Source organism: Prosopis cineraria, unplaced genomic scaffold, assembly GCF_029017545.1.
Source record: "Prosopis cineraria cultivar Desert tree isolate PC_DT_omini unplaced genomic scaffold, ASM2901754v1 PC1, whole genome shotgun sequence".
Taxonomy (NCBI): Eukaryota; Viridiplantae; Streptophyta; class Magnoliopsida; order Fabales; family Fabaceae; genus Prosopis; species Prosopis cineraria.
The window spans coordinates 41,383,834-41,451,268 of record NW_026555332.1 but is presented as its reverse complement, the minus strand read 5'-3'; the positions used below and the strand labels follow the sequence as shown (position 1 = coordinate 41,451,268).

General features: G+C 33.0%; 3 protein-coding genes across 3 annotated transcripts; all 3 read right to left on the bottom strand.

Annotated features, from left to right (window-relative positions):
• Positions 1-8,123: 8,123 nt before the first annotated feature.
• Positions 8,124-10,994, bottom strand: LOC129310526 (protein IQ-domain 26-like). The gene is made up of 4 exons (XM_054952390.1): positions 10,261-10,994; positions 9,472-9,881; positions 9,175-9,384; positions 8,124-9,080 (listed from the first exon to the last, which is right to left on the bottom strand). The coding sequence occupies exons 2-4, from the start codon at positions 9,829-9,831 to the stop codon at positions 8,376-8,378; spliced, it is 1,275 nt and encodes a 424-aa protein (XP_054808365.1). The 5' UTR covers positions 9,832-9,881; positions 10,261-10,994; the 3' UTR covers positions 8,124-8,375.
• A 14,637-nt stretch (positions 10,995-25,631) lies between these two features.
• LOC129301697 (uncharacterized) lies at positions 25,632-26,054 on the bottom strand. The gene has a single exon (XM_054940296.1). It carries the CDS (start codon positions 26,052-26,054, stop codon positions 25,632-25,634), a length of 423 nt encoding a protein of 140 aa, XP_054796271.1.
• Positions 26,055-34,738: 8,684 nt separating this feature from the next.
• LOC129289206 (protein DETOXIFICATION 51-like) lies at positions 34,739-36,782 on the bottom strand. The gene has a single exon (XM_054926007.1). The coding sequence runs from the start codon at positions 36,502-36,504 to the stop codon at positions 34,912-34,914; it is 1,593 nt and encodes a 530-aa protein (XP_054781982.1). The 5' UTR covers positions 36,505-36,782; the 3' UTR covers positions 34,739-34,911.
• Between the last annotated feature and the right edge of the window lie 30,653 nt (positions 36,783-67,435).

Sequence of the window (67,435 nt, the reverse complement as noted above, 5' to 3'; positions counted from 1 at the left end):
TTCCTTAGAATAATTTGATACACCTAAGTCACACTTCAACTTTCTCAAATTCAATTCCCTTAAATACATGGATACCATAGGGTTTCTTAACTTTTTTTAACACCATTAACATCATTGAACTCCTAAATAACTATTAATAGAGTCCCATTGTTCAAGCACCATATTAATGGTGGATTTTCATTCATTTATGACCCCAACCAACTAAAAAACATATGAAGTCATGAATATTAGATTTAAATAGCTCAATCAACTCCAATTAACTCTATTTAAGTCAATGAGTTTGGACTCATAGTCTCTATGAACCATAAATTATCTTTTCAATCAAAACTCTAACTTCCAATTTCAAAATTATGGAAGAGAAAGAGAGGAAAGGCTTAGGAACCTTACCTCTAGTATTTTAAAGCTCTAAAATAATCTAATGTTTTAATTTTTCAAGACCTAGCAGAGCACTTTCATTTTCTCCTTCACTTCTCCTTTATTTAATTCTATTTTGCATCAGTTTCATGATTATATTTTTGTAGATTTGTCATCATGACAAAGAGTGATCTCCTCTTCCTTGTGCTAAATTCTTGTGCACACACCAGGACTTGTAGCACAAAACCATTTCTTATTTTTCTCCTTTTTCACATTTGGGTGACCCGATTTCATTTTGAATTTCAATCGAGGGTTCAAATTACCATCAATCGCACTAATTAAACCAATATGGCCACACATCACGTCAATAAACTTAATTACCCTAATTAAAGCATTTGCATAGTTTTGTACATTTGTATCTTATAATATTCGGGAAAATTAACCCTGGTTTATTAACCTAATGAGGATAACTAGTGAGTTAATGAGGTGTATGGACAGAAGGGCTTAACTTGGTATAAAGAAGTGGGTTCGAATCGATGGCGGGCCACTCGGACAAGGAAAGAGGAAGAAAAATAAAGAATCATTCTTCGTGCCACATGCCGCGATGTGCGGTTAGTCTACTGTAATGCACAATGATAAATTTAAATAATGAGCTCCTTGTACCATGCCATGGCATACGGTCAAAAAAAAAAATATATCTAATTCATTCTGCATTGCGAAAACAAAAAGAACAGGAGGAGAGGAAAACGAAGAGCTCAACTTAAGCTCTACTAGGGCATGGCATTAACATTTATTGTTAGCATTTTAAAGCTTCCAAACACCTAGGGTAAGTTTATGGTGCCTTCTTCTTCCTTTCTCTCCCTCATTTATGATGATTTGTGGTAGGGTTTTTAACTTGAGAGATGGATTTTCGGTCCATAAGAGTATGGGTCTAATTTTATTAGTTAAAATAAGTATAATGGGAGTTACTTAATGTATTAGAACACCACATTAATGATTTGAAGTGGTTGGTCTATAAAAGTATTTATTATCTAAAAATTATCATAAATATGGAAGTTGGGAGAGGTTTATGTGCATTAATGATGATATGAGGTATTGTTAATGATAATGTGCATTATAAAATTTGATGAGCCATTGTGTATGAATGGGTAGTGATTATGAATTGATAAGGATCTAGTGTGTGGAATTATATATTGATAAAGCTTCAAGAGTTAGACAATGATGAAATTCTGTGGTATGGATGTAGAAAAAATTCATTTTTAGCATCATTCGAGCTTGTTAAAGCTTTAGAAAGTTAGTATAGTAAGGGTAAACCTTTGACCTCTCAAAGGTTTGAGGTAATCGGGAAAAAACTTAATTTTTATAGTTGAATGTTTAATTATGTTTGTGAAATGTAATTATGAGTTAAATTAATAATGCATATTAGCAACGTGTTCATTTGTGAAATGATTTTGAAAAGAAAACTTTGATCTTACTATTACCCTTTAGTATTTTATGAAATTGATATGATTTATTACTATGGGTGAAAATTGTAATCTATTATGTCTTGAATTGTACGTATTGTTATGTGAGTTCATGTATTATGAATTGATTGTTAAAATGGCATATATGTGAGAAATGTGTATAGTATGATTATTGACAGGAGTTTGCTTAGGGAGAGGAGTAGATTGGTGTTGAAATCTACGTGGTATGAGAAGTGACCGTTGGAATCAAAAACTAGCCTTGGCACCGACCATTAGAATCTAGAATTAGCCCTTATCCTATGGTTGATTCGGGATTGTCCACTTGTTCTATGAGGGACTCGAACCTAACTAGTCTCCACCGGTTCATGAGCATGCTAGATTAAGGGTATGACGTCTCATGGTTATTAGTATTGGGAGAAACTGGATTCATAATTAAATGAGTTTACCCTGGCCCGGTAGCTCTTCATAAGTAAAAGGCTAGGTTAGTCTGCAAAGGCTGTAGCCACGTGATAGCCACCGATTTCGTGTCAGACGTAACAGGAGGACATAAAGTTGGCATATGATCATGCATATAAGTATAGCCACATGATTGTTAGTTTTATGCTCTGGCATGTGTTGAGGGTGCATGGTTGTTATTTTTGTGACCCTGTGTTATGTTTTTGCTGAATTAACATGATAAAGTGTTTTGTAGCAAGTTCGGTCATATGGTTATTAGTTTTATGAATCGTGGTCGAGTGTTATATGTTATTTGTACTTATTTGCCTAATTGCATCTATTTAAAATTAATATACAACTGTATGGTTTAAGTGAAAATTGGTTACTGAGTGGTTGTACTCACCTCTCAATTCTCAATATTTTAGGACCTTGCTCATCGAATTTAAGTTGCAAAAAACATATAGAGGCATTGTGGAGTAATCATATTTATGTCTCTCTTTTGTTACTTTCATGTGTATTTGTTAATGTAATTGCTAGCTAGAATTTTTTGACATGATTCATGTAGTACTTGCATGATTTTGTGTAAAATTAGTGTATTTTATTCCCTACATTAGTGAGTTTTGGTTGTGAACCCATGGATAGGGTCAAAATACTTGTGCAAGTAGAAACATATGTATTTTAGAACTTTGAAATGAAATGGTTGATTTTGTACAACATTTCCTCCCCCTCTATGTTTTATGAAAATCGGGGTTGAGTGATGATTTTATAAGATAAGTGTTTTTGATTGTGTATTGTGCATTACAGGAGTCCGCAAAAGTCTATTGAGTATGGTTGGATGGTTGGTGTGAGTTATTAGCATATATGGTTGAGTTAGGACACCCTATTTGAGAAATTTTATAAAAAAGTGAACAAAATGAGTTTTAATGTCTAACTTTTTATAGAAAATAAGTCTATGTGAAACTGACATTATTAGCTAGAGTTGAAAGAAAGCTTCGTGTAAACATCGAAATCACCTCAATCAGATGTCAGATGAAGATTTAGGATGCGTTGAAAATTCAAGCCTTGTGCTATCAAATGACAGCACTGATGTTGTCAAGATTTATGCAATGTGCCACAATGCACAGTGTCTCACGCCACGACGCATGGCACAAAGAAGACACTCTGCGATGCACATGTTGTAAGCTGCGGTGCACGTGACACTTTCTATACAAAATCTGTTTTTAAGTTTTAAAACTCATAATTTTGAGTTCCAATTGATTTTCAAGCTTTCGCTTTACTTTTAAAAATTTAATTTGGACTTATTAAATCATGTTTGATATTTGAGTTGAGATTGGGATTCCTTTAAAAGAATTTGAAAAATTTCTTTCATAAAACTTTACCATTTGATAATCCTTTGAGAGTTAAACTCCGGGATTCCCATGATTTAGAGTAAATTACGGTTTAAACTCAGGAAGGTTACATATTTATGTATCTATCCCTTGACCGTTACTTTGATTTCACAACAATAAAATAAACTATAATAGACTAAGTATACAAATAAACTTAGAGTAAGCAAACTTGGATTAAGCCATAAGAAGCAATCTAAAGATATAAATAAATAGAAAATGAGAAACAATAAAAAAATCATAGCAATTTGTAATGCACCAAATGTTAGCAAATACCACAACAATATATTGGTGTTAATTTTGAATCTTTATAGACCTATAAATAATCTAGTAAAATCAGTCAAAGAGCATAAATATTAAGGTATGCACACACAACTTCATATTTTATATAGAAGGCAAGGTGGACATAAACTTGTATAGACTTTTGAAATTTAATATCAATAAAATTTTAAAATATAGAAAGATATCAGAGGTAATACAATTGAATCACTGAGGCAGCCACCACGTAAAACAAGAAGGTTCATATCAAATGAAGAATGTGTAGCCATTTGTAAGATTTTGTTACACTCAAGTCGTCAAGATAAATTGAACAGTATTATAACAAGAGAGATAAGTTCAGCATACTCAATTTCAATAGGAGTAACTTAACGCATTTGGTATCAAGTACATGGGATACAACTCATAAAAGGACAAACAAGTATGGAAAAAGGGACCTAATATGAACGTGCAACAAGTCATGGCAATCTGTGCACAATAAGAACTACTTATTGGTGTCTTTCAAATGTGCTAAGGGTTAACAAGACATCACTAATCAAACTTAAAAAAAAAGAGTTGTGAGGCACCATACTAGTGCAATCAAACTATATTTGAAGGAGTAAAACATGCTTGCTAAATTGAGGTGGTGCTTGTCCATACTAGAACAAGAAAGTATACCAAATGATCCAACTTTTCAATCTATGCACAATATAATCCATATTGATGAAAAATGGTTTTATATGACAAGAAAATTCTAGACCTACTATTTGGCAATGGGGGAGGAGCCACCGCATCAAACATGTAAAAACAAGAATTATGCTGGTAAGGTTATGTTTCTAGTTGCTATGGCTAGTCCTAAATTTGATTCATAAGGAAATGAAATTTTTTCTAGTGAGATTGGCTTATTTCCATTTGTTACAAAAGAGGCAGCAAGGAGAAAGAGTATGAACAAGAGTAGAGGTACAATGAAAACAAAACCAATCACTTTGATTACAAAAGAAGTAACAAAATCTTTTTTAATTGACAAAGTATTATTAGAAATCAAAGCCAAATGGCCAGTAAGTCATGTAAGTAAAACCATTTTTGTTTAACAAGATAATGCTCTTTGTCACATTGATGACAGTGATGTGATTTTCATATGATAGTAAGTGATGGTGGGTTTGATATTCACTTGATTTCTCAACTCATAAATTCTCCTAATTTAAACATTTTAGAGCATAGTTATTTTAAAGCAATTCAAGCACTACAACACTAAGAAGCACCTAATACTATGGGTGACCTTGTCAAGGTTATGGAGAAGCCATGTAAAGTTTATACATCTAAGCAATTGAACAGAATTTTCCTAACACTACATGCTATTATGATTGATGTTATAAAGGACAAAGGCTCAAACAAGTATAAGCAAAGCCATCTAAAGAAGGATGTGATGGAAAGAAGAGATGAATTGCTTAATTGACTTAAGCGTGATCCCTCCATAATGGAAGAAGTGTTGGAACACTTAGAAGAAGTGGATGGATGACAAAATAAATGGATGATTTAGATTAAGGGATGGATGTTTTTGTGAAACCTTCTATGTTTTTGTCATTAATATTTTGTGTTATAATTTTTTATTTAAATTACAACACATAATATTAATAGTCAATATTTTGTAATGGATGCTATTAACAATCAAGCATTTCAACAAGTAATGGGTTGTAATAGATTATAAGACAAATTATATATATTCCATTTGTCTACTCCACAGCAAGAAGAAATGCCCAATTCACAACACCATTTTATAGTCACTAGTGGTTCTTACTCTTACATAAGCCATCTCACAAGTTTGACTGATTAACCAAAGACATGACCAAGTTCCTTAAGGATGCATTAAAAAAGAGGGAAAATGACTTGTATTTTGTTCTCATTATTGCATATTGCCCTCCGCTTTTCTTACCCAAGTGAATTAAGATTACTTAATCAGAATTGGATCTATATCTAATTTGTGTTGAATAATCACTAAGCACACACATAAGCTAGTTAGCTCCTACATAATCAAATAGCCAAGGTTAAATAAATAAATGCCCTTCTTGCAAAGATTTCAATAAAGGGCAATACTAATATTAGTATTATATATCATATTTTGTGCATTAATATCTTGTCTATCATTCTATCTATATATCTTAGCATGCGGTTTAAACTTCATCTACACAATTTCATCTCAACTATGGACACGCAAGCAATTATGAACATGGACAGAATAGAGATGCATATAGATCAAAAGTGCTTAAAATATCAATACATTTATCTATCAAACTGGCCAAAATAAAAGATGAGCAACATACAACATTCAATTAAGTTTAACATCCAGAATTTATCAGAATAAACTTGAATTCCATAATAACCAAAATACACAAAAGGCGTAGAATTTTTAGGCTAATCAAAGCATATAATGCAAAATGTCACACACAAATTACTTATGGTCTTTCTCTTCCTCGATCAGATATGCATAGTTTTTCTTTAGAAATGGAAACTTGTTCAAGTCAAATGGGTGGGCAATCTTTTTCTCTTTACTTGCTTTCCCGAACCCTGCATCCTTGTTGCCGGTTGACTTCTTCACCTTCCTTAGTAGCATCTTCATTCAAATCAAAGCCATAAACTTTCTTTTGCCACACCACTTTGACCAAGTTTGAAGACCTAAGAGAAGAGTCGTTCAGACGAGATGCCCTCAAAATCTTCTAATTCAAAAAGGTTACCTCGCCAGAGAAGTTGAATGGGAGTAAATCTTCTTCGCCATCAAGAGAATCATTGATTATACACCCCAATAGCTCATCCCATGACAAATGCTCAAAATCCTTTTCCATTGAGCTTAAACGGTGAAAATCCATCGACCAATCAAACCACAACTTCAACAGCAACACTCAAGCGGACAACAATGGAAAAGGAATGAGGGAAGAGGACAGATGATGAACAATAAGGCAAGACTCAAGAAAAACAGTGACAGAGGTGATTGACGAACAGACCAAAGACGATGAGAGATGGAGCCCGACTTGAAGAGAGAGAGAGGGGGGGGAAGCCAAAAGTGAAATGAGGAAGTGAGTCAAAAATGTTAAACGAGTAAGGGTACTGTTGGAAGTTCAATGCACAGTCAACATGAGCCTGTGACTTATAATTTAGACCATGTGTTGCTTTTAGAACATGACTAATAAAGCATACTAGAGGGAGTATAAGAAACACTAGATAACTCTTTAAAAAAAGAACTCATTTGGAACTTGGAATTATTATTTAGATAAAATATCCCAGAATATTTGTACAGATTGTTGGACGTAATTGGTCCATCTATCTACATATACATCCATCCTTGTCATTATTAAGAATCAGGCATCTGTCCATTCAAAAACCCAAACCTTTGAGGAATGGTACAAGTGACATTCTCTCCAACTCTCTTAGCATTTTTTGTAATTATTATCGGGAAATGATAAATTTATTATATTTTAATCTTAATTAAAGATTATATAATATTGATATGTGAATTAATTTTTTACATAAAAACTTCTTTATGATTCAAATATTTTAATTTTAGTTACAAAAAAATTATGTATAGTTTATAGGTGTATACAATTTAAAAAAAATATTACATTTGATCCCTATAGTATTTTTTTTAAGAAAATATATTTTGATTTGAAGCTGTTTTTCTTTATGGAACAACTGAAATAAATTTTCATGTTTTTAATATATTTTTATTTTATTATTATATTATCATGCATCAGACCTATCTTGTGAACACCTCACACTATCTTCATGACTTGGAATTATAAAAGCAAATTTTAGTAGAAGCTCAAAAGAGAGAAATAAAACTTGCATGGATATGGCCCGGAAAAAAATTTTCCCCTAGAAATGATCAAGTTGCTGCGTAGTGGGTTGATGAAACTCGAGCTCGGAACAAAATCAGCACACAACTCTCATGGCCTAAATGATTTGGCTACGAATTGACTTCACAGCCCACGAACTCAACAACGTAATGATAACAGCTTAGCTTTCAATTCAAGGGTTACATAATACGCTTTTTGTTCTCTTTATATAGCACAATCTGAGTTCAGGACCATTTCTATGTCTCCATTCTCGTCTCCTTTTGTTTTATCTTTTGCTTTTTTCAGCCCAAGTCATTCTTTGAAAGCTCCGGGCTTGCGACCAAATCAGAACATAATAATGGAAGCAGCTTCTGTTTTGGGAGATTCATCAAGCGTTTGAGCCATTTATCCGTCCCAATTACACTTTCATCCATAGCCTACAAATAATTTAGGGTTTGATTGTAACTAAGGAAACAAGCATTCACTGCACTAGGCATATTTCATTTCGCTGCGTTCCATTTACAACACATGAAAACTGGTCAATTTTTACACTTGGATGCTTTAATTTCCTCCTGTTTTGTCTTCATTCTCGTCTCCTCTGTTGCATGTCTGCAAATTGCCATCAAAGTGAAAACAAAGATAGGTCCATCTATTTATCACCACCTCCTCTGCCAGTAATTGCTGTCTCTTCCCCTACCAGATTCTGCAGATTTTTCGAGCTTGCCCATCACTGCATTCTTGAAGTTAATGGCTTCCTGAACTTGCGAGCAAGACCTCTGCATCCGAACCCCACTCAAACTACTCCTACACTCCATCAACTCGTTCAGCAAAACCCTCCTCTTCGGTTCTGGCCTCTGCTTTGGAGCACTGTGAGACCTCAATTTCGCCCTAAAAGACTGAGTATTCGCCATGTAATTCGGGAAATTCCCGTACTGCCGGCAAAATCCATCGCCGGCGCAAACGCGCCTGCAAGCCGTCGCCTGACAGCTGAAAGACCCGCAAGAACTGGTGAATCGAGGAGTGCTCTGTGCCGTGGACGACCTGCATTCTTCCGCTGTCAACCCCCAATCGAAGTCCTGCAGATTCCGGCGACAGTCCAGTATGGATAGGCGAGCAGGGGTACGACAACAAGGGACTGGAAGAGGAGAGGAAAGTGCTTGGAATTGTGAATCGTCACCAAAATCTGAAATTGAAGAAGTGTTGGTCCTCCGAGACCTCGATCTAGGCCTGCCAGTGTCTACTTCCAATATTTTGGGGCTTCCATCGAAGCTGTTAGAGTTATTTATTGTTGCATCAAAAGAAGACATCCTTCTGCTGTGAATGGGAGCAGTATGCTCACTCCTAGTGTCGTCAAATCTCTCCTGCATAAGATTTTTCACGCCGCCATTTCACACCAAATTCACACAGATTAACAACAAACAATAATCTTAGGTTTCCAGAATCTGACGTAGTTACCATAGATCTTCGCGCTCGAGCTTCAAATCTACAGGCTTCATTGTCTTTGCTCATAAGCCTACGAGCTTTCTGAGACCTGACAGTGGCTTGGGCTCTGATAAGAGCTTGCATACTATGAAAGGTTGCTGTGGCTTGCTTCCTTACTAAATAGCCTTTCACAAGTGCTTGTAATTTCACCAATCCTTTCAAAGCTCTCAGTGCCTTTCTTGCCTGTTTACAGAAGTGAAAAATGCGTCGTCAAATTCCTGATCTGAAAAACTGGTTCCGTTTGAGAAAAGACAAAACACGCATACTTACCAAGTATCCCCTGAATACTGTTTGAATCTTAACGGCAGCCCATCTCTCGTGTCCACCACCGCCAAACATGGTGCCTCTTCCATGGCTGGTCAGCCTAACCACGGCCACCGCAGCCTGAGCGGCTGCCACGGCGGCATCAGCGGCGGCAGCGGTGGCCGCAGCCACCGCAATGGCATGCTTGTTCTGCTGCTTCTCTGTTTCGGTGTAGATCGACTGAAGCCAAGCAGCTTCTGCAGGCGAGATGTTTGGCGGTATAGTGGTTGGATTGTGACATAAATCTGTGAGTTCTCCCTCTGAAACATGGTTTCTGTCTTTCTTTATCCCAAACAAGCTCTTCAACCACCGGGCGGCTCTTCCCATTTGCTCAGCAACAGATAAGAGAGTACAGGGTCCTGAAAAAATAGTGGAACCTACAAAAACCCAATCACGGCTTTTAGACAAAGCGAAAGGGTCTCTCTCTCAGCTTGCAGTTCACAATTTAGGCGTCTTTCCATTTCCCGGAACGTGGTGAAATCGGCTAGTTAAAAATTTAAACCTCAAAGGAGAATTTTTCTATTTTGCTTTTTTTCTTTTTGGTTTTGTCTTCGTACGAAACCAGGAAAACATGGGAAGAAAAAGAAAGGGTCTGCTTACGCTTCATGAAAAAATCTGCATTACATGACAAAAGACAAGCCCATTGGATCATGCAGGCAGGTTAAGCCAGCTAGTTAAGTGAAGGATAATCACTTGGTGGCTTATAAAACTACGGAAATTAATTTATCATGGCATAATTATGAGAGAGAGAGTTACCTTGGCGAGATGAGATTAGATTCTCCAGGGAAAAGGAATTAAAAAGTTGGGATGAAAAAGGGCAGGAAAGTGAAACCCTCCAAAAAACATGAAGCCGTCCAATGGGAAGCTCAGAAAATGGCTGTGCCTTCAAAGATGAAAAGGAAAGGAGCCCATCAGAGCAGAGTATAGTAGTATAGTGAAATCTCTATCTCCATCTGTCTCCCATTGCTCTCTGGAGCGACGTGTCCTCAAAAAGAAAGATACCTCAGTGTCTAAGCATGTCAGACACTCTCGTGATTAATTCCCCTTTTATTTAGCTGCTTCTTCCCCAAGTGCCTCTTCAAAACCCGCAAAAACAGCCCACATCCACCGTTAATTCTCACGGCGCTTCGATCTCTTGCCGCTAAACCGAATACTCTTTCTGTGGTGTTGTTCCACCACAACCACAAATCGACTTCCTCTGCTCTCCTCTGCAAAACCGTTGCTCTATTAATTCACAGCGATTGAGTGAAACTGTTGATCATTCTTGACGCAAGCATTTCTCTCTTCAGCTCCCAAGTCCCGAAACCAAACAAACTGGAAGTGCGTAGGTTAATTGACTCTGAAGAAGAAAGAGCTATGTGTGCCTTCTCTGCAAGCTGCTCTGCTTCGACATTAAAGCAAGCGAGAATGAAAATGAAAGGATATTTATTTTACGGGAGAATAAATAATGTCGTTCTCTCTCGCCGAGGCAAAGCCTGTCAATGGCTAGGAGGTCTAGGAGTTGTGTAGGGAACCTGCTTTGGGGGTTTTTGAAAAGGTCGTTTCGAAGCGTACGAGCATCTAATGGGGGCTTGAGATCGCTTTCATGCATCAGACTTAACTGTTTTCCTCAATTATTTGGCTCCTAATTTAAACTGGCTTGGCTTGTTTTTACTGTTCTGTTTTCTGCAGCTCTGGAAATTATAGGGGTCCTCATTCTACCAGGCTTGCAGCGTCATTCGTGTTGGGTAAATGATTAAATAGTACCAGAATAATGCTTGGCTTCGTTACTTTTGAAAATGAACAAATTAAAACCGAGGGGGACCATGGACTGAACTCGCTAGCTCAGCTTGGTTTGCATCTCAAAATCGTTCTTATGGCTGAGGTAGATTAGATCCAAGTTAAGTTGTTTTTTGGGCTAGGACTCATGATATTTTTCAAAACATCATGCAAGTATGAACTTGATATGGAAAAAATTAAAAACATATTTTTTTATGAAAATCTAAAAATTAAACCTTTTAAAAAGCCTATTTTATTTTTAGACATCTAAGCATGATATAAGATATTGGTAATTATTTTATAATTATAAAAAAATAAAGTGAAACCTTAATTTCTCAACAATAATGCATTTTTAAAATTATATCCTAATTATATATTATATATAAGTGCTTTAATCATAATAATTAAACTTTCAATGCTTCATTTTTTTCAAAAATAAAGTAGGCATGAAGTAAAAGTATAATTGAAAAAAATTATAAAAATTACATAATATTTTATATTTTGGACTAAGTATTATTTTTAGAATATGTATTATATTGAGATATGGAGGGACTGAGGGAGTGTATACCCTGATGTGGGACAAGATAACAAATTATACAGGATCGGACTCTTTGGTTTTGTATGTATTGACATTTGACAAATTTTCAATCGCTATTACGTAGATTTTTTTTTTTTAGCCTTTTTGTGCATTGCTGTCATATGGATTTCATAGCACAAGAAACCCCCTATCTTGCTATATGTAAAAGTATTTTCTAGTAATTCACATAATTCGGGTGGAAAAACAGCGGATGAAAAATATCTTGAACATTAACTCTATAGCAACAACATAGATTTTTTTTTTTACATGTAATTAAAAAATACTAGATACTAGATAGATGAATGTACTGGATAAGTGGTGTGAGCAAGTAATAACAAATGATTGTTTTCGGTTGGACAACACTAACAGGTGATTTATTCAGATGGTATATATGTTGATGAGATGAACTTTAAAAATAGTGAGTCTATTTTTGATTTTGTGCATATCGATTGTTTTTTTTCAAAATGTAAATATTTGCAATCAATGATAGTGGGTTTCAAAGCTCAAGATCCGCCCTTCTCATTAGATGTAAAGGATTCCGAAGCTCATCTAAGTAATGTTAGAGATTTAATATGATCAGTGACAGATTTAGGATTATTCTATGACAGATTATGAGGGCCAAATTTTCTTCTTCTACTTAAGGGCGACAAGATTTAACTACAAAATTTTTTTAACCAACTTTTAAAGAATGGCTTCAAAAACTTAGAAAAGGTAGATATTTGTATAGGGCGGAACCAGCGTGAGATTTTAAAGGAGGCCAAAGTTGGGTTACACAATCCTCATACACATGCACCTAGACTTCATACGTCATGTTGATAAAGCAATTCTAACTTATTTTATCAAAATTATAAAAAATCTTAAAAACCATCAATAACTCTTCCTAAATACTAATAATTTTTTAACTTTGCTCTTATTTAACATAGAAAAAACATACATTTTGATCCCTATATTTTACTCGTATTTTGTTATAGATTTCTATTCTTTTTTTTGGTATTTTGGTTCCCTATAGTTTCATTTCTCAATGTTCTAGATTCCTAAATGAATAAAATATAAGAATTTTGAATGAATATAAAACACAAAAAATAAAAATGTAGGGACCAAAAATACTGAAAAAGTACAAGGACTTATAGCACAATACAAGGAAAGTGTGGGGGCCAAAATGTATATTTTCCTTTAATATATACAAACTTTTTTAACATATTTTTCCTTACCAACATTTACCCCTCATTTGAATTGAAGAAAGTAGCTAGGAAGAAAAGAAAATTAGGAGAGAAAACTTTAAAAATGGTAAAAAAAATTACAATTTTAAAAAATTTATCCTTTTAGTTTTCTTTTATCTCTATTTTCTTTCCACATTTCCCTTCATCTCAATAGTAAAAGAAAAAATCCCAACAAAAAAATTAATGGCATGCTTATAAATAAGATTAAAAAAAATCATGTATAAACAAAACCATACAGGATAGAGCTTAAATCGTGATGGCTTCTTTCATCTCAACTTGTTCTCTCTCTCTCTCTCTCTCTCTCTCTCTCTCTCTCTCTCTCTCTCTCTCTCTCTCTCTCTCTCTCTCTCTCTCACAACATAATGTGTTGCACTAGCATTTATATTCTTCTTCCTCTCTCTCAATATGCTTGAGTATAGATTTGGTTGAAACAACCTCTTTTTAAAATTGATTTCATCTTCTTAACGTACAGCAAAACCTATCAAACTCACAACGGTTTTACTATTGATAAACCTTGCCCAAAAATACCTAAAAAAGAACTCTTTCGACTAAACCTAAAAACTTTTATAAATGGAGCCATGATTGAGAGAAACGTTATAAATATGCGATAAAAAAGTTGGGGGCCAAGAGCTCCTCCACGCATAACCTAGTTCCGCCCCTGTATTTGTGGGTACGATCCCTTAAATCCGTTGCTGAAAATGATGATGAATGGGTCATATTGTTCATTTTGATATATTTCAATTTTATATGCACACAATAATTGATTTACATCAGTGTTGATATGTTTATATTAATATTAACCATGTTTGCCACTTATGGCATATTCTTATTTTAAATTAAAAGTTAGAAATAAGAAACACAGGCAATGTATGAAAAAAGGAAAAGGGCTAACCAAATAAATACCAACGAATTATATTTGAGTTTTAGGGCTGTTTGCTAGGCAAAAATAAACAGAATTAAATGAATTAAGAAATAAAAATAAAAATAAATTAAATTATCCAATTTCTCATAATAAATATGAAAAATATCAATATTACATGCCTCAAATATGAAAATTATCACACTTGTCCCAAACATAAAAAATATGAGTCACGATTTTATGAACTAAATTATACATTCTCTCCCATAATTATAATTGACTTATTTTTTTCACATTTTAATCATTTTATTTTTTTTAATTTATTGCATTTCACTCTTCTCCAGCAAGCAAAAAGGCCCCTTAATATAGTTGGGTCAGGGGAAAATTTTGGTGCATTGAGAGAGATTTATATTTTTTAATTAGAGGAACGTGTATTATTAGCATGAGGTTATAAACAAAATCATACTCATGATCTTCCAATTGTTTGGGAAAAAATTTTCATCCCATTACAAGTTACTCCCTCCATGTCTATATATAAGGTATTTTTTAAAAATTTATTTTATTTTATCTTTAAATATAAGAGACGGTAATGATATTTTTAAATAATTAGACATTTTTATCCTTATCTTGAAAAATAAAATAGATCATTAATTGTATTTTTTTCTACCACCATCATGATATTAATTATGAAATTGTTAGGGACAAAATTAAAAAATTATTGTATTTTTATGTGAATTTAACTAAATAATACTCTCTCTATTAAAAAATATAAGATATTTTTAACCAAATTTTACCTCCAATAAAATAATTATCTACTTTCAAACTAACCCTATTTTTTTATATTTATTTCTATTAAATATTATATAATAAATATAAAGTCACTATCAATCAGGACACTTTTTAAAAAAAACATAATGATTTATACTTCAAAAGATATTTAATTTTTTAAATTTTTTTATATTTTTAAAAGAAAGGAGTAAACCTTAATTAATTTATGAAATTTAATTAAAAATATTTTATATATAAAAACGGCGGGAGTAATTCACAGAGGAAAGAATTTGAAAGGAATGAAAAGTGGGTCATTAAGCATATGAGGTCATGAAATTGAAAGGAAATCTCCGGCACTGGGCTTAAGTACACTGTCACTTGCACAGACTCACGGGCCTAGTCACCAGTCACTACCTCTCCCCTTTTCTCCCTCCAATATATTTTCCTCTCCACTTACCATTTCCCTTTTTCCTCCGCCCCATCATTTCAGGGGGAACAATGATATCTAAACCTCAAAATATTAATTTAATAATAATTAAATTCCTAAAAAAATAAATTATAAATATTGAGAGTTACATTTAAAATTTAAATATTTTATTTGTAATTGAAATTATTAAATGTGTATTTGTTTAAGTTAATATTTACAATTTATTTTTTAAAATTAAAAAATTGTATTAGAATTTTAGTAGGAAAAATTGGTAAAAATGATGTTGTTAAAAGAGAAATTGTGCTTAAAGATTAAGTTGAATTTAAAAATTAAATTAAATATTTATTTATTAAACAATCTAAGCAAATGAATGAAATGTCCTTTTATTTAAACCCAAAAAAGTTGGCACATTCAACATATTCATTCTAAACTAAAAACCTTACACCCATGATAACAAAAATTACAACTTACTTCTTTAGCTTCTGACATGGGGTGTAAGGTTTTTGGCACTTTTGGCTTTGATGCAGGGTTTTGGCTTGGAGTGCACATGTTGAACAGACAATCTTTCTTTTTTTTTACTTCCTTAATTTAAATAGAGGGGCATTTTGGTCATTTGTTTAAATTGTTTAATGAATAAAATATTTAATTTGATTATTGAATTTAACTTGATCTTTAAATATAATTTCTCTTTCAACTAGGTTCTTTTCACCGATCTTTCCTTTTCACCGATCTTTTCATTTAACTATCATTAAATTGATGCTTTGAGTTTTGACACTTTTTTTTTAAAAAATATAAGGATATGAAAACCATACAAAAAGAATAATTATAGAGTTATGTAATTAATTGGCTGGTAGTCAAAAATCTTGATATCAAATTGATCCAGAGGTATTTAATGGGCAAACAAGTTAACACGTCTGTTAGCTTATTTGTAAATATAGTTGAACTTGATCAACTCATTTTTTTGATGAGGTCTTTGATAATTTTTTAAAATAGGTGTGTGGAATAGTTACACTCGACGGTGAATGATAAAAGCCCTTAACACCTAATTTTTATTCTCATGGCCTACTCTTCACTTGCAAAATAATATCGTGGCCCGAATGTAATTTTTGAAATCTAGGTGAAGTCACGAAATCGAAAAATGTGAGGAACTTGAGCCACGAGAGTCAACGAGTAATTGGGTTGTGTGGGTCACGCGTAGTCTCCTTTCCCTTGCCTTACTGTACCATTCTATCGGCTCAGAGATATGGTAAAAGATTTGTTTCCAAAATAAGTGCTTCCAGCCAACCCAGGGTGTCCCGATCGGCAATGATGTACAAAGTAAGTATTCTGAAAAAAAATATATATATATATATATATAATGTCATTCCAGAAATGATTTAATTCCAAGCAAAATATATTATAGTTAACTTCTCTCTGACTTAAATAGGAGTGGAAGATAATTTCATCTTTAAATTATAAATCGATGAACATGTAAAAGCAGTGCAATATTAATATTGTCTTAGTTACTCCCATTTTGCAATACATCTATAGGAATAATTGAATCGGCACGAAATTCCTATACCCATCCAACAATACTCCAACGTTCAAGATACTCACGTCTGGCTTTTCCATACCATTCTCGGGTACACTGACATATCCCATTTCCTTTTTTTGTATCGTGAGCGTCTTGGGATTATGCTTCACGTGCCTCGGAGTAAATTACGGTACTTCATATTATACTATATATTTTTAATTAACAAAACTATCCGATTAATTTTAAGACTGCACATTTTATTCATTTTTACCAATAAAAATAACTTTCACAAGTCATTTGTGTTTTCAAAAGAAAGCAAGAAGCTGTACTGGCAAAATTGATTGGTATTGTACAGGATCTTAACTTGTGCAAGGAACGTGGTTTTTTTTACAATGGTAATTTTTTTTAACTATTTTGGAGCGATCAACTTTATCATTCATGATTGTAATGTCACCTATCCTTTTAAGGATATTGTTGACCAAGCTAGTTCTTTCTTCTTTATGGAGAGCTAGATCGAATTTAATCATGTGTATAGAGACTGGAATAGAATTGTTGATTGCCTAACAAGCCTATCTCACTCTTTAAATATTAACTTTTGCCTCTTTGATTATCATCCATATCTTGATTTAGAAGTGGAGGATGATAAAAGAGAATAGGTTTGTCTTGTCTTTTATTCTTTGTTAACTTGTACCTTGTTGTTTAGTTTTGGTTAGTATTGCATTTCAATTTTCATTCAAAAAGAAAGTAAGAAGCTCGCACTCTCTCCACAAGGGTATCTCGCTTGAATATTTTAAGAAAATTTGAATATTACCGTCACTAGTCTAAATTAATCTAAATCTTAGCCGCGAGGTTGTCATTATCTATAGTAACCTTAAGGGTGTCTTGAAAATATTTTTGATATATCTATTTTATATAACTACATATTTCAAGACTTAAACTTGAGTCATAAAACATTTTTATGCTTTCAATTATAGAAAACTTGAAATAAAATATGCTTGTAAAAACATGCCATGTTACATCGATTAGTACAGTTAAATAAAATCTGATATGTTATTATTTTTTAATGGCTTTCTTTTTAAGGAAAAATGCAAAAAAGACTTGACTAGATTTCATTTTGTTTGGAAAGACTTGGGATATCAGGTCCTTCGCTGGCATTCATTCGAAGCTCTAAATGATCCAATTGCCCATGTGATTTTTAAAAAAAAAAAAACAAAAGTTGAGCAAGCTCCTTTGCTGTCAATATCTTGTACAAGGTCCTTCACTGTCAATATATTGTAAGTTCATTCACTATCAATAATTTGGTGACCATATGTAAAACATGATCCTTTAGTGTTAATATGTCAAACAACATCCACTGGGGTCAATATATCAAACAAGGTGTGAATTTTTAGGATATTCAAAATGATTATTTGAATAAATGAAAAAAATTAAATTTTCTTAAAGGGTGATTGCATATAGTGAAAGAAGGGTTGCATATAGTTGAAGATACATGCATATTGTAACATCCCAATTTTAATTTTAATAGTTAATTTGGGTTAATAGAAATTTTGAAAAAAAATATTTAGAGGTAAGCAAATTAGTAGGAGATGATTGTTAAATCTAATTAAGATATAATTCTAAATTAAAATTTTAAAAAAATAATTAATTAATTAATTAAAAAATATTAAATTATTATTATTAAAAAAGAAAAGAAAATGTATAAAAGAGAGAGAAGAAGAAGAAGAAGTGGCTGTGGGCGCTCTCTATGCAATCATAACATATATAATAATAATAAAATAAGAAAAAGAAAGAAGGAATATTAAATAAATTAAAAAAAATGAAATGAGAAAAGGGAAGAAGAATTCACAGGTGTGCAATTGAAGGTGATGCTTGTTTAAAAAAAAAAACACTTTGCCTTATTTCATCTATTTCTCTTCCTTCTTTCTTCATCTGCGTCTGGTGCGAACAGAGAGTGAGCGAGAGAACATGATCAACGCTGCGGCGGTAGGAGCTGATTTAGAAGGTGATGCTTCATAATGGAATACTTCAAATGAAATTTTAAGTATTCTAAGTGTGTTCTAAACATTTTTCTTAGTCGTTTTTTCCTTTGAGCTGCAGATTTTAAGATTTTGAAAAATATAGGGTTTGAAAGAGGGATGAATTTTTGATGAGAAAATCTAGTTGTTCAGGTTGTTAGTAGTGTAATAAATATTCTAGAGTATTATTTTGTTGATAGAATTGGAATTTGAGGCATTTGAGTTTATCCCTAGATCTATATGGGTAGATTTTTGGTTAATTTAAAAATATAAATTGATTTATTGATATTTAATGATTATTTGAGATGAGAAATAAATTATTATGGCTATAGAATAATGATTCTAGGCTTGAAATCAAGTTTGTAATTTTTAGATATTTTTATGTGCGAATTTTTGGAATAAAAAGAGAAATTTTGATATTAGAAAAATATTTGAATGAAATTATTGTGAAGGAGACTATTGAACCAAGTAGATAGGTACAAATACATGAAATTAAATTTTAAAATTCAAGAGACTAAGACTAATTTCTTAAAATAAATAAATATAAAATAAAATAAAATAAATACTTAGGTGTTAGAGTATGAGTGAAAATTGTGTTGATAATATTATTGACACATTGGGATATGATCAATTGTAAATTTTTTTTTTGACACCATTCAAGCTTTGGAAGTGTTGTAACTTGAGGGGTAACCTTTGACCTCTCAAAGGTTGAGGTAACCAGGGGAAATCTATTTTATGCATTTGTATGTTAATTAATTAATTATGTTGGTGAAACAAAAGATATATATATATATATATATTTAAATTTGAAATAGTTGTTTGTAATGCATGTGGTTTTGTTGAGACCTTATGATTTGTGACCAAGTTAATTGTGACTTGGTATGAGTAATGAGATTGATGTTGATGATGATGTGCACAATCTTGACTATAAATTATGAATTATATATATGAGTTTTTAAAATATATTTTTTTATTAGTATGATCATATGGCGGGAGTTCGCCTTAGTGAAGGAGTTAGCGATTACACAAAATTCATATGGTACTTGACTATTAACTGATAATCCTAGGGGTTATAGCCGCTACTTACCTTGTAAGGTACTGTAGCATTATTCCTATTAAGAGACTTGACCCTACTGGCCTACCTGGAGTTCTGGGTAGAGCTAGTTTTGGGTATGACACCCCATAGTGTGTGATTTGGGAGAAACCGTGTTCATAAGTAAGTAAGGTAACCCTGGCTCGGTAACCCCTCATGATATGATTAAGGCTTTGGGTAGTCTCACCACATGGATGATCCCTTCCGGTTGTTGGCCCACGGATTTCATGTCAGAGAAAATATGGGAGGATATAAGGAAGAGATTGATCATGCATGTTATTATTATCATGCCATTTGAGTGATTGATGGCTATGTTGAGAATATGATTATAATTGTAAAAATAAGAACATGTAGTAATTATGCGAATAATGTATATGTGGCTATTTGTGTAAATTTTATACTTGACTTTATTCTTGAAATTATTCATATGAGTTAAATGTTAATGTGATTAACATGTTATTAATGTGATTGTTTGAATGATCACCTTGGTAAATTTATTGGTCACTTGCATTCATGATTAATTATCATACATTTGTATAACTTAGATATACCTTGGTTACTGAGTGGTTGTACTCACCCCTCTCTTTTAACATATTACAGGAGCTAGCTCATATGAGAAGAACAGAGGAAAGGAGCATTAGGCCAAGTGATAATAATCACTTCTATAGGCCTCTCTCCTTTTATTTGATATGTGTATTTAGTTTATGATATTGCCATCTAGGATAATATATTCTCGATCCACTTGCATTATAGGTTTTGTGTTGGGAAAAATATATTTTGGGCCCTGAGGAATGTGGTTTGATGCTTGTGCTATAATTACGGGCCAAAATATTTATGCAGGTAAAAATAGTTATTATCATGCTTCCGCATATGTTTAATGAAATGATATGAGTTCTTAAAATATTTTAAAGACTTGGGATCCCTTTGTACTAAATAGTTTGCTAAAAAAAATACATATTAAGAATTCATTTAGGTTAATCTCGTAATGGATAATCCATTTGGGTTAGTTCTTGATTAACCATGGTTAGTGTGATGATTAAGCCCTAATTTAGGACGCCCTTTACACATATGGTCCTAAAACATGGCATTTAAATATCAATTTGTAGGCTATGTAGAATGGTTATTCAAATAAATGGGAAAAAAAAAATCCTTGAAAGGTTGTTGCATATTGCAAAAGAAGTGTTGCATATGGTTGAAAATATTTGCATACGGTCCAAAAACATGATACTAAGTATAAACTTTTAGGATATCCAAATTTGTTATTTGAATAAATGAAAAAAAAATTGCATATCCTCAAATGGTGGTTGCATGTCACGAAAGAAATGTCACATGTGACTGAAAATACCTACATACAATTGTAAAATATGATAATAAGTGTAAATTTTAAGAATATTTAAAATGGTTATTTGAATAAATGAAAGAAACATTTTCTTTAAGGGTGGTTACATATCGTTAAAAAGGGTCGCATAATGTTGAAAATACCTACATATTATCATAAAACATGACACTAAATGTAAATTTTTAGGATATCCAATTTGATTTTTCAAATAAATTGAAGATAAATTATATTTCCTTAAAGGGTAGTTATATATCGTGAAAGAAGGTTATATTGGTTGAAGATACCTGTACATAGTTCTAAAACATGACACTAAATATAAAGTTTTATGATATCAAAAATAGTTATTTGAATAAATGGAAGATAGATTGTATTTTTAGAATATCTAAAATGCATATTCAAATATGACTTATAACTTAGGATTAGAATATTGCACCAACAATATGATTTTAGGATGTCATAGATACATATTCTAAAAAATTTTAAATGTATATGAATATTTTGAAAATTTGCTCTTTTTTCATAAAATTAAAATGCCAAAGGATATTCTAAAATCACAAATTGATATTTTAAAAATTTTCCCACTTTATGAAAAATGCATATGGATATATTGAAGATTAACTCATTTTTTATGAAAACATCAAAGGATATTTTGAAAAAGCAAATTAATATTTTAAAAATTTGCTCATTTTTAATGAAAACGCTCAAAGATATTTTAAAAATACAAATGAATATTTTAAAATTTGTTTATTTTTCATGAAAACACCAAAAGATATTCTTACTAATCACTATTGTTATATTTAAAGCTTAATTATATCAACTTAAAGAATAAAGAACAATAACTTAATACAACAAATTCATTTATCATTAAACAATAATGTATCTTAACATCGTTTGACAACATGAACTACATTACATTACAATAAGGTAATACAAGAATCTAGATATTGTTTGTCAAATATCTTTAGGTGAAAGTGTAACATTTTCATAGTAAAAGTAAGAAAGTTTAATGTCATTTTCTTCCCTATTTTCTTGAATTACTTTTGAAGCTAATTTTTTAGAAAAACTCATTCCAACAAAGTCAATGAACATATTAGAATTTGATGAGCTTACTTCTCCAGTCCTGTTACAAGTAAGAAGGCCTATGTCATTTTCTTCACCATCCTTTCCTCTTGATTCTATCAAATATGCAATCAGGGGTGGAGAGAGGAGAAACTGGCAAAGGCCACGGCTCCTTCTAACTTTTTAATTTTTTTAGTAAAATGTAGGGTTTATATATTCTCAACTCCCCTAAGTTGGCACATGATAAACATTATGAAACATTAGATGAAATTTTCATTTTTATTTTATATGTAGCCTTTTACATATGTATGGAGCAACAATTTTAGTAGCTTGAAGATATTGTTGTCATAGGATCTACTCATTTTCAACAAGATAATATTATACATATTCTTAAAGTATTGATGTCATTTTATTTTGCTTTCATTTTATATTTAATGAAAGAAATTGTGAGAATTATTATTAATAAAAATAACAAAACATATTGAATGCTATGTGTTTGATATCTATTATAAAATCACTTATTCAAAAGTTAAGAGATTTGATGAAAATGTTCCCCTAAAAAAATTACTTTTTTAAAAAAATAATCAAGTTATTGAAATTTATGATATGAATGATTTTTACTCTAAATATAATTTAATCTCATTAACATAAAGATTTTATGACAATTAATCATTATTAATATGTTAATATATTTGTTTACTACAATTATCAATTAAAAAATTAAATAATAAATTCAATAAACAAGTAATAAAGCTTATTAAATTGAACAAAATTTTAGCTTCTAATTATGTATTTAAATCATTTAAAGCTCATACGGATGATACATGTTTCACCAATTTAATAATAATTCATATTGAGAAGAAGATTGTTAAAATATTTATTATAGACATAATAATTAATGATTTTTATACCATAAAAAATCGATAAGCAAAACTTAATATATATATATATATATTGTTATACATGTGTAAAATTAAATATAAATATATATGTTAAAATATTTATATTATGTAGGTCACACACACACATTTAATTTTTCTTTAATTATTACATATACATTTTCATTTCAGCTCCGTTTAATAAAAAAATTCTGACTCCGCCCCTATATACAATGCTTCCATCTTCTCCAAGCCCTGACACATGGAGACTACCGTGAACATGCAGACAAATAAGAGTAACTAGTGAATATAACCCTTTCCTTTTTTTGAGATAAGATATATGCAGCAACAACACGCAACCTTAACATAAAGCCAAAGCAATCTAAACGTAAGGCTAACCTGAGCAACAAGTTGCACAAGTTCTCACCTGATTGGATTACTAGAGTATCTATTAACCCTTCCTTTCCCAATATTTTCTAGAGTTATGAACTTGTGACTTGCTCGTTTTAGGAGGAGAAAAACATGAATATTTCATTCATAGCCAGACACGCTTCTTTATGGTTTTGTAGTTTGAAGGGCAAGAAGCACGCTTTTAATTCTTGTGGGCAGAGATTTTGACATCAATTCTATGTTACCAAGATTTGCAACTGCGTTGTAAAGTCAGTAGAAGCATATACGCACAGTAACAAAAAGTTCAAGTTCATCAGCGGTTCCCATGAAGTAACAGCTATGCAAAATATGGCAATCACTATTGGCCAGGCCAAGTAAATAAGTAAACCATCAAAGAGTGCCTAGATTATACAAAGTCCTAAACAAATATTTTCTTGTTCATTTAGAAAGAATTGCATCAAACTTTGCATGGGCCATTCTGTCCTGTAACGCTTACGGGCCATTCATTATAATTCAGAAAGCAGACAAACTATGTAACCAAAAGACAGAAAATTAGATAGTGCACCTAAAACAAAAACTCATTGTAATCTTTGCCAACAGAAGCAACGTGGATGATTCCAAAATAGGCAGAACCAAAGTTAGATGGATGGCCAAACACTTGTGTGTTTATAATAGCAATGGGGGAAATGTTTGCCACATCTCAAAGATTAGATTCCTCTAGTCATCAACAAGTATGGTAAAGGAAATGTAACTTATAGAACAGTCTCATATTACTCGACGAACAGCAACTGAAGTAGCATGATCTGCAACATTCAGCGACTGAAGCGGTTTGATCTAAACGGGCTCGACAAGATCTAAATGTTTGGCGACTGAGAGACACAATCTGGAACAAACCGGCTTCAAATGAAGATCCCGTGGCGAAGTAGATTGAACGACTTGATCTGCATAAACAATACTGAAAACACAACAGTGGTGGTGGTGTGATTCACACACCAAAACAACACTCACGAACACATACTCTCCTCAACGGTTGCCGGGGAGACGTTGTCAAGGCAAACACTTACCAAGGGGTTAGAGAATCTCTCACGGAAGGAGACAATTCTTGAGGGAGAGTGAGATTTTGTTAGACAATATGGTCATTTAGTCCAGTGAATTAATATTAGTGAATGATCTTAATATTGAATATCTCATTCTTAGTAAAATGAAATTTGGTTAGATCTTTTTTGATAATTCTTTTCTTTTTATAATAGAGTGCTAATTTAATTTATTATATTTTTCTCTATCATCATCGAATTAATTTATATTTAAAATAATATAATATATTTTTTTAATAAAATATGGACGATAGAGTATACGGGAAGAATTTCTCCTATTAGTTTATGTCGGTTAAAGAGAGAACAAAATCTTCCAGTAAGAAGCATGAAGGGAGAAAGAGTATGGATGTTTTTTTTATCCAAGTAATATGGATTTGACGTTGTTCAAGTCTTTAAGGTATGGAAGGGGAAGGGAGAATATACGGAGCTATGAACCCCCACTAGTTGTCTCCCATTCTTATTTCCTAGTTGCTCCTTTCCCATCATGCCACTGTTATAACATATTTCAAACCAAATACAGCAAAGGGATAAAAATAAAATATTTATTTAATTTTTTATAAATTATTTTTATTAATCTCATCAATATTAATATTAAAAAATATATAAAAAAATTAAAATATATAAAATTTTAAATATATTTTTATATGATAAATTTAAAAAATAATATCATATTATTTATTTTTTTATAAAAAATAATTTTAAAAATATATTTTAAATATAATATAAAAAGATGCACTTATAAATAAAATTAAATAAATTTTTAAAATATAATTTATAAATGAGACAGGGGAAAATATGTGTAAATATATATATAAAAAAATAAGTAAGATTATTTTTAAAAAAGAAAAGAGAAAAGCGACGCGCTTGTTGACTTGAGAAACTGAGCCACAGCCCATTACCGACTTGGTGTCAGTGGTTTGCAGGGATGGCTTCAAACTCGAAATACAAAGTGACGTTCGCAGCATGTAATTCCAGATCTTGCCGAATCTCCAGCTGGTTTCCCCGTTCAACAATTCATCACTTCACTTGTTCGACCTAATTAGCACTCAGAAGCTAGTCACTTTGAGGTTTACTCGTTCGAGTTTCTTTGGAGTCCGTGAATTTCAGTGTCTCGCACGCCCTTGTTTTCCCTGAAATTCAATTCTTTCGGCGAGGTAGGCCATGCTGGCAAAAGTCGTGAGGGTCGAGGGGGCCTTCTTCTTCGGTGGCGTGGAACTGATGTTTCCAGTCTCCAAGTGCTTTTCTGGTGAGAGGTGGTGATCTTGACTTTGCGAGAGTCGGACTCGTGGGAATGTGGGCCCGATAAGGAGTGGGAGTGGGAGTGGGAGTGGGGCGGAAGCCCAATGGGCTCTGGAGCGGGCTTGAATGGAAGGAGTTGATGATCATTTCGCCGTGGTGGGAAGAGTCGCGATATGAGCTCATAGCGTAGTGAACAGAGTGACGAGGAGATCGACCCGGCGACGACTGGCTCAGGCTGCTCACCTCAGAGTCGGGCTTCGCAAGAATTGACGTGGTAGAAGAAAAGAGAAAGGTATGAAAACCTAGAATTGATGTGGCCATGCGTGCAGATGAGATATAGAATAACGCTGCTACAGGGATCCTGATTTCTGAGTGTTTGTTTAGTGTTTACGAAGCATTGGTTTTTGAGGATCGAAGAAGCTAGAGGTAAGGAAAGAGAGAAGGAAGTGAAGCCAATTCATCAGGGACGGGAGCGAAGGTGAAGTGAAGGTGAAGGGGAGGATTTGCTGAAGAGGGAGGAATTTTTTATTTTTAATTCTGACTAGTATATGCCACGTAAATCATATGTTGGCCCTACATCTTTCAGACGTTATCCCTCTCTTGACGGCTGGGGTAATTGCATCGGTTTTTTATATTTACAAAAAAAATTGCACCCAGATAAAATATAGGATACTCTGCGTTCTTGAAGATATAGTTTGTGGTCAAAAATCGCCTTTTAAGCCGAAGCATATAATACTTGACTATATTAGTGTCATGATAAAGAGTTAAATGGGCTCATGAATCTTAAATTATTACTAACCTAGTATATTGAGTCCTGAACTGTTAAAATAAATAAAAACTTTTATAAATTTAAAACAAATTAACTCTCACTATTTATCCGTACAATAATAATTATTAACTTTTTATTAGTCTCCACAAAATAAAAAATAACGGCGTTTATATGTAACTTGATCGGAGAGAAAACTTACTTAAAATTTATAAATTGATAAAAAATTTTATTCATTTTAAAATTTTAAAGTTTAAGATGCTATTTAAATAATAATTTAAAATCTAAATGCTCACTAATCCTTATGATAAAACTATGCACTCTTCATTTCTTTTAATAAAATTACTTTTAGTTCCATGACTTCTATATCTAAACAATAGATGTCACAAGACTATTAAAAAAACCATGCATTTTTCACGGTTTTATAAATAGTGGCTTTTTCCATAGTTTTCAAGAAGAGTAATTTTTTAAAAAAATTATTATGTTCCCACGGTTTTAGCTAGAACCATGGTAAAATCTTTTGATATTTTCTCACGGTTCATCCAAATACTACTCTTTAATTTGTACTTGTTTTTGTATTGAACCCTCTCATTTTTCCATTGACACTGTGCGGACCAGATTCTCACTACTTGTTGGAGCACCCTTGGCCTCTATTTTCATCTTCTAAAGCAAAGCTCCACCTCTTCATCTCCAAAACTTCTTCATCTATGTTTCGTCTTTTTTATCATTTGGTATATTTCTTCTTTATTTTATCTTTTATGCTTCTTTATCCACCTTTCTTCATCTTCATCCTTTGGTATATTTCTTTTATACTTTTATCTTTCTGATATATTTCTTTAATATTTTTGTCTTTTTTGTTCTTTCATCTTTTTTTCTTTTTTGAGTTGAAGGTGCATTGTGCAAAGTTAAAAAAAAATTGCCTCTTTCTTTAAGGATTTTTTCCCTTTTTTTATGGTGCACACGTTTTTTATATGGTGGACTAAATATGCAATTTTTCCTCTTTCTTCAGTAACTTGTAAGTCTATGAAGATGCAAGCCTTGGTGGGGCGTTTGAAATCCTTGTTCTATCATCTTCTTTAATGTAACATGCGATTTTCAGTTTGTCCAATATATGTATATATAACCAAGTAAATTATGGATCAAATTTTAATAAATTTACACGTTTTTAATATTAATCAATGCTTCTTAAATTAATTAAATTTCTCATCAGATTAAATTATTTTGTTTGGAGTGAATTAATTAAACCACTAGCTATAGAATCATAAAACCAGCACATAATCAGTGATGTGGGATTGGATTTTAATTTTCCAGACTAATTAAAATATTAATTAAATTGTGGATTTTTTTATTACATTTAAATAATTTTATTATAATATATAATAATATCAATATATATTTTTTAATTTTACACCACCATTTTCCGCAGTTTATTTAAAACTGTGAGAAAAGCCAGGATTCGGAGATAGCCAGGTTCTGACACAATTGTGGCTCTTTCCACGATTCCGTCAAAACCATGGGTATTCCCATGGTTCATTGAAAAATTGTGGGAAACGATTTTCCATGATAAATATTGTCACAGTTTTCAAGAATCATGAAAAATTATCATTTCTATATTTAAACTAATGGCTAACGAAGGAAAAAAATTGTGGCAATTACCATGTTTTTCCGTAGCGACATGGTTGCCTACAAAACCCTCCGAACGTTGCCCAGCAACGCATGTAAATTCCTCCTAAAAATCCGTTTACGATTTGAAAATTGCTTCCATATAAAATGTCTAAAATAGCCCCAAAAAAAGGGATGCCGTGAGCAAAATGCTTAAAATTGGACTATCTAGGTTGACATCACCCGATGAATGGGCCGAGTCCATTTTCCATGTGGGCCCACCAACAAAGTTTACTGTGGAGGATGTGTTCTAACCAGACAAAATGCCAAGGAAACTGCATATCACAAAATTTGTGTTCGTTTTTATCCAAAAAAAAAGGGCATTTTGTTCTCTCAATTCAATAGATAGTGAAGTATTTTGGAAGTGAAGAGAAAAGAAGACAACAAAGCGAGAGTTTATATGGTGTTCACTTTCTTCTTCTTTTTTTTTTTTTTCAAATAAAACAAGTTATTTTTTAATTTTATAAAAAAATTATTTCATTTGTTTTTCAAAAGAAAATTTAATGGGGGATTTCGTATAAGGAACAACTTCAGACAAAGAGGATAAAGTTTTTTAATTGGAAATGGCAAGTCACATGGCTTGAAAGATAAGAGACCTAGGAAACGTGATTCATTTGAGAAGGAATGTTGGATTATCCTACTTGGGTAGCCCATATCTATATTGAGCGCAACATCAAAGAGAAGGTATACATAGTTTGGGCCATGGATCTGCTTCAATTGCATCCTGATTAAGGGATGAGATTGTCCATCTGCTTTGTTTCCAATATTGCCATAGCCTTCTTTAAGAATATGTACAAGGAAAGGTTGTTCGGAGGATATCCTGAAATGAGTTGAAGGACTGCGATCCATGACTCGCCATAAATATATTCACAAAATGCCTCTCGGCATGAAGATGATGGAGGTCTGTTTCCTTGCTTAAACCCATTTGATTCATTGTGAGATGTGTCATTTCATTTCTTTCCACATATTTTATTTTCTTTACTTTGTAAGGGCAAGCTGCCATGGTGCATGCCTTTTCTTTGAAATGAGATGACTAGTAATATAAATCAGGAAAAACCAAGTGAAAATCCCTCCATTTTTAATGGATTCAAGTCGCCATCAACCGATATATACCACGTGGAAATGTATCCAATTAGTTATTACTATTCATATCATCATCATCATCATCATTGTGCTCGTGATATATATATGGACATGTGTGTGTTGTCATTTTTAAAGACGTATATAAATACACTTCAACTTAAAGTTGAACTAGTTAGTTCTGTATAAAAGCGACAAGTAGAGAATACTTCTTATAATTTTGAAGAATACATGGTTCCTTGATGGGATTACAAGGTAAGGAGCAGTGGGACCAAAGAAAAAGGAGGAGGAGAAAACATTATAAAAAGCTATCTAAACACGGGGCAAATCTCGACGGTGTAATACCGGTGGAATGAGATATTCAGAAGCTAAAGAGTAGCAAGGAGGATAGGAATTAGAAGTGACGGAGAGACGAGGAGGATAGAGATAGAGAGAAAATGCATGTTTTGTAGTGTTTAGTAATTGGAGGTAGCAGAGAGAAGCACATGGAAAGGTGGTGGTCCCTGAGAGTGTCGACCTGAGAGGGGGTAGAGAATGATGGGAAGGCAGCTCCAGAGAGGCATGTGTGGAGACGAAGGATCAGCCCCCTCCCGAGGGGGACATGTCAAGCCAACTTGTGATCATGCCAAAACTTTCTAAGCCCCCTCGCTCCTTCCCAGAATGCCACAATATTCCTAGCTAGCCTTGTGCCATTGTGGGGGTTGTTGCTTCCAGGGTCGACACACAGCACCCACATTCCTCATTTATGTGTGTGTCTGTCTTTCATGGGATGAGATATAGGGTTTCTTTCCTTCTGAGACAGCCATGATGGGGCAAGGAGGCTCTGCATGCCGATCATGATTTGCTGGTGTCTGTATATGCTGCAAGTGGAGCGATGTTTTTTGGTTTTTCTCTTGAGAAATATAGAGATTATTGAGAAAATCAGAGAGAGAGAGAGAGAGAGAGAGGGAGGGAGGGAGAGAAGAGGGAAGTGAATAGTGTTGATAAGGAGACAAGGAAAGTGGTTGGAGATAGCGAGTGGATTGGGTTGGTTGCTGAAAAGAGGAGCCATGTGAGAAGCATGATGGTGCAAAATGATGTTGTCTGTAATTACACCAACCATGTATGTTTCTCAATGTTTTCTTTTTATTTCTGCTAACATACTGCCACAATCACAGACTAAGCTATCGATCAATTTGTAGCTAGCTAAGATAGCTAGATAGGCAGCACACGGCCCCTACCACTTGAGCAATTAAGGGATATGGCCCTCCAATCCAATGGAACCTCTTGGTTTTATTCTCAGTCTTAACTATGATTGCGCGCAAATAATTGAGCTGCTTCCAAACTGGCCTTAGCTAGCTAGAAAGAAACGTTACCTATATACGCCAATCAATCACATTCATGCTTCTGTAATTTCCATCTTCTTTTAATAACTGTATATTGTGACCACAAGCGGAGATTCACGATCATATGCGCGCCTGTCTTGCAAACTTGATAATGATTACTTGATCAGTATACACACTACTCGTGCTTTCCTGTTTGTTGAGATTAAATGCGGTCATTAATTGCCCTTCGCTATCACTCTCTGCTTGTTTATACATCACTTTGGACAGCGATGCTCATTATTGGCACAACGCCTAAATTTTAAAGCTTATCGTGATTATAAATTTTTTTCCAAGTAATGGGAATATATATATATATATATATATGTATGTATGTATAATGCACTTCATTCAAGTTTTGGATTTTTATACCACAGGGTTGTTTCCCATATTGTCATTCTCATTATTATATCTGAGATGCTATGAGAGGACACAATAATGTATGAGTACCTACACACACCGCAGTAGTGCACACTGATGTTTAAAAATATTTAGAGCTTTCTGGTGTCTGGAATGCTTTAAAAAATAAATACGGACAATATAGTCTTCAGTTTGGGCCATTTTACTTTAATAATTCCTATAAAATATTCACTATTGCATGAATTTTCAATTACTATTATTATATACAAAAATTAAAAACAATAAAATTAAATTGAGGATATATGTACATAGATTGAGAATTCATGCCTCATGGTCTGACCCGACATTATATTGCTTCGGTATTGTGGAGTTCAAAAGTTCATGGAGGAGTACCTGCAAATGACTCCTTCGACTTTGGGTACTAACGTACTAACTACTAACAGCTAAAATTACAGCTATAATATTTCGTTTGGATGAAGAGAAATAAGGTAAAAAGGAAATAGCGAGAAAGGAAAATTAAAAAAAATTGTTAAAAATACTAAAGTTTTGTTTACTATTTTTGACAATTTTCTCTTACAGATTTCTTTCTTTTCTAATTTTCTTCTCATCCAAACCAAAAATTAAAGTGAAAGTGAGCAAACAAACTAGGGAGCTAGCAATATGGCATAATGTTTGTGCCCGAAAGTGTGTGTGTGTGTGTGTGTGTGTGTGTGTGTGTGTGTGTGTGTGTGACAGCTTATGTTAATTGATATACACATACCAAATCTGTGGCCAAAGATTAACATAGTACTTTAAAAATATAAAGCAACAACCTAATTATATACATAGTACATGAAGCTAAAACTAGGGAGCTAGGAATATGGCATAATGTTTGTGAGGTCTAGGGATGTAAGAGCCTTAGAGGTACTGGTGGTCCATAATATTCATATTATAATGCATATAGTTGTTGGCTAAGTACTGCTCACGTGCAGGCACATGAGTTGTCCCTGTAATAGGCCTACCTTAACTGCACCTATGGAGAATTAGTGCAAATCATACGTGATCGCACCAATCATATTAAATTCTTCTAAGAGCTTTACCAAGTCGATCTAGCTAGGCTTCCTCAAGAATCTCATCGGTGTCTAACAGTTTTGTTTTTTTTTTTTTACAAAAAAAACCTTTGTACGATATTAAAATTTCAGTTATTAATCCTATCGAGTATAGTACGTGCATGGGTGATGCATGGTTTCAATCATGGGGTTCTGCATCTTATTTTTTACTACATCTGAAATTGACATATATGTGCCAGCGGCAACCACCGATTATGAATTGGAACATGATCAATTCAAACCAAAATCAATAATCGGGCCATCCCACATTTCAGTCAGAACTGTACTTCGATTTGCAATATCACAGACCTATTGAACACCAAGCTTCTTTTTTTTTTTGGGGGGGGGATCAAGGAATCTATAAGACAATAACCTTGAATGACATAAAACAAAGGGTCTCATTATGTGCAACCCATAGTGTGTTCTGATTACTTTCTTTAAGGTTTTGGCCCCTCTTTTTTTGTTTCAAAAATCTTGGGGATTCCTCCTTTCAGCCCCGTTTTTGGCGGGTTTTGGTTGAAATAATTTATCGGAAAAAGAACATTCAAACAAGCAATTAAATTTGTTGGTCAAAAAAAAAAACAAAGAAAGAAAGAAAGAAGACCAGTAAAACTTCTCTTGCAATGTGCCCCAATGCATGATATGATCCTACTGTATTTTATATAAAATAAGAAACTGGCGGTCGTCCTGATGAATTAGTCTTTACTTTTTTTGGATGATAATTAATATTAATTCATTTATTACCCAAGTCACAAGAATGTTTATGATATGTAGCAGTAGACCTAATGCCAAAGTCAAATAAATTAAGTCGACGTCAAGCCTCACATCAGAATCGTCGAATGAATTCCCAAGTTTTGGTTCTGTTCAACCTAAAGAAAATGGCTGACTTTGCGATCGACAATGACTTATATATGCGTTTGGGGAGTTTGAATCTAAATATCTACACAATGTCAACCAGTTAAACAACATTAAACATACAGTCATCCCATAGACAAGTCAACAGAGACCGCAACTGCTATGCGCGCGCGTGACGAGCCTGTGTATTTATTTATCTATATGAAATGCATCACGAGGCACGCGAATTCAGAAACAATATCCTTCGGCACTGGAGAGAGCGGCTTATAAGACTTGTCATGTGCGCTGTGTAAGACGGAAAACATTAATGCTTTTCACAGTGCCCACTTTCATTTCTCTATATTCTGTATGTCTTGTCCCACATGTGTCACTGCCATTAGTTTAGCTCAAGTTGAAATTTTCTCACCCAAACTTAATCAGCCCATCAAAGCCACGCATGACTTCTTTGTGAAGAGTTGACTACTACTAATGTTTAATTAGAACTAGGATTTATATAATGAAAAAAGTGACCGTCTGATAATGGTTGGGGAAGACAAATGGATAACAAAGAGTGGGGTACTGTACATTCTAAATTCTAACGCTCAAATTTATAAGTTTTTTCACTTTTTTATATATTAGTTATTAAGTTTAATTTTATCTAATGTATGATCTCTTATATCAACTCAAATCCATTCATATCTGAACAACTCCAATAGTATATATTATTGATATCATATATTGATATAAATAAGCAGAATATGTATTGGTAAGTTAGTTATGATAGAACAAATAGACAAAAAGGAGTGAATGATACTACGTCTTAATTAAAAATCTCAAAACTTAAATTAATTATGAATCCTTTTGCTTAATTATATATTAGTTATTATCAAGTCTAATTTTATTTGATATCCCATATCAATTCAAGTCCATTCACATGCTTGGGCAGTAGATTTTGTTAATGTCATGGGTAAGTATGGGATATGTATATGAGAAGATATTTGAGGGGGAGGGAGAGTAGAGGAGATGGTCCCGCGCTTGTATTGAAGAAGGTGTGTGAGGGGAGGAGGGAATGAAAGGGAAATGAGTTAGGGAAAGTGATGGGCGATGATGGGGGTGAAAACAAGAGACGCGAACAGGAAATGAATGAATGAAAGAAACTTGGGGTTGAGGAAAGTGTAAAACATAAATGAGAGGAGAGAATGAGAGAATTCATCAAGAGTATGATAGGATGGTGTAGAAAATTAAAGTGGGGAGGAGCGGTGTGAGTGTGAAGAAAACAGGCTCATGTTGGAGAAATATGAGACAAGAGGGTCTTTCGTTTTTTTGGCTTCCACTGCTGATCTGAGCTTTTCTCATTATAGCCTCTGTTTCCCTGTTATTGCCTCTGTCATTCATCCCTATTATGGCCTCCGCCCACATATAACTCCACGTACTCTCCTTTATCAACCTCTCTCTCTTCAATACCAAACACGGACACCTACTCCCTCCTGCCCCTTCCTTTTGCCTCTCTCTGTATACGTGAAAAGTGCTCTCTGGTTTTCCTCAGAAGATTACTGTAACAGTGGGATCGATAAGCTCTCACATTTCATGGCATCTCCTTCTGCGCCACTGTCACACTACCATGCATGTTTCCCTACTTCTTTATTTCTCCCTCCTCTGTGGCCCCCATTCCTCTTGCCCACGTGTCTTCCTCCTTCATTCCCACCACCCTGGACCACTAGCTCTCTCTTTTCTTCAAAAATATCCCTCTTTTACTTAAACCCTCCATCGTCTTCACCATATTATTAAAATTTAAACCACAACGGCAATGGTATGGACAGAGTTTAAGAAAGTCTGCTATATTCTATGGAAACCAAACAAATAAATTTATTGATTAGTAGTATGTGGCGAATCACACAATCCAAATCAGTCTGCTTCATTTCTCCCTTCTAAAAAAAAAATTAATTCACTATTGTTCTAAAAAAATTACAAATCAATTATAAAAAAAATCAAAATCAGATGTGGACGTCGGCTTTTGGGTCGGTCAATCAGGACGAGGCCGTGACCGTGATGCTCATCAGTGGCTCCTGCTGGCCGTCCATATCGTTATCATCAACACCTGATCCCTTCTCTGAATTATCGACGGACGTCAGGAGCTGGGCGCGGCAGGCTTGGAATTCCCAATCGGTGGTCCCAATCTCATACAACATGAGCCCCGCGCAGCAAACCTGGGCACACAGCAGGCCCAACCAAAGCCCGCGAAACCCAAGATCGAGCCAGAACCCGAGCCCAACTGCCACGGGCATCCCCACCAGATAGAATGCGCTCAGGTTCACGTTAGCGGCCATGGTGGGTCGCGCTGTCCCTCTCACGACGCCGCACCCCACCGTTTGCGGACAGTTACCTAGCTCGCACAGCCCTAGGATGGGCAATGCCGCCGAGGTCAACCGTAGGATCTGGTCGTCGTCAGTGAACATGCGGCCCCACCTGTACCTTATAGCGGAAGCGAATATCGTGGCGGAGAAGCCCATCACGGACGCGATGAACACAGATACGACGGCCGATAATTTCGCCCGGCAGGGCCTGGCTGCCCCTAGCTCGTTTCCGACCCGAGTGGACACCGCGAACCCGAGCGATGATGGGAACACGTAGATCAACGACGTCGTTTGGATCAATATGCCCATGGAAGCCACGGTCGCCCTGGGGTCCACCAGTAGCCCGCACAAAATGATCATGATCTCGTACCACCACCATTCCAAGCAAACCGATGCACAGCTCGGCGCGGCCAGCCGAAGCAGCGGCTCCCAGCCACTCAAACACTCTCTGCTCGGTTTCGTCCACGTGGGCTCGTGTATCCTCGTCATCCAAACATAAGCAACGAGGAATAGCAAAATGGAGAAGTTGGAGGCGGCGGAGGCTGCGGCCACTCCTGCCACGCCGAGGCGGAGGTGGATGACGAGTAGGAAGTTGAAGGGCAGATGGAGGACGGTGCCGGCGAGGGAGGCTAACGTGAGAGGGTGGGTGATTCCCTGGGCTCGGAGGTAAATGCGGAGGGGATGAATGAAGGAGTTGGCGACGAGGTCGGGGAGAACGAAGAGGAGGTACGTGCGAGCCATGCGGCTGATATGAGGGTCCTGGTGTAAGAGTAGGAGGATTCTGGAGATGTTGAGCCAGAGGAGGGAAATGGGTACGGAGCAGAGCAAGAGGAAAATCACGCAGCGATGGAGGGTCAAAGACAGAAGCTTGGGACGTTTGGCGCCGAAGGCCTGGGAGCAGAGCGGCTCCATGCCTAGAGCAAGGCCCGACAGGACGGAGTAGCCGGTGATGTTGGCGAAGGCGATGGCCAGCGACCCCGCAGCCAGAGGGAGATCACCCAGGTGACCCAGGAAGAGCATGGAGACGATGGAGCGAGAGTAAAAAACGAGAGCGGTGAGAGCAATGGGGAAAGCCAGAATGAAGAGGGATTTGACTTCCGACACAATCTCTCGCAGGGTCGAATACGTTAACCATTGTGCTGTCTGCTTTTCTGGGTTAATGAATGTATAGGGAGGCAGCAAGAGATCGACCACCAGATGGGTGGGCGACTTGAGAGATGTCTTTTGACTTTCATCCATGGACCTGGAAGCAATTGATTCACACATGTCCTCGGAAGAAGAAGAAGAAGAAGAGTTTAAAATAAGGGGCAGAGGCGGGTACGTAAGGTAGATGGAAGGGGAGGATCAGGGAAGAAAGAAGAAGCAGAGGAAGAGAGATACTCTCGTAAAGAGCACTCTGTTTCTGTAACCTGGGAAGGGAGAAAAGATGGCCAAATTGGCTAACAAACAAAGCGACCAACCAGTGGATGTGTGAATAGAGATAGAGGGATAGATGATGGATGGGCTTTGTTACTGCTTTGTGTTGTGAGTGAATGTATGTGAAGTGAAGGACATGAGATGGGGTATGTATAAATAGAAGATTTGAAACGTGCCCTCTCTCCTCCTTCCCTCTTAATTAAACGCCTTTTTACATTAAAATAAAAACGAAATGAAAATAATATCTCCATGGTATTCTGAAAGGTGCAATTCCCAATAACGTAGGTGTTCCCTTTACGAGAGAGAGGGGGGGGTGTTACTGCCTGTGATATTTTCTCAGCTTCAGCGAGTAGATATTATGTATGATAGATATATTAGCATTATCATTTTCCTTAGCCATTCAGTTTCCGATTCTTTTCTTCTGGCTTATAATCACGCAAAAAATGGTAATAGTACTGGTACTGTTCTGGCAATTAAAGCTATTTCGGTTGGAATATTGCTTGTAGACCAACGCTCTCAGCCCAACCTGGTTATAACTTTGACTTCCACATGCGTTTCACTGTAGTAAGTGTAAGCGCCTGTTCTGGGAATTTTTGCGTTTAAACATGTGTACCTGTCAATTTAGCTTGCTCAACTAAAAAATGAACATGTAAAGTCCACACATATTCCCTCTTAAAATATTACATGACCATGCCTTTATTAGTGCTTGATCCATACCATAACAATTTCATTCTCCTTTAGGCAGGTTTTCCGCGATTTATTCTTCGTTATTTACTATTCCTTTCTGTTTCATTTATGTATATCGGCAAACTCTGTTGTTTTTTTTTTTTTTTGCAGTTTTTCTTTACCCTTTTAGGGGCCTCGGTGGTTTTTGTTTAATTATGCCGTTTCCATAACGTTAAATTAATTGTGATAAACAAGGTGGAAATTTGATTATATACACTAACTAGGGGTCAACTTTTTTTAAAGGGTCGGCATCTTATGAATTATTTCGTTTTCTAATTAAACATATATATAGTATAAAATCTCTAACAAATTGAACATTATTTATAATTTATAAATAGCGTGACTTATTTTTAAAATATTTTGTGTACAAAACTTGTGGACTTTCATTTTGTGCGTGGGGCTGAAGATGGGCATAGATATAGCTAATTACCATAAAAAATAAAATATTTAAGATAGTTTGTTTTATTTTAATTACATTAATCGAATCATATTGTTCTGGTTTATAAACACTGATTTTAACGTTAATGATAATAATCATAACGAGGAGCCCGAGCCGATCCAAGCGGTGGTACAAGTAAGATTAGATATGTGCGTTAGTTTGTATCCTTAATGTAATGAATTTATTAAAATTTTTTTTATAAAATAGTTTATTACAACTTGTTGCTATAGAAAGGGATTTTTTTTTTCCCCTTTGGGTGTCTAGTGATATTAAACGAACTTCAAATAATCTTATGTTACCCTTTGATGATGATGTATTCAAAGTTTATAATTAGGCCTCTAGGCCAGAGCTATTCGTCATGAAAAATGGAATGGAATAAAAAATAAATAAAATAAGTGTTCTTTTCAATTAAAGTCATCCATTTACCTTAATTTTATATAGTAGTATTAAGTATATTAACAAATATTAAATGATAATTATATTTTATGATTATAATAACTGCTATTTATATATGTTATAAGTTGGGATGCATCAAAATGGTAAGTTCTCAGTGTTGTCAAATGAACTTATGGGGAAAATAAATTTTGGGTCCTTATGGTTTACTACAGTTATCAATTGGTCCTTACAGTTTTAATTTTTTTTACATTCAATCCTTAAAGTTACAAACATTAAAAACGTTACTCCCCAGACTCTCAGTAGGCTCCGGCGATGCGAACAGTGTTGCGTGACCCATTCCTTGAAACTTTTTTACTTCACTATCCAGGTCTCTTCTTTATTGTGTGGCTCGTTCCTTAAACTTTTTGGTTCTTACAAGGAACAGGGACACATCTCTAGTTTTTTAAAAGGGGCGGAATGAAATTAAAGCACCGTACGAGTAAATTAAACTTAAATAAAAAATCAAAAAATTTGAAAAATCATCCTAAACAAGCTAGGACCAAGAGCCATTAGGTGGGTATTTAGATTGATGAATCTGATTTTAGATTTAGATTTAAATTCAAATTCAAATTTATATATTTAAATTTTTTTTTATTTGGATAGTGTGTAAAAAAATTCAAATACAAAAGACTCTAGATAAGATTTGAGATTCAAAATAAAAATGAAAAACTATAAGTGATAAATTTATCTTTATTTTTTAATTGATAAGAGATGAGAATAGTAAATAAAAGAATAGGTGAAAAGGCACTGACAAAGAAAATGTGAATAGAATAACATAGTTAAAATGAGTAAATTTTTGAATGAGACTAAGGTATAGAGAAAATTATTAAAAAAAGCACAATAAGAAATTGATTTCAATTTATAAATTTAAAAATTTTCATGCATTCAAATGGAAGAGTAATCCAAATCCAAATTAAAATGCTTGTTGATCCAAATGCAACATGAGTAAGTTGATCAAAATGTTTGCTGTCACTATTACAGGATAGGCTTTTAATAGCAGGTGAAAAACACTTTAATAGTAGTTACAGAATTGTTATTTCAGGAGATGTTAAAAGTCTAGGGCTTTCAACAGCGGTTGAACAACCGCTATTAAAAAATAAACTTTCAACAATTATTTTAAATCTGCTGTTGAAAGTTGCCCATTGATTGAATTTTTGGAAAAAAGGAGGACTTTTAACAGCGGGTATCATAACTACCGCTATTAAAAGTCTACTTTTAACAGCGGGTATGGCCATACCCGCTCTTAAAAGTGGTTTTTTTGTAAAAAAAATTAATTATGTTTCTACTTATTTTTTCAATTCCTACAAATGAAAATGTTTATATAATATATCACTAGCTAGCCAGTTCAATACATATAAATAACCAGATTTTAATACAAAATTTTATAGAAATTACATAAAACTCAAGTGGTTATATGATTTTTAAAAAAACTATCTGAATCTCACATACCATCTACAAAATATTATGCCAATATGTGAAGATGTCGTCAACCTCTTCCTCAAAGAATAGATTCACAATGTCAAACATCTAAATTAAAGTATGAAATTGCAATTAAAACTTTAACTAACTAATTCAAATAACAATAAAATTAGCTTTTCAAAAAAATAATTACCTCATTTGTAAATTCAATTATTCCTAATGTGATGATGTTGAGCATATACCTCATCACATATATGCTGCACAAACTAGTCTTATGTAGTTGCCTATGACTTTGTGTAAAAACATATATATATATATATATATATAAGCAATTAGCAATAAATCTTGATAATTGAATAAGTTAATAAAGTGTTAGTTTCAATTACCTTTAGCTTAATCCACGTAGGATCAAATTACCTTTAGCTCGATCCGCATAGGATCCTTGAGTTCATGTGCGTGCTTTTTTAAAACAATTATTTAATATGTTTTCATTACCTTATGAACAACATCACAAGATTTGTAACTAATATATTCATAAAAATTGATAATTTTTATACAAGTGCATTTATGAGTCTATTGTCTTCTTTATGTCCTTGTTAGTTTGCAATGGAGGAAGCATACGAAGAAGACTGTATTACTCTTTAATAAAAGAACAATCAGCTCCTAATAGTCCCTATAAAATAGGGTGAGTTATTAGAAGAAATTTATATTAAAAAAACACTATCAATCGTAAATTGATACTTTTGAATGCGCACATGGTGCCATGAAAATATCCTTTTTGACTTTACATATTCATTGCTGAAGGTACTATGTAACACCCTCAAATTTACAAACCGATTTTTTTCGCAAATTATTAATTCAACAAATCTTTTTTTTTCATTGAACCCTTATCATACCCTTATCATGGTAGAAAAATTTCTACCATGATACATCCAAGACAATATACAACAAATCTTAAAATATCTCAAAAAAGCAATTAGAACCATGAGGGATAGACAGGATCCTCATGGCATGATATTTAAATCAGGTCATGAATCAAGAGGGACAAATATAATCCTCTTGGTCATGTAATTGTATTTAATAAAAAGAATTAGAGTTTACATGTTGTCAAAATAAGAAATGTCCTAAGTTGGCACAAGATACATTGCATAATACAAAATGAGAGGCAACGTAAAAGATGGTGTCTCATACACTAAAGTTATGCCTTTGGTGCTTTCTCGGCCGAACTCTCTCCTGTAAAAATATTAACCACGGGGAATGAGACTTAAAAGTCTCAGTAATCAAAAATTAATATGTAATGATGCATGCGGATGTAACTAATCATGCGATTGCTAAGTGGGCACACAAAAACATTTAATCAAATTATATTTTCAAACAAACCGAACAAATATTTAATTGCATGACTACACCTTATATCCTCCTTTCGCCATGCTCAGACGCCAAATTCACCTGGCCAAAGGTGAGTTGGACCAAGCGACACGCCACTCATTGAGTCCAATGAGGGTTTACCACGTGATAATAATTAACCGAACAAAAATTCCCATTAACACCATACATTAAAATACCCTGAAAAGTCATGCATCATTTAAATATTCAAACAGGAATATATCCGAACAATAATATCTCATCATGATAAATAAAAATAAATTTGTGACCCACTTGGCAATAATTTCAAACAAGTATATAACAGTATTTATTTTCAATAATTCATAGTTTTTCCAAACAATAAGTCAACACATAACCATTCACAAACACACTCATCACGACACATTAATAATGGTTACCTTGTGTTTTGAATAACAAGTTCTCCTTCACAACTCCTCTTTCACCACTATCTTTATCAATATAATCTACATAATTATTTCACAACACTATATATTAATTTTTCATTGAAATTAATAAATAACTCTAAATTAAAGAGTTAGAAAGTCTTAGATCTAAAATCCATATTAACACTAATTTAAGATTTATGCCTCATTTAACTTTTCAAATTCTTTTCTAAAATTCTCGTACCCTAATAAATTATTCTTAAGCCTCAAATCATTTATAATATCACAATTTCATCCATCCATATTCTAAAAATTCGTTCAAAAATAAATTAAAAATTTTAAAATTATCTTGAAGCCTCAAATCACCTTTCTATAACCTCAAAAATGCTTATTCATACTTAAATAACTATTTAATAATTAGAGATTCATCCTTACATCTCAGATTCAATATAATTTCAACAATATAGATCTAGATTTTAACTCAAAAACTCTTAAACATGAGTTTCAACCTCAAGAAAATATTCTATGATATTTATTATATTCCTAAGAGCTTTAACCTATATTTTTAATCCATCATATCATTAGATTAACTATCCTATAAAAAAATTTTAATCAAAATATTTACTCTATTCTACAAAATAATCATATCACTAGAAAGCTAATATTATATAGAAAATAATTATAAAATTAATTTTATAATTAAATAAATTTTTAAATGCTAATCTAAACAGGAAAGTTAGAACATACCTGAAGAAAAAGAAAATAATCCCCCCTTGCGAGAAAACGCCGAGCAACATGAGAGGAAGAGAGAAAAATAATATAAAAATGGGATTATGGATCCCAAAATTATATTATTAAAAAAACTATAGGTCTGAATTTAATTATTCAAACCTTTGGGCCATTACTTGTAATTTTCTCTGAATTGTATCTTGAACCCTTAGCTGCAATTTTCACAAATTGCGAACTTTTTCATTTTGCTTCTGCTTTCCGCTCCTTACGCATGCGCCTCCTCCTTTTATATGTGAGGAGGCGCCTCACCTTCCCATATCTAAACGATGTGGGACTTCCACAGTATCTTTTTTTTTTTACTTTCTTTCTTTTTTTTTACTCACACACACACATATATTTTTTTATTCTAAATCTTAAAATTATATTTAATAAAATATTTTTTATATAATTTTTAAACCTAAGTTTTAAATTCATAATTAAATTTCTAACCATATTATTATTTCTAAATAATCTCAAATAATATAAATTCCTATTATTATCATCATTTTTTTAATAAAAATTTAAATTTCACAACAATGTTTTTTTTATCTAAAAAAAATCAGGATGTTACATACTAAGATCTTATTTTTAGAGTATTTCCTTTCTCCTTCATGTACACTTTTAAGAACCTTTGTTCAGTCACTCTCAACCGATTGCATTCTACTCTTAGAAGTTCTTTATGTGTATCTATATAACTTCAAATTTTGTCAATGTTATCTAGGATATATAAATGTACTTCTTGCACCTCATAGTGATTCATGCTCTTTATTGATGCCCTATGTGTACCTTCAACTAATTACCTCCTCTCCTAACGAGATTTAGGAAGCCCAATTGGTTATGAATTTGACAAGTAATCAGAATAAAATTTTATAGATTCTTCAGTAATATATTTCTAAACGATATATGCTTTAGGCTAGTATGGATTCTTCATATACCCTTTCAGTATTTTCATATATCTCTCAAATGGGTATATCTATCATAAGTAGACAACACCACACATTTTTATATCTCTCATTGGATGAACTATTAAGTATATCATAATGTCGAAAAATGGAGGAAGAAAATGCATCTTAAGTTGATACAAGATAATACAAGCTTCTTATTCCAACTCATCCAATTTAAGAAGATCAATAGCTTTATTACATATCGCATAGAAGAAGAAGCAAAGTCTAATTATTGTGTGCCTCAAATTTTCTTTCAATATATCTCGATTGGCCATTAGTAATAATTGTTGCATCAAGACATGACAATAATAAAACTTTAAGTCTACCAGTTTCAGCTTATTCATGATCACAAGCTTATTAATATTTGAAGAATGCCTTAATGGAACTTTGATTTCATGTAAATACTCACAAAAATTTGTTTTCTCAACCTTGGACAATGTACGAGAGGCTGGGGGACAATAAGTCTGCTTACTTTTTAACCTTGAGTGTAAATCTCTCTGTATTCCCATTGCTTTTAAATCTAACCTTGCATTCATACCATCCTTAGTCTTGCTTGACATGTTCAGAAGCATTCCAATAATATTATCACACACATTTTTTTCTCGTGCCTAACATCAATATAATGTCTCACTTCAAGATAGCGCTAATATAGAAGATAAAAAAAGATAGATATTTTTTCCCATATACTTTTAACACTTGTATTCTTGTGAGTCTTACAAAGGATAACATTAATATCTTTCACTTGTTCATAAACTTACTCCCTAGTTAAAGCATTTGGAGCATGAAGGTGCTCTTGGTAGCCATGAAAAGCTTTCTTTAATTTATGATAAGGGTGGTCTCGTCTAATAAATCTCTACTAGCCAAGGTAGATCATCTTCTTTCATGTTGAAATTTATGATAGCATGTGCCTTCTTCACAAATTGAATATGCTTTGTGATCCTTGACACTAAACCAAGAACAATTCCTATATATAAAAAAGTCATTTATAGTACAAAAGATCATAGCACGTAACTTAAAATTCTCCTTTCGATTTACATCAAACACATCCATACCTACCTCCTACAATTCTCTTAAGCCTTCAATTAAAGGTTTTAGGTAAATATCAATGTTATTTTCAGGTTGTTTTGGTCCCAAAATCAATATGGATAGCATCATGTATTTTCATTTCATAAACAATCATGGTGATAGGTTATAAATCTCAAAAGAACAGGCCATGAGCTATATATACTACCTAGATCACCATAAGGATTCATTCCATTAATAGAAAGTCCAGGCCTAAGTTTCCTTAGCTTATTGCCAAATTCAAGAAACAATTAATCATTTTTTCATTGAGGAGAATCAACTGGATATTGAAGTTTTTTATTAGATATCCTCTCATCTACATGCCATCTTAAGTTCTTCACATTATTAGTATTCACAAATAAGCGCTTGAACCCTAGTATAATCGAAAAACACCACAAGACCTTTGCAGGAGCCCTCTTCTCTTTATACCATGGTGCCTCACATCTCGAACACTTTTCATCCCCTTCTAACTCTTTTTTGTACATCATGCAATCGTTAGGACATACGTGTATCTTTTTAAAATTCATTTTTAAAATTCATACACATTGGGTATAAGATCTTCATGGCATCATAGTAATGATCTAGTAGTACATTTTCTTTTAGAAGCATTATTTGGAGTAACTTTAGCAATCGTGTAAAACTTTGGTCACCACCCAACTCTTGCCTTTAAGGTAATCAATTTTAACACCCTAGATAACAGACTGAAATCAGTACACCCTGGGTGTAAATGCGTCTTCACATCAGTGTATAAGTTATCATATATATGTGCTCGTTCAAAATCCTCTTCGCCAATATTATGGATCATGTCCTCTAGTTGATCTTCATTTATATCTACTTCATCATCAAGATTATGATTAATTCTCACATATTGAGACGTATCACTATGATTTTCTAATCATTTACTATACCAAATTTATCCTTATAATTCTTACAAATACCATCGCAAATCAAGTGTTCTCTTATTTTGGTAACACTTATTCTCCTTTCATTCAAGCAATTTATGTAAGGACAATAAAACCTCTCGCTATTATTAATAATATTTTTCTTAGCAAATTTTAAAAACTCCTTCACCCTCTATTATCACACTCATCACTCGTTCATCTAGCATTCATCCAACTACGATCTATTTGTCTCTACTTAAAAAAGAATAAAACTAATGCTCATGTTATCGTCTTCAAACTATTTTCAAAAATGAAAATTCCTAATTAATCTAAGATTTTAAGTAATTTAGGGAAAAGAATAAATTTAAAAAAAAATTGACAGAATCTTTCTTAAAAATTGGACCTCCCAAAACTTTTAAAAAATTTTACAAGAAAAAATTCATGATTTTACATCAAAAAAATTACATACAACAACCTAACATCTTATGAAGCTACTAACAATACTTTCAGCAACAATCAATTTTAATAGTAACTAAATTTAAAGCAATTTAGGAAACAGAATGAAATTTATAAAATTTTGGCATAATTTTCCTTAAAAATTAGACTTAATTTCAATAAATTTTATAAGCAAAAAATAATAATATACCTTCACTCCTTCAAACAACAACAATCTCACACATGCAACAATTTAGGGCATTAGGCAACTACTAAAGCACTCCCAACAAGCAATTATACATAAAAACTAATTAAATAAAATTAAATAGAAAGTTAAATTGAAATAAATTAAACTAAAATCAAACTATAATTAATAAATATAAATAAAAAATAAAATAGTACCTACAGTTTCCAAGAAATGGCAAGGAAGAAGGAGGAGTAGGAGGGAGGAGTTAGGGGACAAGGGGAAGGGGAGGGGAAGGGCGGCGTGGAAGGGGTAAAATGGGAGGGGAGCTGAGTGAGCAAGGGGTAAGGGGAGGGGCGGAGGAGGAGGAGAGGGGTAAGTGGATGGAGTATGAGGGGCGATTTGAGAAGGGGGCCAAGCGAGGGGCTAGAAGAGGAGGGAAGGGGAGGGAGGGGCGTTGTAGGAGCGGCAAATTGGGAAGGAGGGCCGAGCGAAAGGGGTAAAGGAGGAGGGTGATGATCAATGAGGGAAGATGATAGGGTGGGAGAGTAAGGCTGTAGGTGAGGCAATGATAAGGACTGTGGAGATGAAGAAAATAAGAACTGAAGAGGTGAATGCACAAGGGCATTTAAAAAAATTTCAACATCAAGTGCCAAGGCACCCAATGTAAAAAGTGAATATGTTTTTAATTAATTGAGTTTCACCATCGGGTGCCTTGACACTGGATGTTGAAACTTCACTTTTAACATCGGGTGCCTTGGCACCTAATGTTAAAAATGATTAATTTTATTTTTTAATTTAAAAAGCTTATAACATCATGGCAATGTACACCTGATGTTGTAAGTGTTTTTTATAGCAGGTAATTGTTTACCCATTGTTAAAAGTCTTACAGACACGTATAATATTACAAGAATGCCATTGCCTTTATTGTCTATATTGTTTGCCATTAAATAAGCAAAAAATATTGGACTAAGGCTAGGTGAATAGGCTGATTCAAGCTCACCTACCATGGGAGATAGCCTAACCAACCCTAAACCACTTTTGGATTACAAATTCCTCTTGATGAATACTTGAAATCTTGAATGCTCTTACACATATCCTTTCAAGTGATAATAGAGGTCATAATATCACTGTACCATATTTTCATTAGTAATAGTCTGACCATATGAATTTGCACATACTACTTCACATAGGGTGAAACTTTACCCTTAGACTAATTATCATGAATTTATAATACAACTATCATGCTTCCAATATCACACTAATTTATGATTAAAAGATAATTAAATAATCTTTTATTTTCCTAAAACCATTTGCTATCTTTCCCACTCTTCAATTCCACAACTATGCAAATATATATGTTAATATGCTTAATTTCATAAATGACTTGAAAATAATTAAACAAGCTAATAAATGATATAAATCATTTAGTTATCCCAACCCTTTTAATACAAAAGGTTACTTGTGGCAAATTGAACACTCCAACAGTTCCTTCAACCTTAGAGAGGTTTAAAGTTATAATAATCTACAATATCAAGCATTATATGTTAATTTTTCAGTTTTATATGTACTCACTAGCTACATTAACTAAATTTAGCTACTTGAAACCCTTAACTTCTATTATTGAACAATTCAAAGCTTTAATCAACTTTTAGTAGCTTTATTTAATACTCACCAAGCTAAATCATTCCATTGATAAGCTCCTATGACTACACAACATTCAAATTTAAATTAAGGTTCGTTCAACCCTTCCAATCCAATATTAACCATTACAAAATCATCCATGCAAAATTAAGAACCTCAAATCAAACTCCCAAAGCCACATGCAAACCCTTAAGCTCAGACCTGATGCTTCTCCAGCTTAGATCACAAGACCCATTTCTCAAAATTTAAGGAAAACAAGGCAGAGAAGTAGAAGAGAGACCTTGGAAGCTTATCTAGAAGATTGGTAGTCCAAACAAGCTCCCAATAACTCTAAACTCCAAGCCTTAATGGGGGTTTTTCCCTTTCTCCCATGAGCTTCCCAAAATCTTATGTTTTCTCCTATGTTTTCACAGGATAATTACATCTTATTTGTCAAAAATTCAACACCATGAGTCACAAAGCATGGTACAATGAGCCAAAAGTCATTTTGGCTAACATATTTAGACCCGGTTTGAGCCAACTTCCATCCTATCTTGATTTTGAAATTGTCCAATGATCCAAAAAGTTAATTAATAACTTGAAAACATGATTAACATAATTAATTCACTAATTTACTATTTACCCTCAATTATTAATTAGATTTTGAATTAAAAATTTAAGATATTACAGCTTGTGTCTCATAATATGGTGAATCAAGATTCAAATCAAAATTAGAAGAAGAGCTCACATTAAGTATTCAATAGTGTCTCAAACATGACTCATTCTAACAGGGGACACCTTTAGATAATAAAAATAATAATTTATTGTATGTAAAATAGTTAGAAATAAGTTAAATTTTATTTAAGACGCATAACTATAATTACATAAGTGTGTTAAGCTCACTGTAAGGAAAAAACAAATTTGTATCAATTTACATGAATTCCCTGGAAAAATTAAAAATATATATATATATATATATATAGTTGGGGGACGGACTAGTCTTGTTGGAAGCCTTTATATACTAAATCATTGAATATGTTTTTAAAATAAATTTTTATTTGGAATCATTATCATTATTATATTAATAATCTGAATAGATCTTTTGTCAATTTTGATATTGAATGAAAATATTCCTATGCCTGATGAGTTAATTAAGAGTGAATATTTTCATTCAATATAAATTATAATATTTAAAAATTAAAATAAATAATATAAATTTTAATTTTAACATAATTACAAATATAAACAGGTAGCCGGTGCCCTTTTTTAAGAATAAAAACATGTTAGGCTTCAAAAGCCTTTTATATAAAAATATCTTAGCTTTTGAAGCTTTAATCCAAAAAAATTGAGCTTAAAGACGTGGCTCAATAAATCCACCCGTATTCCCTCTCTCCTAATGACTCACTAGAACTAAGTTATACTTTTAAGATTAAAGAGTATTTATAGAGATATTTATAAATTATCTACTAATAAAATTTTCATATTACTAACATGATTTGAACCTCAAATTGTTATAGGTAAATTCAATACTAATTAAATCAACTTTTATTATTAAATACTAGTACAACGTTCTATCATAGCCCTTCACCCCAATTTTACATACTGATTGCTCTTGCAAGTGTACAAAATTATTGTAATAAATTACTTGAAGTATTTCAAGCGTCGAACCCATAGAGAAGTTATACTTTTACTAATTAAATAATTAATAGTTCAAGAAAAATAGATAAAATGGATAAATTTGATGAAAATATAAAGAATAAAAATAAATCAAGAAAATAATGATGATAAAAACGCAATTACTTAAAGTGTTGGAGTTTAGGATTCACCCTATAGGTTATTAGTTTCTACCCTTTGAATTTACTCTGATCAATTATAGTAACAACTATTTCTAAAGTGTCCTAGTATTCTCCCGAATTATTGGTCCCTTTTTAATTAGCGTTGAATTCGTTCCCACAATACCCAAGCAACTAATTAAATCGTGAAATTATAATTTAAGTCACTATAAATTTCTAGAACTATCCCTAACTAGTTATTTATGTTTATTTTTCTAGATTTAGGTTCTCTCCTCACCTTTCAGTCCATTAAGATTACCCATAGATTTAATTAAATGGTGGCCAATCAATTAAATCAATATGAAGAACAAGAGAAATAAATATAACTGGAAAAAAAGTAAAAATACTCATAAATATAAATGCAAAGAGTCAAAACAAAGGAAATAAAAAATTAACTCCCCAATTGGGCTACGTTCTTACCCTAATTGAGTAATTTAGAAATACATAATAAAATCAAATAAAATCATTCTAAAATTTTCAATCATAAAAAATGATCACAGAAAAATTAAGGAGTAGAAAAAAATAATTATAATTTATGAAACTCCTCAATGATCTCGCTTTCAACTTTTAAAATGCTTTCACGAGCTTCAAATATTTTAAAAAAAATTCTTGAGATACTCAAATAAATAATTGCATGCCTTCCCTCTTAATAGAGGGAGTATTTACAATAAAAGTGGAGGAAGAAGAGAGAGAGAAAGAGTGCGCGCACGCGTGTGTGTTTCTCTTTTCCTTCTTTCCTTCTATTTGGTTCATTCTTTTTCTCTACAAAATATAAAGATAAAAAAATATGAGTGAACTTTGTATTAAAATTTTTTTATCTTATAGTTAAGTGATGAGAAAAAATATATAAATATCAATTAAATAGATATGAAATCTTAATAAATATAATCAAATTTAAACTAAAATCTATACTTATTTAATTATAAAATATGTACTTATCTCACACACACACACACAGAGATATATATTAAGTAGTTTGATGTTCTATAATATAAAATATTTTAATATAATTATTTATTAATCAAACTTATTTTCAAACTGCCCCTCACGTCACTTATTAATTAGGAAGAATTTTAATTAAGGACTATGGATGAAACTTAATTACTAGTAGGCCCCAAAAAAAATTTAAAACTTTAGTTCAATCTAATGGGTTAAAGTGAAAATAATTTCAACAATAAAAAAATTAAAATACTCTTCACTTGTTATGTAAAATTATTAGTTATTAATTTTCTTACTTTACTTATTAATTTATTAATTTGAATGGTAAATTACATGAATTGACATGTTAATAATTATACAAGATTTGACATTAATTGTTTAATCACAAATAGCAATATTAGTTGTTAAATTACTAACTTTAATTATTAATTTACTAATATCAATTGTATAAGAAAATTTAGTAAATTAATAACTAATGTTGATACTTGTCTGACAAATAAATGTAATATATAATTGATGCTGGTAATTTAATAAGTGAAGTAAGAAAATTAAGAACTAATAATTTTGTAAAATAAGTGAAGGTACTTTAATATTTTCATCATTAAAATTATTTTTATTTTAATCTTTTTAAACTGAACTAAAATTTTAAATTTTTTAGGACCCACTAGTAAGTAAGTAGTATCCCTAATTCTTCATTGAAATTCTCCCTATTAAATATCTTTCATTCCCTTCCCTTCACTATTAATTGAAGAATATTTTTAGGAGTTTTTTTTTTTGAAAAGTTAAGATTCCAAAGTACTTAATTGTTTTTATTAATATTCACAATTTTATTAAAAAAATTTATAATATGAGGTGGATGAAGTACTTTGTACTCGTAAAAAAAAATGGCCTGCACTTATAAAAAGAAAAAGGGCATGAACTTATATTTTATTAGGAGAATGATAGAGGTCTTAAAAAAAATCTCAATTTAAGCTCCAAATGTTAACTTCTAGAAATTTACAAATTTAATTCTTAATTTTATAACTTTATTATAATTAATTTGCAACTTCTATTTCAAGTTTAAAAAAAATAAAATTTTCAAGTGACCATTATTAAAGCAATATTTTTAATATAAATCTTAGAGCAGCTAGACGTTATAAATAAGTCGCATTTTTTGTGAAAGTTACATTATTTTACGATCAATTTAATTTTCTATAAATTGTATACTGAAATGAATATTTATTGTGGGAGTGGAAATTGAAAGTTCCATTGCCAACTGCATATTTGGATTTTACTTTCGTAAATTAAACAACTTTTTGGAAAAACAGACTCTTGCCTTAATTGGTATTTGATTTCCTTTTAGTCATTTTTGTAAAGAGGATAGTTTTTAAGAAAAGTCCTTTGCAAAGTGTAAATCAAGATTCGAAAGATGAAACATAAATGGATGCTTCGTGCCTCCAGATTCCCGAATCGGTAACCGTGCGGGCGATGCAGTGCACTGAATAATTTCCATTTCAAATAATTTCTCAGTGGCAGCACAGTTTCGGTAATCTGACTGGCCGACGGGAATTTGCGGGGGCCACCTTCAATTCTGGAAAAACTGACGTCATCTAAAGCTTCAAGGAATCTAAATTCCGAGGCTTTCTGCGTCAGTATTGGCTGTCCCTAGGTTTTGCCGTCCTAAGTCCTAAAGGAAAAATATCATTCCAACATGATGGAAGCAATTAATATCAAATAAAGATTAAAATATTTTAAAATTATAATACTCTTATTTTTAAAAAAAATTTATTTTCTTTATTTAAAAATATAAAATATTTTTTTAAAAAAATTAAATATTAAAAATATAATATATTTTTAATTTTTTGAAGTATAATCATTGATCTTTTTTTAAAAGTATCCCTATTAATAATAACTTTATTTTATTGTAGAGTATTTAATATGGGTAAATATAAAAGATAAAATTAATTTAAAAATAAATAATTACTTTATTAGGAATAAAATTTAATTAAAAATATTTTATATTTTTTAACGGAGGAAGTATCAACTAACAAGTAACTTCTTATTAAATATAGATGAGTATTCATTAATTAATAAATAATTATTTATTAAAATATAATGCATGCTTGAACTTTTTCACAACTAAATTCTTTTAAATACATGGACTTGTTAATTAGTGAATAACTTTTAATTGTTAAATGTAAATGAGTATTTATTAATTCATGAGTGATTATTTATTGAAACATAATCTAAGATCATTCCTTCCCACAATTAAGTTTATTCAGATTATTAAATTTGTTAATTAAAAAATAACTTTTAATTAAATGTGAGTGGGTATTTGTTAATGAATGAATACTGTTTAAAACATAACATACAATTATTTCTTTTCATAATTAAGTTTTTTCATATTCTTAAATTTATTAATTAATGAAATACTTTTTATTAAATATAAATAAATATTTATATTTATTAATTTATGAATGATTGCTTGTAAATCAAACAAAAAAGAGTAAAAATATTATAGTCTTTTCTTATGTGATGTTATCTTCTATCGATGTTAAATATCATAGCGGTTGTGGAATGATATATTCCCATTCCTAAATGTTACTATTTGCTAGTAAAATCTCCCAACTCTGGTTTTAAGTTTAACGTCCCTATATATATATATATATATATATTCGTCGCATCCGGCAAAGCCCCCGGATCCTTCCTCTTCCGTCCTTCCCTTTGATTTCACTCTCCGCGGTCGTAGTTCCCAGCGGAAAAGTCAGCGAAATGATGCCTAAATCGTTGAATTTCATCACTAAGGTGATAATTAGGGCTTAAAGAATCGTGGGTCATGATTAATTATGTTGATTAGTGACTGGTAAAAAAGAAATGCGGCCCATTTCGGGGTAAATAACTCGTGGTGTGTCCAACCAAGTTCGATCACATGGGTGCGCGCGCAATCAACGGAGACTAAGGCCAGAGACCGTTCCCATTTTCATAAGCAGATGGTTGGAAGGAAACATGCATGCCCCATCAATTGGCCGTTCATCAGTGCAGTTCACTTACCTTTTTTCTCTTCCTATCTCTCTCTATCTTGTTGAGTTGGTTTAATTAACTGTTATTGTCTCTTCCACGTCTATCCAAATGTTTGTGTTTCTGCTGTCTGTTTCATTACTACTGTCTGTGTTGTGTGTGTGTGTGTGTGTGTGAGAGAGAGAGAGAGAGAGAAGGGGAAAATGGAAGAGATGGTGAAGAAGGTAAAAATTATTGCTGTAGGGAATATGACCCACAAATGTGCAGTCCCCACCATACCCATCTGGCAGCACTTATTTATTAGTCAGGCACCACTTCTTGGATCAGATCCTCTTCTTTTACTCTTTTGTTGTGAATCGAGTGTGAGACTGAATGGAAGTTAATAAAGCTCACTTGATCCATTAAGACTTAAGAGGCTCCATGTACTCGCCTTCACCGTATCTCTCCCTCCCTCGCTCTCTCTTCTTTTTGTTTTCTACTATAGTAGGGCAATCATCTGTGCATATAATGCAGTGTTGTTGTGTTGCGCCTCATGCCCGAAATTATCCACACCCTTTCCGATCCCAGCGCCCAAATAGTGCCACGTAACTACTTTTGCTTTCCAATTCAAACATATCTCTTAATTCCATTTCCTTTGTAAACCCCTGTTTTGTATTTTTCGCATGCCAAGTTAGTTTTGGTTTAATATGCACAACAACTGCTTGCTGATTTGATTATACTGTTTTTATATATACAGAATTACTGTCTCTTGCCAAAACAAAGCTTCCAAACACCCATCAAATTCAGCCAATTAACGATGTTCCTAAAAATAATGAAAATTGAAAGATAATACATAATTTATTGTTATTTTATAATTCATAATATGTGAGCGCAGCTATGTCCAAAACAAAGATTTTGACTCTATCACACTAAGTATAATGAACGTGTGACTATGTTGAGGTGGCCATACTACTACAACAAAAACAAATCTTATCCCACTGTGTTGAGGGCGGCTACATGTTGAGTGGCCATATATATGAAAATGAAAATTTAAACTAGGATCACAGAAGGTGTTTGAGAGGTAGACACTGGAGGGTTTGTTTTAAGGGGGCAGGTTGATTCTTATTGGGCAGTGGGTGGGGTGGGACCCTGCTTCAGAAGTCACGGTGGGGGCATCTTTCTTGGTTGATGAGCAGCCATGGTGTGATATGCACAGCTGCTTGATCATGGAGGCACATGATCATTTCCCAAAATCTCTGCCTGCGCTACATGAGGTGGGTGGGGAGGTGCCTAGGATTGACTCCTGCCTCCTCCCTTCAACTTGTGCTCTTAATTTATTTATTGCTCACTTCTGCCTTTTTCTGACTCCTCATATCTGAGCATATGAATTTAATCAAACTGTGTTCTTTTTAGTGGTTTGCTGCTATAGTTTTATTATATTGGAACTTTTTTGACGTCAATATGACTAGATTCTGCACATTTATAAAGGTAGAAGATAAATATATTAAGCGTTACCAGCTCTTGGATATACTGAAACTTATCTTGATGCTCTCACTTGCTCGAAAGATTAGCTTTCAAGTGTTCAGGGCGTTTCATATATGCCCTTATATGCCCCATTTTTACCCCAAGACTGGCCTCAGAGAAATGAATATTATTAAAAACGCATGTTGTCATATGTCCATTGAGAAATGTCAAGGTGCATTATGATGAGCTAAAGTTTTTGTTTTTTCTTCTTCTTTTTTTTTTAAAAAAAAAAAGAACTGTTCGTCGTCAGATTTTTGAAGGGGTGACTTTGTCATCCAAGATGGAAATACCAAGAAAAGTTCTGGTTGATATTTCTATATTGTGGTGAATTTATCAATTTCCAATATACGTACACTCAGCTTTTTCGTTAAATATACACTTTCCTGCGGAAAGAACGCAGAATTCAGATTATATTCCGGCACTGATTTAAATGGGACATCAACTAGCACTGGATGGTCATAAATATTGTATTTTTTTTATCTACAGGGATATACTTCTTTTCTACTCCCCTTGTGGGATTGTGTGTGTGTAGCCCAGTGGAGAACAATCAATGAAATAGACGTACTGAATATTTTTCTTCTCAAACTGCTGTCTATGGGGTCCAACATGCATTATTTGAATGAAGATAACATTAATAATGCTTCACACACCTTTGAATTGACTTCGCTTTTTTGTTGAGTTGGCCCTAAAGAGCCTATAAATTTGACATGTCGTAACCTAAAATAGCCATGGGAACTTTCCTTTATATAACACTATTGTATTTTACTTTTGTGATCTGTTGTGGCCGTGTGCGTTTCAATATCTGCTTTCGTATTTCAAACGAAACAGAATTGAACGTATGGTACACTTGGCAGCTCCCCAGACACAGTAAACCATTAAAAAAAACGAAACTTTGGTCATCAGATCCCTTCTCCATTCAATCAGATTACTTTTAGGACTGGGCTGCCTTTGCCTAAAAGCTTTGCACAGCAAAAAGGTATATGAACGTAGTGCAGGCCACACATGCATCTGCCGAGGTTGTAATAGAACAAGGAAATATGAAGCTCGGGGGTGCAAAAGGTTTCTCTTAACAGCTGCACCACGAATTGTAGCTTATAATTGTCCTCTTTTCTTTAGGACCATCAAAAAGAAAGGGAAAACGAAGAATAACCCGAGGGGTGAGAACTGAGACGACTTATGGCATATAGACGGTAAGACTCACAAAATCAAATCTCTGATTTACCTGCCAAGCTTTACTCCCGGTCAATAGACAAATTTATCAAACGATGAAAAATGTGGTACTTATAACTATCAAAATTTGAAAAAAGGTTGCAAAAGAAAGGGAAATAGGCACGTGATGTAAGAGATGATGTCTCAGTAGGCAGGACTTTGCAGAGACAGCTACTTGCCTCACACGCACAGCTCATCTTCAGACTCCACCAGGCTTTAACCCAAGAGAAAGAGGGTCTCATCATTTTCATTATTTGCATGTAGAGTCATACATACCTCAAAGGTTCGGTTCTGCTTCATCAACTTGCGGTGTTCATGCATATTTTTTAAATGACATTATTCGAGTCTTTCTCCTTTGTGTCTTAGGCTGATTTCCCTTTTTCTTCCTTAGACTTCGCTACCATGCTTGGAAACCATGGGGATTGTGGCATGTGCTGTATCTTGCCAAAATTGACAAAGAAAAGAAGAAAACAGAACCACTTGGAGTGAGAGACCCACACGCATGTCATATCCCACGTGGGACGCATTGCTGCACATGGCTACGAGACATTCTTGTCTAAAACACAAGATTGCTGAACTTTCTTCAGTCTTCTCAGCTAAATCAGGGAAGCCTACCCCTGATTAAGCCGTTTTGCTAAGGCTTCAACCTTCTGGCTTGTATATAGATATTGTGTCAGTATCTCTCTCTTTCACTGTGTGTTTGTGCTTATGTAAGTAGATGTTTATAGTAGAGTGCTTCTCTTATAACACAGAGGTTGAGAAGATAGCTAGATGTTCTCTATTCCATCCTCAAGTTTGACCATCAATTAATTCTCCAGTAAGGTATTTTGTAGACTGTAAGTCAGAGTGACCATATCATTGAGAGGTATCGTGAGTGTTTTGTGCCTCCTCCCCAACCATACCCCACCCAAAGAAAAGACAGGAAAGTAACAGTGAAATCGCTGTGTTCTGCCACGCGGGCTGGCTTTTGCTTAAAAGGGATTTCAGTATTTCGTCGATTTCAGTGTTTTGCTCCTCCTGCATAGGTTAACATACGTAGCGTGGATTCCTTAAACTTGGTACAAATTCCACGGCTGCCCCACATGGGCCATGGCAGTATTTAATTTGGTGGTCCTGCAAATTGCAAATCAATGCTTTTCTGACCATGATAGAGAACATGCAATATGTCTTTAATGGTTAAAAGCTTTGCAACGTCCTGCTTTCTAGATTAAACATTTGGTGGCTTTACGATCCTTTAAATGGGTCAAATGAGAAATAGGAACAAGTCAACACCACTCATTATAACAATGGAGCATGACAAAGATTATCTTGTGTTGACAAAATCAGATATAGGCCTATAGGAATCAGTTAAAATCGTCATTAAGGTGTGCTGAAAATTCAACCACAAAGCAATGGGGGAATGATTATAGGTAGATACGGTTGGATTTTGGGGGCTCAACATTTGTTGCATCAGTTTAATTGGAGACACTCTATGATGAGACTGCAATTTCTGAAAGGCCCATACTGTATTATAATTAGCTCTCCGAGTAAGATATGGACGTCCGAATCAAATCCTAAGGGTCATTACGACATCATTCTGGTTGAACCCCATGAGTTCATTAAATGTCTCAATCACCCCCCCCCCAAAACCTAAATATGGAACACAAACGCAGGTCAAAGAGTAGCTTTCTTTTATTACTTTTTGGGAGTGATTCCCGCATATTTGTGATCTTACTTGTGATTACAAACCTCTTTCAAAGATGGGCACTTTCTTGTTCTACAGATTCCTTTGATGCCGGAACTGAATGAATACACCATTTTGACGTCAGAATCCACCATACAAATTGGTAACAAGCTCAGTGGGGAATGCATAATTAAAGATAGGCAGGTACGTGCTTCCTTAAAGTAAGAATATGCTCTTCACCGTTTTGCTTGGTTATCAACAGCGAGCTGTTAAGAAGGTCACAGAATAACTAAGGCTTGAAAACATATATGGCTTATAATTTAAATGTCTTTTTTAAGGTTTTTTTTTGTATAAGTACGCAGTATTTAGTATTAAATGAGTTAAATTCGAGTATTATTAGACCTAATCAGATTGCACACTGATCAGTTGCTCTCTCACCAAGTTGATCATTTGCAGTCCTCAAATTTGCTTTAAGTGTGACCTGCACGCCAATGCAAATGCAGTCAAAAAGGTAAGTTCTGGTTATTGGTATAAGCTATTATTATCCTTTCCTCTGCTCTTAATTAGTCTTCCTTGCAGTTATTCTATGACCATTTTGACTTGTGTCAAACTAGTTTCATCGCAGGGAGGGACAACAGATGGTATCAATGGTGGGTGTGAAAGAATGATTGCCAAATCCCCTAAAGCTCTATATATTATATTTAAATAAGATATCTTCAATAAGGTGGCTTGAAATCAGTTCAATTAGTATCCACACATTTTTGTTAACAAAAATTTAGACAAGGAAATGGAAATATTTTTATTCAAAGAACTTGGATTGATTGTAAATGACTCACTAATCAAAATAAAATGATCAATTATGAGAAATTTTCATATAGAGTGCCCCACAGTTTCCCCACGCTGATAAAGGAGGATATGGTCAGGCCGTAATAATATATTTAAGGACTAAATGTGCAGTTGCAGAATCTCTTGATATCTTGCTCTCAAACAACAAAGACAATCAATAAACGAATAAAAAATTAGCATGTCTGTTTGTGCATACATACACTTGAAGAGGCATCAATTAACACCCTTGTGCCTGATCCAACATTTTCACTAAGAAGAATTGGTTTTCACCAATTTAGTTATTGGTATTAAAGCGATAATTATTGTGATTTTTATTAAGTACAAAATTCGACTAATTATAATCATGCAATTAAATAGATAATGTTTTCTTATATATTTGAAATGGTCCCTGTATGTTAATTTTTATACATGTTGATTAGGCATCCAAGAGCGTGGTGTCCCTGCGTCTTTCCTCTCTCTAATTACTTTTCATTTTCTTGAAGAGCGGTGGGTGGTAAGTGGTGAAGTTTTTTGAAAAAACAAAAAGAATATCCCAAACGGCACGACATATATTGCAGAAACTAGAAGTTTAACAGAAGGCTAAAAAATAGCTATTACTGTGAATAAATCAATTATTTATATTCATCAATTTATATCTACAATAAAAATAAAAATGACATAAAAAGTATGATTGCCTATAAAATTTACGTTATATCTTCATAAATGTTATAACTTTTTTTTTTTTTAAATAGCTCGCCTAGTAGATAGAGACAGAGCGGGGGATTAGGAGGGAGAGAGATTCTCTACTCTACTCTGCAGGAGAGAGATTCTCTACTCTGCTCTTTATTATTATTATTATTATTATTATTATTATTAGGTTAAAAAAACAGTTTTTTTTTCTTCAAATGTCATTTAAAGAGTTATCAAAGTATTTTTTTTCCATTCACACTAAAAAAAAAATTACTTGAAAGGAAATAACCCTTTCATGGCGCTCAAATTTTTCAGAGAATTAATCTCATAATTGCTGACTGTGAGGATACATCATGTAATCAAAAATATAGTCTTTTGAGTTAATTGTTAGTGTGAGAAAGGACTGTGGATCCCAACTCAATTAATGTTTCTTCATGGATGTCAAAGGCACTTCATTTCCGTGTGTTCCCATTCCAAATATTTCGTTGGTATTGAAGATATGGGCTTTCGTGGGCCACGGGGAAGTAACTCTTGGCCAACTCCACCTTGGACTCTTGGTGCCAGAAACATGGAAGCTGGAAACTAGGCTGTCGGAATTTGCTGAGAATCCTAAACGAATGTATTGTACTTGTATCCATATTATCAACCAATGCTGATTTTACTGGAAGAGGTTATTGTTGTTTTAATATAAGGTATTGAATTTGAATTTAGGTGAACATATAAAATTTCTTTGAGAGAGTTATCTCTAATTAGATCTAATAATATTTGAATATGATTCAGTCAGATAACTATACAAAAAAATAGGAAAAACTAATTTGTATGTCCTTCTAATTTTTTTCAATTTTAAATTAGATTTTTATAGTTTATTTTATTTTAATCAAACTTGTATAGTTTGATCGATTAAATAATTTAGTCTCTATAAGAGTTAAAATCCTTGAATTTTTATTTTAAAAAATAAAATTAAAAAATTTTATATTTTTATTAAAAGGTTGTATAAATTTAGAATTAATTATATAATTTGTATAACTCAAAATTTATATAATTAATTTATTTTTCATAAATAACTTATATATATATATTATATAAAAATTATTGAAATTGTAAACAGCGTGTTAAATTAATTTTTTTTTTGTTTTTTGGATAGAAGTATGAAATCAATGTTTTTTATAAATTTTAAAAGTAATTTTTTAAAATAGTTAATAATTTACTAATAATTTTAATTGGATTAAGATTTATTTTTATTCCTACATTTTTTTTAGGAGTGATGGGTACCATGTTTATAAGTGAAGCAATTTCCCTCTTAAATTATTTTTTTGAAGAGCAAGTATCTCTTATGTTAGTCACCTGTTAACTTTATTATTTATTTTTTGGCTAACATAACATATGTGTGAGGCTCACATGCAATAACAAGTAAGACTCTTATCTTATTATTTAGTGTTAATTTGTTCTTGAATTCTTTTTTTAAAAGTGTTAAGCATCCTAAAATCTTGTTAAAATAAAATTTAATAAATATTATTAAAACATTAAATATTTTAATATTTAATAATATAAATATTATTATTTATAAATATTCATCCAAAAATTATAAACTATTTTTTTTAAATATTAACAGCTCAAATTAATTTTTTAAAAATTTTTAGATGATTTGGAATTTTTTTATATATCGATCATATTTTTTGATATTGATTAAATTTTTAAATTTTTTAAATCCTTCTTTGTAATTTTTTTATCAACTAACAATCTTCCTTCAAAATAATGCACTATTTAAATTTAATATTTAATATATTGTAACTTTGTATTAAAAACAAAATAAATGAACTTTCAAATTAACAAATGACATAAACCTTCAAATTAATGGAGGACTTTTCCCCCTCAGTTCTCCATTATTGTCTTGTTAAGTAATTCTTTTTGTTGCATATTAATGAGAAAGGCTATATCTTCCAAATAAGTATTTTTGTTAGCATATTGGTCCTAGTTTTCTTTTGATTTTACCCCTAACACTGTAGCATACTGAAAATATTAAATTTAGATGGTGCAATTTTTTGAATGATGAAGATCATAATTGACAAAAAATAATTACAAAGACAAGATCTAAAAATTTAAGAAACTTAATCAATATTAAAAATATGAAAGACATAAAAAATTATAAATTATCTATAAATTTTAAAAAACTAGTTTGAGCTATTAACATTTAAAAAAAATTATAAATATTGGGTGAATATTTATAAATAATAATATTTAAATTATTAAATATTAAAAGATTCAATATTTTAAAAATATTTGTTAAATTTGATTTTTAACAATACTTTAGAGTGTTGAGTACTTTTGAAAAAATAATTCAATAACAAATTAGAATCAAAAGACATGATTATAGTCATATTTGTGATTATATGTAGGCCTTACACACATATCACATTAACAAAATTGACAAAATTAACAGGTAACTAATAAAAGGAGTTTTTTTGTTTTTTTTAAAAAATAGTTCAATGAAAAATTGTCTCACTTATTAGTAGTGTATCCAACATTCCTAAAAAAAGTTTAAAAATAAAAATAAACCTTAATCCATTTTAATTTTCAAGAACTATTATATTTAATCGATAAATCTATAAAGACTTGAATGAAAAAAATAAACTACAAGAATTCAATTTAAAATCAATAAAAACTAGAGTGACTTGCATGTTAATTTTTTCAAAAAATAAAAAGTTAAATGGAAGTTTAGACATTGAATTATAAGTCCTTGAGCAATTTAAATTTTAAACTCAAATTTAATATATTCTGTACCGTGATGAGTTAACCTGGAAGCAATTTATCTCATGCCTATACCGTTAGGTTAGCAAAAAAGTCCATTTACTTTTCTGAAAAATGGGATCTCATGTACAATTTCCACCAATGTCAAATTCTACGCTCCCACTATTTTCCGTCCTCCCCGCTCTCATGCCCCCCGTCCAGTTTGAATCTCACGCTCCCCCTCTTTCGTACAACATTGGCACTGTCCATTTTTTCCCATGGCTTCACTTGTCCCTCTCCAATTCACTTTTGTCGCTATATCACGCTTATCTTGCTCTCACCGGTTCGGTTGCTGGCCACACGAACATCAAGGCCTGGATGGCTTTCGTCCCTCTCCAGCTCATTTTCTCATACACCGTGCGGGCATTCAGCTTATGGGGCGGCCGTCATGGATTACTCCGGCGGCTATGTCGTCCACCTCTCCTCCGGAATCGCTGGCTTCACCGCCACTTAGTAAACAAAATTCCAATCCCTTCCCGTGTCAGAAAGATTTTAATATATCAATCCCCCAGGGATCACGTTTGCGATGTGAATGAAATAACTTCAGGTAGGACCCAGTCCGAAGAGCGACAGAGAGAGGTTGGACGTCGCGTTCTTTTGGAAGTCTTCGGTGATCGAAGCTTGAAAATATGAGTTGTCAATGCTTGCGCTTGTGAAAAGGGAGTTGTCACTTGCCTGGAGATGGATAGAGAGAGATTGAGATAAAGGTGGTGGCAAAGACGCAGACAGAACCCAAAATAAGCAGCGGACATTTGTTTTGGTTTAACTGAGAGTGAAATTGTCCAAAATTTAGTTTGTTCAAGGTGTAAAATATATCAAATGCAATTTTAAAGTTCAGATAGTTTTTGAATTTATAGTTCAGATCTACTTGGCCTAAGTTACCATTTAACCCAAAAAAAATGTTACATCCACATTTGTTAAAAAAAGAAATGAATACGTGTTCTTTTGGGCTGTCTGGCTTTTGGAGGGACATCTTTAGAATCGTTTTTGTTGTGAACAAAGGGGCAAAGCCCAGTACAATTACAGCAGCACATCAGGGGCTATTGGAGTCCATTCAGGGCCGTCTTCAATTTTTGGGCTCTTTTGCAAAAGTGTGTTATGGACTCATCTTAAACAATGTTATATTTTGTTGGTCAAAAAAATAATCGTACATTTTTGGTACAATTAAGCAATGTTATTGAATGGTCTTCTACCAAACAAAAAAATTATTGAATGGTCATGATATAATGTATTTCATCTTCGGGTGAAAAAAATGTAATTTAACAATCATCCTATGAATTTTTCTTTTAGCTCTGACCTCTGTGCTGTAAATTTATTTGTTAGTTTTATAATCATATAATATCTAGCATTTTGCTCTTAATAAAAAAATACACTCGACACATTTAATCTATTTTGTAATGTAGTTGGTATCAGATAATATCTAAATAACTTTAATTTTGAGAAACCTTTTCAAACAATGGCTACTGGTATAGGCAATGTTTGCATAACTGAATCGGTCACTGTTAAACCAATCAAGATATTAATTTAATATTCAATGATTGGACTATGTCAAGAAATAAACACATCTATGCTCTCTCTTTGCTAGTGGGAAAACACTTAGCCAGTTCGCGAATGAGCTCATTTTCTTTCTAATGGAACATAAGGCAAGACAGACTTCGATTTTCCACTACCACTTTCCACACTCCCTCTCCACATTTTAAGACATTATGAAAATAAAAATTAAAAAGAAAAATCCTTGATTTTGATGATGCTTACAAGAGGATGTCGAGAGGTAGCATGGAAAGTGGTAGTACAGAATCAAGGTCACAGTCAGGTACTTAGGATTATTAGGAGGGACACGATTTTATCTGGTGATTATTTTTATTAATACGGTGATTATTGTAAATTGTGGAATTTTTGGACTTCAAAAGTAATAATGCATTTTCCCTCTATAAACTCGTAAATAATAAAATTGATTGTTCCAAAAACATTAAAATTGAGTTTTCTTTTTTTCCGTTTCATTCACTCCTGAAAAATAAAGTTACAGATCTGTGGTATTATAGAACCAATATTTGTTCGGATATGCGTTATCCACATTAATCATCATTTGTTTCCTTGCTGTATTCTAGATCTAGCTCCATCTTGATGCAGGCAATGGCACAACAGCAAGTGGTGGCCGGGTCGCTTCTCTGTCACGTGAAGCTCTCTGTAGCAAAACAAAAGACACTGCGAGGACCCAAACAAAAAAATGTCAAGAAACTCACGGTCGCGAAAACCCGGTAATTCTCTTGCAGGTGTATTTTCCCAATGCATCTCTTGGCTGCTAGCGCCTGTGACATGATCGACAGGATGGCCAGGTAGGTATGAACGCAGAACAGATGTGTCTCTTTGAATTGGTTTAGATCACAATGCCGTTCACTTTTTGAGCCAGGGAGAGGAGAAGTAATTAGCTTACAGTGACGGCGGAAATGGAAAGCAGAAACAGGCAAAGAATAGTGAAAAGAGTGCACATTTTAATTTAAAAATTTAAAACTAATGTATAAGTTGTTTTTTGCATTTTATACTAATTATTAAACTTAATTTTATTCAGTGCAATACTTTTAATATCAACTCAAATCCACCCACAATAAAAGACCTAACAATAAATCAGATAACGTAATTATGAATTTTTATTCTGTGTTCCTGGGCCGTGAAAGATAAGATAAGATAATCTGACAGGTTAAAATACCGAGTCACCCAATATGCTTCTGAGTTCTGACGCGACTGATGTTTAGTGAACCCTCCCATACATGTAAGGAAGACATGATGGAGGTATCTGGAATTTTGTATGCAGTGAAAGTAACAGCTTGTTTAACGATTTGAGGAACAGTCAGTAGAAGACAGTGTTCTTTTGACGCGGTGCCACTAATTAGCTTTGTGGATCAGCTGTGTTCAATGATTCTTGTGGGAGATGAATATTCCTGGGGGAAGCAAATCAGAATAGAGCCAGATATTTGGCTATCGATGTGGGGAAAAAATATACTCAAAACATCTATTGAGTGCTTGTTGATGGGATATCATGAACGTTGGAGCCAGCGTTGACTTGGAGGAATTAATGTGGGACAAACGCGATGTATGTTCATTCGTGAATGAATATGTTCGATTGGCATGTCGTCTCTTGTACCAAGACAAAAAAAATTCATTCATGTCTGAGAACTGTTTCTTTCTCTTTGAGAAGCAGTTGTGTATTTATGTTGCATCCAAAAGGTCCATTCTCTCTCGACTGCCAGCCGCAATGCCATTGGCTACTTGATTTGTTGATATTGTCTTTTTTTTAATTCACAAGGGCACAGTCAATATTAAGGGTGTTTAGTTTATACTCATCTTGATTAGCTCAATATTATATCGATTATATCGGAATGAGTCTCGTCCCGTCTTAGAAATAATAGGGACGGGATTTTGCGAGAAAAGACAGAATGAGAAAGGGGTTCGGAACGGGACCAGACACGGGATTATTATCAGAACGTCTCGTCTCATCTCGAATATTATATATATTATTTTTTATTTTAAAAATATTTTAAATATATTAATTATATTAATATAATTTATACTTATATTAATTATATCAATTATAATTTCAATACTTACAATTCTTATATAAAACTAAAGTTTTTTATATTGATAATTTTAATGACATAAAGTAAATATGAAGATATCTTTTTTATATTATATTAATTATATTAATATAATTTATTCTGATATCTATCTATTTAATAATTTTTATATCGTATTTCTTATTTTATTTTTGAAAGGGTAATTAATTTAGCACATCTCAATTATAGTAGAAGAACAATGATTTGATATTGTTCTTGACTTGCCTATTGTTATTGCTCTTATAGCCTAAAGATTAATTGTAATCGCTATTATAATATGTAGTTGTGATTAATGTAATTCAATAATTGACTTTAAATTATTGTAATTTATGTACTTGTATTGTTTTGATTTTAAACTTAATAAATTATATAATTTAACATTTTAATGAATGTTATTATCCATATGTTTATCTGACATTGTCCGATTTATCATGACAACGAAATATCCCTCGGCTGCTAGCATCTGTGACATGATCGACAGGATGGCCAGGTAGGTCTGAACTCAGAACAGATGTGTCTCTTTGAATTGGTTTAGATCACAATGCCATTCACTTTTTGAGCCAAGGGGAGAAGTAAGTAGCTTATAGTAACGGCAGAAATGGAAAGCAGAAACAGGCGAAGAATAATGAAAAGAGTGCACATTTTAATTTAAAAATTTAAAACTAATGTATAAGTTGTTTTTTGTATTTTATATTAATTATTAAATTTAATTTTATTCAATGCAATACTTTTTACATCAATTCAGGTCTACCCACACTTAAAGACCCGACAATAAATCAGATAAAGTAATTACGGATTTTTATTCTGTGTTCTTGGGTCGTGAAAGATAAGATAAGCCGACAGGTTAAAATACCAAGTTCCTCAACATGCTTCTGACGCAACTGATGTCCAGCAAACCTTCCCATACATGTAAGGAAGACATGATGGAGGTATTTGAAATTCTATGTGCAGTGAAAGTAACAGCTTGTTTAATGATTTGAGGAACAGTCACTAGAAGAGAGTGTTCTTTTGACACGGTGCCACTAACACTATTACAAAATATATCTTTAGGAGCGCTTTTTAAATAAGCGCTCTAAAATGTGAATGCAGAATTTATCAGAGTGTTTTTCTAAATAAGCGCTCCTGTATATCAGGCTTTTCAATAAGATAAAGCTCCTAATTAATGTATATAAAATATTGTAAAAAATTTAAAAATACCTTCAGGAGCGCTCGTACTTAAGCGCTCTGGAAGAGCTTGGTAGACGCTCTTTCGGAGCATTCATGAACGAGCGCTTTGGAAGAGAGCTCTTAAAGAGCTCTTTTGGAGCGTTCTTTGACGAGTGCTCCGAAAGAGCTCATCTTACGAGCGCTCCGGAAGAGTGTTTCCAACCTTTATATATTTTCCATCAGTTTTCTTTTCTCCATTTAGTTTCTTTCAAACCTCTCTCTCTTTTATTGAGGCCATGCATTCCCAACGAGTTCCAGATCTTTGCTGTATCAGTCTATCATCACCACTGTTTGCTGTTCCAGTTCGCTGTTGCTGCTCGTTCATTCTCTGTGTCCCACATCTGTCTTTATTTCTATGCCGCATCACCGTCCATCTCCTGCATCGCCGTCACCGTCGTCGTCGCCGTCCGTTATGCATTCTTCACCTTCGTCGCCATCCATCTGTCTCTGTTGTTTGCTATCTGCTATTTGCTGTTCCAAATCTAAATCTCTGTTCTAGATCTACATCTCTATTTTAGATCTGCATTGCTGTTGCAGATCTGTGCTGCTGCTGTACACTGGAGGAAGCGATGTCGTGAAGACCTCCGTTGCCGCCGTGCATCGCTCCTGTACAGCAGAGGAAGCAACATTGCTGCTTTCGTGAATACTGCCATTTTCTGCCCTGAAAACTACACTTTAAAGGTATTTTTTTAATAATTAATTTATATATATTTGAGAATAAATTTCAAATATTTTTTAAAATAATCAATATAATAGATAATATATGAATTGAAGTTATTTATATTAAAATTATGGAGTATTTGTAGTTAATAATTTAGATTAAAGTTGAGGAAA

What these genes read in the sequence shown, in the direction of transcription:
- LOC129310526 (XM_054952390.1), bottom strand. Translation starts at nt 9,831, where the DNA reads ATGGGAAGAGCCGCCCGGTGGTTGAAGAGCTTGTTTGGGATAAAGAAA. An exon ending in CAGTATTCAGGGGATACTTG is followed by an intron (nt 9,385 to 9,471) that starts GTAAGTATGCGT and finishes TTCTGTAAACAG; the next exon opens with GCAAGAAAGGCACTGAGAGC. An exon ending in CTCGAGCGCGAAGATCTATG is followed by an intron (nt 9,081 to 9,174) that starts GTAACTACGTCA and finishes AATCTTATGCAG; the next exon opens with GAGAGATTTGACGACACTAG.
- LOC129301697 (XM_054940296.1), bottom strand. Translation starts at nt 26,054, where the DNA reads ATGGCCACATCAATTCTAGGTTTTCATACCTTTCTCTTTTCTTCTACC.
- LOC129289206 (XM_054926007.1), bottom strand. Translation starts at nt 36,504, where the DNA reads ATGTGTGAATCAATTGCTTCCAGGTCCATGGATGAAAGTCAAAAGACA.